Genomic DNA, 72,089 nt, shown 5'->3' on the forward strand with positions numbered 1-72,089 from the left:
GATTGATATACTTGTTTTCTTGAGTTATAGATTACAGGTATTAGAAGAGTAATCTTATGACAGAAGTGCCGTTAGTGGTGGGATCGCCACGGGCACATTGCACGATGTCATAAGATGGTGTATTGGCGGTGGTGCCAAAGTCTGTCACTGGATGGTTGGTTATCGATGTGGATAGATGTATAGCTTATTCTATTACTGTTGATTGATATTATATCGATGTGGATAGATGTATAGCTTCTTCTATTACTGTTGATTGATATTATATCGATGTGGATAGATTCATCGTTCCTTCTATTACTGTTAATCGATGTTATATCGATGTGGATAGAATCGGACTTTGTTCTATTACTGGTAATCGATATCATATCAATGTGAATAGAATCAGGGCTTGCTCTATTACTGGTAATCGATAATATATCAATGTGAATAGAATCAGGGCTTTGTCTATTACTGTTAATCGATACTGTATCGGTGTGGATAGAACTGGAGTCTTTTCTATTACTATTAATCGATACTATATCGGCGTGGATAGAACTGGAGTCTTTTCTATTACTGTTAGTCGATATATGCAGACCGACGTCTGGAACCGGGATCCCTAGACTAGGATTGAGTCTAGTCTGAATTTAGTAGCTACGAGTATTGTTGACAGTGTGTTGTTGATTATGTTCAGATTTGTTACATATTGTTGATACCTGATTACATGCTTTATATTTGTTTATATGATTGCATGTTTCATTGATTTATACTGGGAGTTATTCTCACCGGTTTATCCGGCTTTTGTCTTGTCTGTATGTGTACTTGACAACAGGTGGGACAGGTTCGGGGTTGAGGAGATGAGGAGAGACCGAGTTAGAGTGGCGACTTCGGACTTTGATCTGAGATAGGGTTTGAACACTTGACATTAGTTGTTAAACTCTAGTTTGAATAAATGTTTTGTAATACAGGATTTGTATTTGATATACTGAGATGTATATATATGTTTTATTTCACTACGTTCCGCAATTTAAAAAGAAAAATTTTTAGACCCTGTTTTATAATTGATTAATTAGTCCCAATGATGATTAAGAACACGATTAGCGTCCGGGTCCCCACAACAGGTGGTATCAGAGCCGTAGGTCCTTGAATTGTAGGTTCTTTAACACTGAGATAGAAGTTAGCGAGCGGGGTAGATTGAGTTTTCTTTCCCTGCATGTGATTGCTAGCATGTGATTTCATATACTGATGATTTATATGTATGCTAGCATGATATTATGTTTTATTGCCTGGATTTATATGGCATAGAAATGCATATAATATTGAAATAACATTGTATCTGCTAAGATTTCTGTATGTTGTTACTGTCTATTAAGCTACATGTTACCTGGATATCGGAGATGATTTGGTAATATGTATTATATGAAACTGGATCAGAACCAATGATTGATCAGAGGTAAGCTGATCAGGATTGGGATTGAGACGGATTTGTCTCATGTTATTACTAACACCTGTGATTATCAGATATTCCTCCTAGACGAATTTCAGAACGGGGTAGTACATCGTATGATCAGATGGATATGTCTGAAACTCTGATGGAAACACAGATGATAAGATTTCAGTCGTTTCAACCACCGATTTTGAGGGGTGTTGAAACACCAGCTGATTGTGAGACTGTTAGAGTAGGTGCACGTCGAGCCAAGTGTTGGCCGAGTGTTCACAATGAAACTCTATGTATAAGCAGTCTTTATTTTAATAATATTTGAAATTATTATTTTGGCAAATCTTTATCTGTATACCCATGCTAGCTGCATAGATAAAGCCCTTGAATATACAAATAGTAGAAAGAATATGGGATGCTCATATGATGAGTATCATGAAACTCATATTTGTAATACTGTATATTCTAAACAGTTCCTAGTCGATTCAGCCGCCACTAAGAAGGATATAGGCCGCTCGAGTTAGAGACTAGTATCTGCGATGTGAGTACCATGTTTCATTGGTAGGGGACATTGTGATGTCCGAACATGCAGATAGGTGCTCCTTGTAGAGTGCACTGAACAACCCTCCATAAAAGGACTTTCCAAGTGGTTCTCACTTATCGAGTGGAAAAGTCCTGGTTTATGGTTGTACAGAATTAGTCCTTATGACCCGGGACAACATTGAGACTCTATGTGCTAGAATTACACTTTGACTTGTTTACCGACTCTCATGGGGTCATCAGGTGGCAAGGTTGGGTGTTCTGTCGAAACACATAGGAGTCGATGCATTGTAGTCGGGGATTCACCGCTTACCTTCGGGTATGGATATCCTATGTGTTATCATGTGTATGTAGATCGAAATCTCTGGCCAGAGTATGGTTGTAATTATGAAAGGTGTTTCATAGATTACACCATCGATGCAACTACGACATGACACATAGTATCGATTCTTGGACAACTCTCGATATACCAATGGTTGTCGAATCGATCGGGATATATGAGTTGAAGGGACCGTACTGTACGCTAACCATAATTGAATGGTTCTTGCAGGCACTATCATGTGATACCTAGGGAATCACGTAAGCGATGCTGCTAGGCGTTTAACGTGATTGGTTGGGTACTATCAGACTTGAGTTCTGACGTTCTTGCTATCAAGGAGTTGATAAGTAAGAATGGAGCAATTGGGGTATGCTCGAATAAGGACATGTTTAGTCCGAATCACATAGAGATGTGAACCCACGGCTAGTTGTATCAATGAACCATTGAGGGCCACACAAGTACTAGCTTTGTAAATCCCGATGAGAAGTAAAATAGTTCAATGTGTTGAACGGCTTATAAAGGAGTTTATAAGCGTAAAGGAAAATTAGAAGTATGACTTCTATAAAGGAGAAAATAGTTCAATGTGTTGAACAACTTAATAAATGAGTTTATAAGTGTAAAGAAAAATAGAAGTATGACTTCTATGAGAGAAATGTAAATTTTGATTTATGGAAGTGTTCCTAAATTAAAATTTGGCCAAGAGAATAATGTATTTGAAAATTGTGATTTTCATAAACATTATAATGGACTAAATTAAATTAATTCAAGTGTTGAATTAATTAAACACTAGTGGACCTAGTAGAGTCTAAATAATTAAATTAATTCAAGTGTTGGATTAATTAAATAATATTGAGTCTTGTAGAGCTCAATTAAAATAATTATTTAACTAGTAGGACTTGGGTAAATTCAAGTAATGTTTAATTAGTCTCAAATATGTTTGAGATAATTAAATTTAGTCCAAAGTTTTTAATTTGATTAAAAACTATATTGTATGCATGCATGGGAGGTGAAGGGTTGGAGATTACTTTTTGAATAAAATAATGGCATGGCATGCTACTTTTTCACTTTTGCTTTTCTCACAACCAAGGCATGAAATTAAACTCATTCTCCTTCCCTCCCACTATGCAATGGCCGAAACTCACACTATATTCTCTCCCAAAAAATTTTCTCCCTTTTGTTCTTAAAATTGTTGAAGAATAAAATACTTCTCTTTGAAAAATCCTCATATTTTTCTAGTGCAAGATATGAGGGGATCTACCTAGTTAGTGGTGGGCCTAATTTGAAGGAAAGTTTCAAGGATTTGGAGGAGGGGCTTGTAGATCTTCATGCCTTGAAGAGCTTTGTTGTTTGACAACAAAGTTGGAGCCAAACATCAACTTTTGAAGTTGATAGGTATATTTTCTAAACATCCTATGTATGTTTTTGAGATTTTTGTAAATATTGCACAACTTCTTTTGGTGGCCGAAATTTCCCCTTAAAAATTTGATTTTTATGCTTCCGTTGCGTTTCCGGCCACCGTAACCGGTCCGCTTTCAAGTGGTATCCGAGCTAAGGTTACGGATTTTGTGTAATATTTACGTTATATTATGTTGAGATCGATTTCTAACCGTTTGAGATTTTTTGGTGCAATAAAATGTGAAGGCCGAAATTTTAGCAAAACAAAAAAAAAAAAAAATGTTTTCCGGGCAGCCGAGGGGCTACCCGAAAGGGGCTGCCCGAAAATTTCGGGCAGCCGAGGGGCAGCCCAAGTGTGCAGTTTTTAATAAAAAAAAAAAATTTTTTTTTGGTTGCCGGAATCCGGCGACGGAGCTCCGGCGACGGCGATGACGGCTAGGGTTTCCAAAAGATGTTTTGGTTAATCTTAGTGTCATGGGCCTTGAGATGTTGGGCCATTGGATGGACAACATTATTTGTGAAATTTAAATGGGCCAAAGTAATTTTGGTGAAAATGGTTTTTTGGGCCCTTAAGTTTAAATTTACAAATGTTGCACATATTTTCTCATAAAATAAATAATTGAAGTGGGACTTTAATTATTTATAGTAAATTGTGATTTACAAGAAATTCGATTATAAATAAATTAATTTGAAAGTAGACAAAGGTGTTTGTATACTTTGTTAATTTAATTTATAATTGTGGCGGTTAGTGATTGGATCAGGATATATAATATTGGATCAATTAATTATAGTGATAATTAATTGATGGTGTATGATATGTGATATTATGCATGAAGGATGATCAAAAGCCCAAGCCCAATTTGCTAGGTGTATGCTAGGATATTTGTGTTGTATGATTGTAATAATTATCAATTTAAAGTGGGCTTGGTTTATGGCCCGTTCCCACCCCCCATGAGATGTATCCCTATGTGCCATGGATATTTAATTGTAAATATTAGAATAGGTGAAGATCAAGATTGGAAGATGGTGGCCTTGGTGATTATGAAGATCGAAGACATGTAATATTGGATGCTAATGTAATAATTTAGTTGCATTGCATCCCGTGCATTTACCCTAGGATTGGACCTAGGCCCGTGTTTGGCTCACACGGGCCATTAGTGTTGGGGCAATTGATCATCCTTGTACTGTTTTCTATTTATAATATATGCATGATATGTTATAAATAATGAGTATGTGCGTTATTATTATTATAATAACAAAGTTGCATGAATCCGGCAAACATACGATCAAACATGGCGAGCTTTTAAAATAAAATTAATGATGAGACCTTTCAAAATTAAAAACCCTCATTTTGAATAAGATTCAAAATAAATATCAAGCCCGAAAAGGGGAATTATAAATTTGTTTATAATTTCCTTGTCTTCCATCGACAATGGGTGCATGATGAACGCTACCCGTACTCGGGGCTCGGCTCATATTATTGGGGGGGCCCTGAGTGCCGGAAAGCTGTGACATCCATTGACATAGTGATGTGAACTACGTGGAACTCCCATGATTTCGGCTCATATTATTGAGGGAACTCATGGCGACCGTCCATTAAGGTTCAACATCGATGGGTAAGGCTTGACACGTAAAGATGAACGACGTCTATAATGGGTCCTAATCAAACGTGAGACAAAAGTTTACGTAGAGGGTTGCATTGTGATGCAATTGGAAACTACCTTTTAGGAATTGTGATTGGCTGTATAATCGGGATCATAATTCGCTAATTGGACCTTACGTACCTACTGAGGAAAGGAGTTTCCCGTTTTCACTAGAGGGTAGTGAAAGATGTCAAAACAGTGGGAGCAAATATTTATGAAGTATAAGTCCAAACTTCATATCTTACTAAATATTTAAAATAGTCATCAACATTTATCTGTTTTTACTTTTCAGTACAAATCGACAATGTCTTCAATGCGCAATTCGATATCCGTAATACTCGACAAACACATATTAACTGGACCTAATTACCTCACTTGGCTAAGAAATTTGAAAATAGTCTTGAATTCGGAAAGGGTAACATATACACTGACTCAGTCGCCCCCTGTTGAGGCTCCGACTGACTGCACTCCTGAGGAATTGCAGGCTTACGAGGAATGGTGTGACCATGACTTGATAGCTAGGTGTTATATGCTGACTTCTATGAACGATGAGCTACAGAGGCGTTTTGAGGGTGCAAAGAGTGCTGCTGACATTCATTTGCATCTCAAAGAGCTCTTTGGTGAGCAAACACGACCTCTAAGGCATGCTACCGTCAAGGAGCTGATCACTTTGCGCATGCGAGATGGGGCCTCGGTCCATGAGCATGGCCTAAAGGTGATCGGGCTCGTGGACAAGCTCGTTGGCATGGATTTGATCTTGCCTTCGGAGTTGACCACGGACGTGTTGCTGTTATCGCTGCCTAGCTCATTTGATCCTTTTGTGGTGAACTTCAACATGAACAAGATGGAACCGACCCTTGAGGAGTTGGTAAACATGCTTGTTACGTTTGAATCCACCATCAAGAAAGAGAAGTTGGTTCTTTATGTGGGTTCTTCATCTGGTACGAAGATTGATCCACATGGGAAGGGAAAGAAGAGTTCTTTCCAAAGTCCCAAGAAGAACGTGCCCTTGTTGAGGCAATCTCCGAATCCCGTTGTGGCAGCCAGACCAGTTAAGGCTGACAAGACTGGTGATGTTTGTCATCACTGCAAGAAGCCTGGACATTGGAAGCGAAATTGCAAGGAATATCTGGCCCAGAAAAGTTCTGGAAATGGTATGTTCTACATTGAAGTAAACATTTTAATTAACTCTACTTCTTGGGTATTGGATACCAAATATTGATCACATCTCTGTAATGTGTTACAGGTGATGGGAAGAAGTAGGAAGCTTAAGGAAGGTGTGACCTTCTTGAGGATGGGCAATGGAGCAAGAGTTGCTACCAAGGCTATTAAGGATGTTTACTTATTATTGAACAATAGTTTAAGTTAATTTTGTGAGATGTTTTGTTTGTACCTAATTTTGTTAAAAACATTGTTTCCATTTCTATGGTGATAAAAATGGATATTCTTGTTTATTTTGCAAAGGTGTTTGCAACATTTACATGAATGAATGTTTGATTGGTACTGTTGAACTTGAAAACGATCTCTATAACTTAAAACTAAAAGATATTCCATTAAATGTCCATTCAAAGGCAGACACCATATGAGATATGGATGGATAAGCCTCCCAAATATTCTTATCTTAGAATATGGGGAGCCCTGCTTATGTGAAGCAGGTAGTGGGAGATAAATTGGATTGTTGATCCATTTTATGTTACTTTGTGGAATATCCAAGGAATTAAGTTGGATATTATTTCTATCATCCCCAAGAAACAAAGGTGTTTGTTTCTAGGAATGCAACCTTTTTGGAAAGGGATTTTCTATTGGATAGAAAAGGCAGATGATAGAACTCGAAGAGGTTCGAGAGAAACCCACAATTATAGAACCCACACCCGATGAGCCAAGAGAGGAGATACAAGCTCCTAGCAGATACGAGAGAGTCTCGAGACCACCTATGAGGTATGGTCAGCTTCTTGAAGAAGGCCATGATGAGCCTAACCATGGATGTGATCCATGGACCTTCAAGGAAGCGTTATCTGATGCCAATTCATCCAAGTGACTTGAAGAAATGGAATCTGAGATGAATTCCATGCATTCGAACCAAGTGTAGGATCTTGTGGATCCACCTGTGGGAACTGTTCCCATAGGGACTTGGGGCGGATGGGAAGGTATTGACTTTCAAGGCGCGATTGGTGGCAAAAGGATGTACTCAAAGACAAGGAGTTGACTTTGAAGAAACCTTTTCCCAGTCGTAATGTTCAAGTCCATAAGGATTTTGCTAGCCATATCTGCATGGTATGACTATGAGATATGGCAGATGGATGTTAAGACAGTCTTTCTTAATGGGGATTTTAAGAAAGTTATTTACATGTCTCAAACCTGGAGGGTTTACATCTATCGGAAGTAAGCATATGGTATGCAAACTTCAGAGATCTATTTATGGTCTAAAGAAGGCATCTAGGAGTTGGAACCTCAGATTCGATAGTACGATCAAAGAGTTTGATTTACTAAGAATCATGAGGGACCCTGTGTGTATAAGAAGGTCAGTGGGAGTGTTGTGACATTCCCGATATTTTATGTTGATGACATTCTACTCATTGGGAATGATGTAGGAATGTTGCAATCAACTAAGATATGATTAGCGAGTGAGTTCTCGATGCAGGACTTGGGTGAAGCATCTTTTGTATTGGGATACAGATCTATTGAGATAGATCGAAAAGATGGCTTGGTCTCACCTAGTCCACATACATTGATACCATCGTGAAGCGGTTCTCGATGGATGAGTCCATGAGAGGACGTCTACCAGTGTGTCATGGCGTGTCCCTATCCAAGTCTGTCTCCCAAGACAGATGCAGAGATAGTGGCGATGACACGCATTCCGTATGCTTCGGCAAATGGTAGCATCATGTATGGGATGATATCTACACGTCCTGACGTGGCGTTTTCACTATGTGTAGTGAAGAGATATCAATCGAACCCCGGTCTTCCACACCATAAAGCTGTGAAAGACATCCTCAAGTTGTTGAGAAGGACCAATAAGTTGTTCTTGGTCTATGGGGATAGAGAACTGAAATTGGAAGGCTATACCGACTCTAGCTTCCAAAGCGATATCGATAAATCGAAGTCAACCTCTAGGTTTGTATTCATGCTCAATGGTGCTGCTGTCTCTTGGAAGAGTTCCAAGCATGACAATATTGCGGATTCCAGCACAGAGGCCGAATACATTGCTGCATCAGATGCAGCAAGAGAGGCTGTTTGGATAAGGAATTTCGTCTAAGAGTTGGACGTCATTCCTAATGAAGTTGCTCCTGTCCCGGTGTTGTGTGACAACACGGGAGCTTTAGCTCAAGCAAAGGAGACAAGGTCTCATCAGAAATCCAAACTCGTATTGAGAAAGTACCACATCCTCGGAGAGATTGTGGAAAGAAGAGTAGTGTCTATTGACAAAGTCGGCTCTGCAGATTATGTTGTTGATCCACTAGCTAAGCCTTTACCTGGACCATTGTTCGACAAGCATCGCGAATCAATGGGTTTTATGCATATAGGTAGTTGGCTCTAGTGCAAGTGGGAGATTGTTAGAGTAGGTGCACGTCGAGCCAAGTGTTGGCCGAGTGTTCACAATGAAACTCTATGTATAAGCAGTCTTTATTTTAATAATATTTGAAATTATTATTTTGGCAAATCTTTATCTGTATACCCATGCTAGCTGCATAGATAAAGCCCTTGAATATACAAATAGTAGAAAGAATATGGGATGCTCATATGATGAGTATCATGAAACTCATATTTGTAATACTGTATATTCTAAACAGTTCCTAGTCGATTCAGCCGCCACTAAGAAGGATATAGGCCGCTCGAGTTAGAGACTAGTATCTGCGATGTGAGTACCATGTTTCATTGGTAGGGGACATTGTGATGTCCGAACATGCAGATAGGTGCTCCTTGTAGAGTGCACTGAACAACCCTCCATAAAAGGACTTTCCAAGTGGTTCTCACTTATCGAGTGGAAAAGTCCTGGTTTATGGTTGTACAGAATTAGTCCTTATGACCCGGGACAACATTGAGACTCTATGTGCTAGAATTACACTTTGACTTGTTTACCGACTCTCATGGGGTCATCAGGTGGCAAGGTTGGGTGTTCTGTCGAAACACATAGGAGTCGATGCATTGTAGTCGGGGATTCACCGCTTACCTTCGGGTATGGATATCCTATGTGTTATCATGTGTATGTAGATCGAAATCTCTGGCCAGAGTATGGTTGTAATTATGAAAGGTGTTTCATAGATTACACCATCGATGCAACTACGACATGACACATAGTATCGATTCTTGGACAACTCTCGATATACCAATGGTTGTCGAATCGATCGGGATATATGAGTTGAAGGGACCGTACTGTACGCTAACCATAATTGAATGGTTCTTGCAGGCACTATCATGTGATACCTAGGGAATCACGTAAGCGATGCTGCTAGGCGTTTAACGTGATTGGTTGGGTACTATCAGACTTGAGTTCTGACGTTCTTGCTATCAAGGAGTTGATAAGTAAGAATGGAGCAATTGGGGTATGCTCGAATAAGGACATGTTTAGTCCGAATCACATAGAGATGTGAACCCACGGCTAGTTGTATCAATGAACCATTGAGGGCCACACAAGTACTAGCTTTGTAAATCCCGATGAGAAGTAAAATAGTTCAATGTGTTGAACGGCTTATAAAGGAGTTTATAAGCGTAAAGGAAAATTAGAAGTATGACTTCTATAAAGGAGAAAATAGTTCAATGTGTTGAACAACTTATAAATGAGTTTATAAGTGTAAAGAAAAATAGAAGTATGACTTCTATGAGAGAAATGTAAATTTTGATTTATGGAAGTGTTCCTAAATTAAAATTTGGCCAAGAGAATAATGTATTTGAAAATTGTGATTTTCATAAACATTATAATGGACTAAATTAAATTAATTCAAGTGTTGAATTAATTAAACACTAGTGGACCTAGTAGAGTCTAAATAATTAAATTAATTCAAGTGTTGGATTAATTAAATAATATTGAGTCTTGTAGAGCTCAATTAAAATAATTATTTAACTAGTGGGACTTGGGTAAATTCAAGTAATGTTTAATTAGTCTCAAATATGTTTGAGATAATTAAATTTAGTCCAAAGTTTTTAATTTGATTAAAAACTATATTGTATGCATGCATGGGAGGTGAAGGGTTGGAGATTACTTTTTGAATAAAATAATGGCATGGCATGCTACTTTTTCACTTTTGCTTTTCTCACAACCAAGGCATGAAATTAAACTCATTCTCCTTCCCTCCCACTATGCAATGGCCGAAACTCACACTATATTCTCTCCCAAAAAATTTTCTCCCTTTTGTTCTTAAAATTGTTGAAGAATAAAATACTTCTCTTTGAAAAATCCTCATATTTTTCTAGTGCAAGATATGAGGGGATCTACCTAGTTAGTGGTGGGCCTAATTTGAAGGAAAGTTTCAAGGATTTGGAGGAGGAGCTTGTAGATCTTCATGCCTTGAAGAGCTTTGTTGTTTGACAACAAAGTTGGAGCCAAACATCAACTTTTGAAGTTGATAGGTATATTTTCTAAACATCCTATGTATGTTTTTGAGATTTTTGTAAATATTGCACAACTTCTTTTGGTGGCCGAAATTTCCCCTTAAAAATTTGATTTTTATGCTTCCGTTGCGTTTCCGGCCACCGTAACCGGTCTGCTTTCAGAGACTTGGCTGGAGGAGATCGAAATGCTGTTTGAATTTCTGGGATTCACAGACGAGTGCAGAATTAAACTGGTTGGGAATCAACTACGGGAAGTCGCTAGGAGTTGGTGGCTGGTAAACCGGGAAGCCATAGTACAGCGTGGTTTCACGATTACGTGGAAACTTTTCAAAGTTGAATTTTATCAAAGGTTTGTACCTCTATCATATCGAGAGGACAAAAGTGCAGAATTTGCAAATTTGAGGCAGGGTCCATTGAAGATCGATGAATATTTGGCCCATTTCTTTACCTTGTTACCGTTTGGTCCGCAAGTGGCTAGAAATGATACAGCTATAGCTGTTCAGTTTATCAAGGGCTTGAATCCGGAAATACGCACCTTGGTGACTGTGAAACAACCGAGTAATTTTACTGATACTCTGAATCGAGCCAGAAGAGCAGAAACCGTTCTAATGAGACAAAAAGAAGCTTCATATGTTCTTCCAACACCGATACCACAACAAATGCCTTCCAGAATCGAGATTGGCAGTAGCAGTGGTGGAAAGAAAGAGATGTTGAAAGTTCAAAAGAAGCAATTCAAGAAGTTTGGGAGCGGTTCATCTAGCTCTAGTGGCTCTAGTCCGAATTATACTGGAGTTTATTGCAGGAATTGCGGTGGGAGACATTCCCCGGAACTATGCCATGGAGTGACTGGTCGGTGCAACTTCTGTAAACAGCAAGGACACTTTGCTAGGGTCTGTCCACAGAAAGGTGCCCGAAGATTTCAGGGAGCAGGATCATCTGGGTGGGGGGTGATCGAGAAACAGACCCAGGACACACTTGATGATACAGTGACAGGTACTGGTCTTTTATGATTAGATTGCATATGTATTGATATATACTAATGCATTCTTTATGATTATCTTTGACTGAGTTGCATTGATATACATTGTACCTGTTGGGTCTGTGTATACTGTAGTATTAGGTTCTGTTTTAATCTTTTGGAGGAAAAGATTGTTATCAGTGAATTCTGTAAATATCATATACTGCAGTAAAATGAGAATGAGATGGAATTAGATGATGTTGTACTTGTGTTGTTTGATTTTAACTATATTATTGATATATAATAACAAGTACAAAGTGAGTATAGATTCTTGCCAGGAGATGGTAAGATTTTGACCTGAAATGGCCAAAGAATAAATAATGTACGGTAAGAATTCTCGATTTTGAATTCCTTGATATCCGTACTATATGATTTGATGATTATCGTAAGGAATGGAGTAATTCCTTATATATATATTCAGTTGAGTACTGAAATTGAGCATATCAGGAGCTGATTTGTCAATAGCAGGAGATTTGCTATAATCTTGCAGATTTAGATTTTAGATTTGCTTTGCATCAGGGAGATGGATTACAGCCTTGATTCTATACCAGGTACTGGTGTTATTTTAGAATTCTGTATAGAATAATACTGAATGAATTAAAAGAATTGAGATATCAGTTTGATGATTTATGACTTGAGAGTTAGAGTTATATCTGAATATGTATTTCTCTATGAGATATCTCAATTCAGTTATGGGTTGATGAATCCTGTGTTCAGAGGTATTCTGATGATTTTATACCGTGTATCTATGATGCGTTGAGATACTCATGATATAAGATTGATTGAATTGAATATCTTGTATGGAATATTCTGGGAGTTCAGATTATTATATACAGAATGGTTCGAATATAAAGATAGTTGAGGACAGTGATTACTGACTGAAACAACAGCAATATCAGATAGTTATAATTGCTGGAGTTTGGTAGGTTATTATATCTGATTGTTGTTTTGAAATTGCTTGCGAATTGTTATTGTTCTGAACAGTATTGAGACAGATGATATTGTTTGGGGGACATTACATTCGAAGAAGATATAGCAGTTGATCTAAACGACTTGAAGATGTGATCAGTTAGTCAGCATTATCAGATATTGATTTATACTCGAATCGGAACTGATATTACTGTTATTCTACATCCTTACATGATACCGATTGTGATATATGAGTGCGATTATATACAGTGCAATCGACTCTCAGCGTCGATCAGAACATCAGGTAGGTATTACTGTTATATATATATCTTGTTTGTGCTGAATATTCCGAATCTGGAATGACAGACAGGATCAGAAGTGCACAGTGATTGATTCAGTACTCCTTTCGGTAACAGAACATGTATGAAATTTGAAAGTATGATTTTGATATAAACAAATTCGATCAGTTGTGGCAGAATATGTATCGAAATATGTGAATTGCCAACAATTGAAGACAGAAAGAGGGAAACCAAGAGATTGATTATCTTGATTGTCGATTTTTTGTAATAGAAATGGGAGTACATTTCTAAGAAGTGTGTGATAACACTACTGAATTCGTGGTTTTATTGTACTGTGATGTGATTATGAATGACAGATTGTTTGAATCTGCCTCTATTATGTTGTACAGGACGATGTACAGATACTATTAGACGACTGAAATTGTGCTAGAAAAGAGGTCAGACTGTATTGAATGCCAAAGTGGAATATATCATACCAGGAGTTTGGTTGCTTTTATACTTCTGGCAATATATACAGTTAACTCTTTTCTTTATTGTGCATAATTGAAGGATAGTCGGAGCGAACTATCCGGATACTGGAGGATATTCAGTAGTTGTAGTGCGTGATGTTAGCACTAGTTGAAATAACTGAATGTTATTTATGAATTTTCATACGACGATAGCTATCAAATGCGTATTGAGATAGCATTCTTAGAGATTTTGATACAGTTAGAACTGTTAATTTCCGTTGTGTGAAGGATTTCTGAGATTTGATTTGATAGAATCAGGAGTATGATTCAGAAGAAAAAAATGCAAACAGCTCGTAAATTTACTTTGACGTAGGCCAATGTCGGATGATGACGATTGGTAATTGGAGCTGGAAATTGAATATATCCTTGATTAGAATTGATAAATGATGATACTGATTGTTATAGAACTATTTATTGGCATATATGGATGCTGTATAGCCAATATTTTACGATTAATTCCGTCACGAATCATTTCAAGTAGTATTATGACAGTATACTTTTGGAATGAGTGTTTTCCGTTTGGAGTCAAGATCCGGGAAAGAAAGATACCTCAGATTGATGTTAATGAAATGAGTTTGGATGTTAAACTCTGTTATACATTTCTTCTAATAGATTTGAATTAATTTAGTGAGAGTTCGAGGACGAACTCAGATCTAAGAGGGGGAGAAATGTAATGCCCGAGAACTTGATTACCGTAATCTGAAATGATTTGGGTATAATTACTGAAATTTAAGATTAATCTGAAATGATTTATGGATTAATTGATGTGATTGAGGTTATACGAACTTGAATGAATAAGCCGGGATCGCTACATTTTAAGCCAAGATGTTCAACCGAACATCTCGAGATGTTCGGCCGAACATCTCGGACGGCCGGCGCACATGCGCGAAGAAACCGGCGCATATGCGCGAGGGGTCCAGAAGGACTCGCGCATATGCGCGAGATGAAGCGCGCATATGCTCGAGTCGTCCAGTAGCCGGACAGTGCTTCTGGCGCATATGCGCGGAATTGTGCGCGCATATGCGCCAGTCATGCAGAACAAGAACTCGACACTTGTTCTCTTGGGGCGAGGTGTATATATATATATATTTATATATATATATACATGTAAACGTGATTCAGAAGAAAAATCGAGAATCGAAGGGAAACGCTTTAAAATTTCTTCGAGGACTATAATCGTGATTTATGAGCGATCCGCCCGTTAGATTTTAAATCTGACTTCAGTACCGAGTTCCTATCAAAGTAGACTAACACTGGACGTAAGTTTTGCTACGTTTAGACATGTTTTGAATTTATGATATTGTCTAAATTGAATAGGAGTTAGATATGATGCTCTTGACATAGTAGACATCGTATATCTGAAGTCAGATTGAAGAACGGACTGTGTATGGAATTGTTATTAATTTTCAGAGTTTATTCGATTGTAATATACCGAGTTGATATCAAAATCATGGTATTGTGGATTTTATAATATTGGAATTAATATATGATTTATACTATATCACTGGATATATTGATATTAGTCAGATTGGGATCAGATGAGTTGTTGATTTGTTTGTACTGAGATTGTATTGCCGGGATTGCGGGATTGTACAAAATTGATATAGAATTTGGTATTGATATTGATCAGACTCAGTATTGATTGTGATTATATCGTGATATTGTCGATATGAATTGGATTGTATCTTGATTCGATCTTGATCAGAACATGCTTTGAATTGAGCTATAGATTGACACAGTCTATTCGATATTGTGATTCAGATTGACATGGACAGACATGAAATGGAGTCTTCGTCTTCGTCAGATCATGAAGACAAAGGTATAAGTCAATGTGGTATTGGGAGATGGACTTGAGTCGGTTTAGACTTGGGTTTCCCTAAATCACATACTTTACTGTATTGCATTGATATTTGCATTGATTGATTGATATACTTGTTTTCTTGAGTTATAGATTACAGGTATTAGAAGAGTAATCTTATGACAGAAGTGCCGTTAGTGGTGGGATCGTCACGGGCACATTGCACGATGTCATAAGTTGGTGTATTGGCGGTGGTGCCAAAGTCTGTCACTGGATGGTTGGTTATCGATGTGGATAGATGTATAGCTTATTCTATTACTGTTGATTGACATTATATCGATGTGGATAGATGTATAGCTTCTTCTATTACTGTATATTGATATTATATCGATGTGGATAGATTCATCGTTCCTTCTATTACTGTTAATCGATGTTATATCGATGTGGATAGAATCGGACTTTGTTCTATTACTGGTAATCGATATCATATCAATGTGAATAGAATCAGGGCTTGCTCTATTACTGGTAATCGATAATATATCAATGTGAATAGAATCAGGGCTTTGTCTATTACTGTTAATCGATACTGTATCGGTGTGGATAGAACTGGAGTCTTTTCTATTACTGTTAATCGATACTATATCGGCGTGGATAGAACTGGAGTCTTTTCTATTACTGTTAGTCGATATATGCAGACCGACGTCTGGAACCGGGATCCCTAGACTAGGATTGAGTCTAGTCTGAATTTAGTATCTACGAGTATTGTTGACAGTGTGTTGTTGATTATGTTTCAGATTTGTTACATATTGTTGATACCTGATTACATGCTTTATATTTGTTTATATGATTGCATGCTTCATTGATTTATACCGGGAGTTATTCTCACCGGTTTATCCGGCTGTTGTCTTGTTTGTATGTGTACTTGACAACAGGTCGAGGAGATGAGGAGAGACCGAGTTAGAGTGGAGACTTCGGACTTTGATCTGAGATAGGGTTTGAACACTTGACATTAGTTGTTAAACTCTAGTTTGAATAAATGTTTTGTAATACAGGATTTGTATTTGATATACTGAGATGTATATATATGTTTTATTTCACTACGTTCCGCAATTTAAAAAGAAAAATTTTTAGACCCTGTTTTATAATTGATTAATTAGTCCCAATGATGATTAAGAACACGATTAGCGTCCGGGTCCCCACACTACCTCTCGCACTGGAGGTAACACTGGAATTTCTTCTGGAAACACATCTGCAAATTCCCGTACTATTGGCAAATCTGCCAATGTAAGGCTAGATTTTTGTACATCTACAGCATACACAAGGAATCCATCTGCTCCTTTCTGCAACAACTTATTCATAGACAAAGCCGAAATCAAGGGAATCCGATATCTGGAACCCTTATCGTAGAATTTCCACTCTTCTGCCATTTCTGGTCTGAATCTTACAATCTTTTGGAAACAATCCACGGTGGCTCTGTACTTTGTTAACATATCTGTAAGGCCCGAGAATTTGATTACCGTAATCTGAAAAGATTTGAGTATAATTACTGTAATCAGACGTTGATTAATTGTCAGAATTGTGATTAGTAAATATCACAGGAACCAAATAAGACATGAGAGGTAAAGTCGGGCGTCGGTATATTATGAGCTAAGATGTTGGACAGAACATCTGGCGCCCGAGCGGTAGAAAATAACCGCCCGAGCGCCAATGCACCATATTTTGGGCAGAATGTATGGCGCCCGAGCGGTAAAGAATTACCGCCCGAGCGCCATTGGATAACAAGCGTGGTTCCGGACAGAAGGCTCCGCGCTCGAGCGGTATATTTTGACCGCGCGAGCGCGAGTCATGCAAAACGAAATCGAGCCACTTGCCTTTCATGCACGAGATGTGTATATATATATACATATATCATTTCATTTGTAAGAAAGAAGAGAAACCAGAAAAGGGCCGAGAATTTGAATCTGAGTACAGTACCGAGTTCCTATCAACGTAGGCTACAACTGGACGTAAGTTTTGCTACGTTTTGGCATGTTTTGAAATTATGCAATTGTTAGAATTCAATAAGATTAATATATGATGTTCTTGTTATGTTAGACATCATAGAATCGAAGTCAGATTAAAGAACAGACTGTTTATGTAATTGTTATGACTTTTGGAACTGATTTGACTGAGAATTCATATCAGATATGTATGGTTATTGAGATTATGACTGGTATCGACATTGATTATGAGTTCTGGTATTATATTTGTGATGTTCGGACTGACGGGGATTATCGAGACTGTATGGTTATACCGTTGAAACATCAGTTAATTGATATTGATCAGATTCAGTAGTGACTTTGATTATATCGGGATATTGTCGATACAGATTAGATTGTATCTTGAATTAATATCGATCAGCGTATATTTCGATTTGAATATTGATAAGAACAGGTATTGAATTGAGTTGTTTATTGATACTATATCTGTTCGATATTGTTATTACCAGATTGGGAATGGACCGAGATAGAGTCGGGACTTCTTCTTCTTCTTCTTAGCCAGAAGATAAAGGTATAAATTAATGATGAGTTGGGATTGCACAACTCGAGTGAGGTTTGACTCGAGTTTCCCTAAATCACATACTTTATTTTATTGCATTATTATTTGCAAGTGAATACGATTGATATTTTTAGTCTATGGATTTATAGACCATGTATGTCTTGAGTCCTAGGCGGATATGCTTAGTCGGAGACATTTCATCTTGTGACAGAAGGGCCGGATAGTGAGGACTCGTCACTGGCCCATTGCACTTTGTCACAGGACATGATATTGGTGATAGGACCACAGTCCATGACGGTTAGTTCAGGACACTGGATGTTTGGTTATATCGACGTGGATAGAACTTGAGTCTTTTCTATTACTGTTGGTCGATATAGGAATACCACATCTGGACACCGGGATCCCTAGGCTAGGATTGAGTCTAGTCTAAAACGTGGAGTCACGAATCTGAGTGACAATTATATTGATTTATATTTATTGATGTTGATAATGTTCCTGATATTGGTACATGTTTAGAATAGGAGTTATTCTTGATATTGATTATGTTCCTGATATTGGCATATGTGGGGACCCGGGCTCTAATACTTTTCTTTGGGATTAAAACGGATCATTCATATAAAAAGTGGGTCAAATTTTTGCTTTTAACATTAATTCTAATGTTATATAACTCAAGCATACACCATAGATATTAACAACATAATCTATAACAAAAGATACAAATATGTCTGGTTCCAAACCATATTCGACAACTAGTAATTAAATACAGTACATGCCAAAAGGACAACTACTAGTTCTTCTGCTATGCCCGAGATCACCACGCTATGTCCCTCTCTCATCCTCTGCGTGACCCAGATCCTGCCCCACCTGTTGTTATGCACACATACAGACATAACAACAGCCGGAAAACCGGTGAGAACAAATCCCAGTATAAACATGTATACATGCATATAATCAATTAAACATGAAACATGCTATCATGAATGACATCATATGCACATGCAATGCAATGCGAATCAAACCATGTCTGGACTCGACTCGACTAGAACTCTAGGGATCCCGGTGTGAATAAGACGTCACTACCTACCCTCCAATCGGGGTAATGAACGTCTCATTCCTAGACTTCGGTCTGAGCTGTATCAACGGCGGCAATAAGAGTAATACCTACTCCTATGCTGAGATACACCGAAACGTCTAGCTATTTGACAATGCCTGTCAAAGACTCTCCTATCTTAAATGCAATGAATATCAATATGTAAACAAAGTATAATCATATTCATATCTGAATATCACACTGATCATACATGCTTGAATACAATTCTGAAATCAAAGCATAAACATGTTAAAAGATTGAATATAATGCTATACACAATTTATAAACATGTTACAATATATCTAATAATACTAGTATGTGATTTTGGTTGGGAAACTCAAATAATATCTTATTTGAGTTACATCTCCCCAAACAAAACATAACTTATACCTTTCTTTGCTAACCCTTTAACGATGTCGAGGTCTCGATGTCGAAATGAGGTAAGATGAATCTGAAATGGAATGTTGATACACAATTTATCAATTACTAATCCAAATCAACACCTATACTATCAATTCACTAGTGCATTTCAACACCATCGACGGCATAACGGTGTATTTCTCGATACCTGTCTATCCAATTCTCCCTAGTCAACATTGTATCATTCTAAATTCAAGATTATTCTCATAAACATAAGATAATACTCAGATCTTGTATAATCTTAGCTCTAAACATGCTGGAAAAGAGTAGTAATCGCATCCAACATCCGTTATTCGATTCGGTTGCGTTTCTATGATAACAATTCTCTCAAGAACACATATATATAAGCATATCAGCATTTCCCCAATATGAAATTCTCAAAATATGCTAGAATTGAACAATACTTACATCAACTTGTAGCAAATAAGGAGAGGAGTTCAACACTAAAATCGGATTAAAGTTTGGGTGGCTAAAACTTGAAAAAATCACAATTCAAAGCCTTGAAGAAAGATGGATGTAAGGCCCGAGATAATAAAGATGATATTATTTTAATCCGAGAGTATATAATTGGAAACTTTTGGAGTGTTGAATTATATTCCAAGATGTTTGCAATTATTTAGGATTGAAATTGAATTAAAAAGAGTTTTGAGGACCAAATTGCAAATAGGAAGATTTCAGGGGCTAAAGTGCAATTAAGGATTTGAGTGGGACACTTGTCTCCACCATGCAACTTGATATATATATTTGCAATTTCCTTCAAACCTTGGCAGCAAACAACCGAGAGTTCCATCGAGAATTCCTTCAAGTTTTATTAAAGCTTAAAATTTGATTTGGTGCGATCCGTCTATCAGAAATTAAATCCGAACACAGTACCGTACTCCTCTCGACGAGAGCTACAACTGGACGTAAGTTTTGCTACGTTTTGACATGCTTTGAAATTATGCTATTGTCAGAATTGAATGGAATTCATATATGATGTTCTTGACATGTTAGACATCGTAGAATCGAAGTCAGATTGAGAAACAGACTGATTATGAAATTGTTATGATTTTTCATATTATATTAATTGAAATTGAATAGATTTGGATTATAGACTGATTACAAATCATATCGAATATGGGTTATGATTTGTAATTAATATCTGGTGATATGGTATTGACGGGAATACTGAGATTGTGCCGCTGATTTGAGTTAATTCAGATTAATCAGATTCAGAGTTGAATTGAGAATGGAATATTGATATTATGATTCTCGATATATCGTTTCAGATTTAAAGAGACAGTCTTGAGTTCAGAACTGATATTGATATTGTGCCTGTTTTATATTGTCATTTCCAGATTGAGAATGGACCGAGATAGAGTCGGGACTTCTTCTTCTTCTGAGCGAGAAGATAAAGGTATAAATTAATGTTGAGTTGGGATTGCACAACTCGAGTGAGGTTTGGCTCGAGTTTCCCTAAATCACATACTTTACTTTATTGCATTGATATGTGCATTGAGTTGATTGATGTACTTGTTCTCTTGATATTAGATAACAGGTACTAGACGAATGATCTTGTGACAGAAGTGCCGGATAGTGGTGGTATCACCACGGCACATTGCATGATGTCTCAAGATTGGATATTAGCGATAGAGCTACAGTCCATGACGGTTAGGTCAGGACACCGGATGTTGGGTTATATCGAGTAAATGGGAATTGGAACTCGTCTATTACGGAATTCGATATAGGAATACCAGGATATTGGTTATATCGAGTAATAGGAATACGGTTCCATCCATTACGGAATTCGATATAGGAATATCACATCTGGGAACCGGGATCCCTAGGCTAGGATTGAGTCTAGTCTAAAATGTAGAGTCACTGGACTGAGTGACAGTTGTATTTGATTGTATTGATTAATACTGATTTATGTTCCTGATATTGGTACATGTCTAGAATAGAAGTTATTCTTGAGATTGATTATGTTCCTGATATTGGTACATGTCTAGAATAGAAGTTATTCTGGAGATTGATTAGGTTCCTGATATTGGTACATGTTTAGAATAGAATTATTCTTGATATTGATTATGTTCCTGATATTGGTACATGTTTAGAATAGAATTATTCTTGATATTGATTAGGTTCCTGATATTTGGTACATGTTTAGAATAGGAATTATTCTTGATATCGATTATGTTCCTGAATAGGACACATGTTTAGAACTTGATTTAGTATTGTATTGATTCATGTTCTGATTTGGTACATGTTAGAATTATCCGTTATATGCTTTTATATTGTTTATATGATTGCATGTATACATGATTTATACTGAGAATGTAATTCTCACCGGAGTTATCCGGCTGTTGTCTTGTCTGTATGTGTGCATGGCAACAGGTGGGATAGGAGCGGGGTCAAGACGAGAACGAGGCTGGATTAGATAGCGTGGAGATCCGGGCTTCAGAAGCAACTTAGGATTCAGCACTGATATGTAGTTGAACCTAGTTGGATTATTGTAGATGACATCAGATTTGTATGTTCATGTTTAACATGTAATTTGATTTTAATTACATTACGTTTCCGCTTTGCATTTTAAAAGAAAAAAATTTTAGACCCTGTTTATTATGAATGATTAACTATTCCTAAAGACGATTAAGGAATGGATTAGCGTCCGGGTCCCCACAACAGGTGGTATCAGAGCTGTAGGTCCTTGAACTGTAGGTTCCTTAGCACTGAGATAGAAAAGAGTGAGCGGGGTAGACTGAGTTTTCTTTCCTGCTTTTGATTGCTAGCATGTGATATAGTATTATGTTGATTTACATTGAGTATGCTAGCATGCCAGCATGTTTTATTGCGTTTAAATGTACGTTACCTGAATATCTGAATTGATTTGATAATATATCTGATTTGAAAATGAATCAGAACCAACTCTTGATCAGAGGTAAGCTGATCAGAAAGGGACTGAGATTGATTTATCTCCTGTGATTACTGACTCCTGTGACCATCAGATATACCTCCTAGAAGAATTCCAGAAAGGGGTAGTACTTCGTCTGATCAGATAGATGTATCAGAGACTCCGATGGAATTAAAATTGAAAGAGTTTCAGTTATTTCAGCCGCCGATTCTGAGTGTTATCGGGACGTCTGAAGAGTATGAGAACTGGTTTAATGACATAGAAATACGGTTCGATTTACTTGATTGTACAGATGAACAAAGAGTTAAACTGGTATTCCCTCAGTTACGAGAAGCTGCCAGAAGTTGGGGGATTACAACCTAAGGAGTACTAGAACTGAGAGGTTCCCGAGGATTTCAGGGAGCTGGATCATCTGGATATGGTGATCAAGGAACAGACCAGGACACACTTGATGATATAGTGGCAGGTATTGTTCCTTTATGATTATGGTGCATATGTATTGATATATACTAATGCAATCGGTATGATTATCCTTAATTGGGTGGCACTGATACATGCTTTACCTGTTGGATTCTGTATCTACTGTGGTATTGGTTCTTTACCTTTTTGGGAAAAGAATTTGATATGAGTGATATTCTGTGATATATCATATACTGCAGTAAGTTGAGAATGAAATTGAATTAGACTAGACTGTACTTGTATTGTCTGATGATGACTGCCGGATTGATAATGATATATCGAACAAGTACAGAGTTATTATAGATTCTTGCCAGGAGATGGTAAGATTCGGACCTGAAATGGCCAATGAATGAATGATATACATTAAGGGATTTAGATTTTGAATTCCTTGATATCTGTATTGTTTATGATTCGATGATTATCGAAAGGAATGGAGTAATTCCTTATGTATTCAGTTGATGACTGAAGCTGAGCCTATCATGAATGGATTTACTAGTAGCAGGAAGTTTGCTATAGTCTTTCAGATGAGATTGCATGGTTGTCCTGGATTAGGGAGAGTGATTTCAGCCTTGATTCGATACCAGGTATTGGTTTTATTTTAGAATTTCTTATAAACTGATACTGATTTAATTGAAAGAATTGAAAAATCAGTTGAAAGAATTATTGTCTAAGAGTTAGAGTTACATTTGATTATATGTTTCTCTGGAAAGTACTTCAGTTCCGGTTATGGGTTGATGAATCCTGTGTTCAGCAATATTCTGAAGACATTATGCTCGTTTTATCTATGACATTTTGATATAATCGCAACGTATGATTGAATTGAATATTCTGGGAACTGAGATTGTGGTATACAGAATTGTTCGGATATGAATCTCGATTGTAACAGATTTTATTCAGAGTCTATGATATCTGAAGATAGGATACTGACTGATTATAGTACTGTTGAGACAGGGATCAGTGATTGAGAATGACATTGAATATGGCAGAATTTCAGAGATATCAGAAATGTCAGAAATTGCGTCTTATGCAGTCATTAGATCAGTATCGCGTATTGATATTCTGAATCTGATCCGATATTATTATTATCATTCTGAGTCTGTGTTTGATATCGATATTTACGAACCGTTGAGATTATATACAGTTCAGCCGAGTCAGAACTGATTTTGAAAATTAAAGCAGTTCAGAAGTTTGATCAGACTGTTCAGAACTTGATTTTGATAGTTAGAACAGTGTGTCAGAGCCCAATACCAGGTAGGTAATATTTTAATTTATGTTGTTAGCTGATTTGTTTGTGTCAGATATTCGAATTTGAATTGACAGGTATTGTCAAATGCACACAGTAGTAGATTCAGTACTATTCTGGTAACGGGAAATGTGTGATAATTCGAATGGACAGTTTTGATATAAACAAATGAAATCAGTTATGTCAGAATTGTACTGAAATGTCTAAATCGCTGACTGATGAAGACAGAAAGATAGAAACAAAGAGGTTGATTATCTTGATTATTGATTCTTAAATAGAAATGAGAGTACATTTCTATGGATCTGTTGATGGAATCACCGAAATTTTGTCAAGATTGTACCAGTAGGTAGTTATGATTGAACGATTGTTCAAATCTGCCTATGTTATATTGTACATGATGACGTACAAATATGACCAGACGACTAAGAAGTATGTCAGAAAAGGGGTTAGATTGTATTAAATGCCAGGATTGATTTTATCAGACTGTGATTTTCGTTTGATTTTGTACTTTTGGCTGAGTATATATCATGATTTTTCATCTATGATTTATAGATTGAAAGATAGTCGGAGCGAACTATCTAAACACTGGAGGATATCCAGGAACTGTAGTGCTGGAATTTAGCACTAATTGACATGATTCATTGTCACTTGTGAATTATTGTACAATAATAGCTATCAGATGAGTATCGAAATAGCTTTAGTCGAGGTATTGTACCATGAGAACTGCGGATTTCCTTCGTATGGGAATGATATTGCGGTGATGCCTGAGATTGGATTTGATAAGATCAGAAATCTGATAAGAAAAGTGAAACTGATTCAGAAGAAATGAGGATAGCTCAGAATTTATAGACTAATAAGTCAACGTCGGACGATGACTGTTGATATTTGAAACCGAAGATTGAATATATCTTTGACTGGGATTAACAGATTTGGTAACAGATGATGATATTAAATTATTATGGAACTGTTGCACTGGTGATTGGTATATACGGATGTTGTATAGCCATTGTTCTGAGGTTGATTCTATCACGAGTGATTTCGTGGATATGAGTTTATTGCAGTTTTGTATATCTCCTTCTTATATCTGATTTGAGATATGACATGATTATCTGTATTCCACGAATTGATTGATTGTGATTTCGAGGACGAAATCGTATCTTAGAGGAGGAGAAATGTAAGGCCCGAGATAATAAAGATGATATTATTTTAATCCGAGAGTATATAATTGGAAACTTTTGGAGTGTTGAATTATATTCCAAGATGTTTGCAATTATTTAGGATTGAAATTGAATTAAAAAGAGTTTTGAGGACCAAATTGCAAATAGGAAGATTTCAGGGGCTAAAGTGCAATTAAGGATTTGAGTGGGACACTTGTCTCCACCATGCAACTTGATATATATATTTGCAATTTCCTTCAAACCTTGGCAGCAAACAACCGAGAGTTCCATCGAGAATTCCTTCAAGTTTTATTAAAGCTTAAAATTTGATTTGGTGCGATCCGTCTATCAGAAATTAAATCCGAACACAGTACCGTACTCCTCTCGACGAGAGCTACAACTGGACGTAAGTTTTGCTACGTTTTGACATGCTTTGAAATTATGCTATTGTCAGAATTGAATGGAATTCATATATGATGTTCTTGACATGTTAGACATCGTAGAATCGAAGTCAGATTGAGAAACAGACTGATTATGAAATTGTTATGATTTTTCATATTATATTAATTGAAATTGAATAGATTTGGATTATAGACTGATTACAAATCATATCGAATATGGGTTATGATTTGTAATTAATATCTGGTGATATGGTATTGACGGGAATACTGAGATTGTGCCGCTGATTTGAGTTAATTCAGATTAATCAGATTCAGAGTTGAATTGAGAATGGAATATTGATATTATGATTCTCGATATATCGTTTCAGATTTAAAGAGACAGTCTTGAGTTCAGAACTGATATTGATATTGTGCCTGTTTTATATTGTCATTTCCAGATTGAGAATGGACCGAGATAGAGTCGGGACTTCTTCTTCTTCTGAGCGAGAAGATAAAGGTATAAATTAATGTTGAGTTGGGATTGCACAACTCGAGTGAGGTTTGGCTCGAGTTTCCCTAAATCACATACTTTACTTTATTGCATTGATATGTGCATTGAGTTGATTGATGTACTTGTTCTCTTGATATTAGATAACAGGTACTAGACGAATGATCTTGTGACAGAAGTGCCGGATAGTGGTGGTATCACCACGGCACATTGCATGATGTCTCAAGATTGGATATTAGCGATAGAGCTACAGTCCATGACGGTTAGGTCAGGACACCGGATGTTGGGTTATATCGAGTAAATGGGAATTGGAACTCGTATATTACGGAATTCGATATAGGAATACCAGGATATTGGTTATATCGAGTAATAGGAATACGGTTCCATCCATTACGGAATTCGATATAGGAATATCACATCTGGGAACCGGGATCCCTAGGCTAGGATTGAGTCTAGTCTAAAATGTAGAGTCACTGGACTGAGTGACAGTTGTATTTGATTGTATTGATTAATACTGATTTATGTTCCTGATATTGGTACATGTCTAGAATAGAAGTTATTCTTGAGATTGATTATGTTCCTGATATTGGTACATGTCTAGAATAGAAGTTATTCTGGAGATTGATTAGGTTCCTGATATTGGTACATGTTTAGAATAGAATTATTCTTGATATTGATTATGTTCCTGATATTGGTACATGTTTAGAATTGAATTATTCTTGATATTGATTAGGTTCCTGATATTTGGTACATGTTTAGAATAGGAATTATTCTTGATATCGATTATGTTCCTGAATAGGACACATGTTTAGAACTTGATTTAGTATTGTATTGATTCATGTTCTGATTTGGTACATGTTAGAATTATCCGTTATATGCTTTTATATTGTTTATATGATTGCATGTATACATGATTTATACTGAGAATGTAATTCTCACCGGAGTTATCCGGCTGTTGTCTTGTCTGTATGTGTGCATGGCAACAGGTGGGATAGGAGCGGGGTCAAGACGAGAACGAGGCTGGATTAGATAGCGTGGAGATCCGGGCTTCAGAAGCAACTTAGGATTCAGCACTGATATGTAGTTGAACCTAGTTGGATTATTGTAGATGACATCAGATTTGTATGTTCATGTTTAACATGTAATTTGATTTTAATTACATTACGTTTCCGCTTTGCATTTTAAAAGAAAAAAATTTTAGACCCTGTTTATTATGAATGATTAACTATTCCTAAAGACGATTAAGGAATGGATTAGCGTCCGGGTCCCCACAATGGAAGCTCTTCTTCCTCTGAAATCACGATTTTTGTTGCTGAATGAAGAGAATTTCGAGACAATTCTATATATACTTTGCATGATTTGATACACATGGCTCATCCTTTGAAGCACACGTCTCGCGCATATGCGCGGCATTACTCGCGCATGTGCGCGAGACCTACTGTCTCGGCAATTCAACACCTCGCGCATATGCGCCACTCAACTCGCGCAGATGCGCCACTGCTTCTGAATGCGCCGCGCATGTGCGCCACTACTCTCGCGCATATGCGCCAATGTTTCTGTACCGACCGCGCATATGCGCGGCTAAACTCGCGCATGTGCGCCATAGCTGCTGGAAGGATCGCGCATCTGCGCGCATTATCTCGCGCACGTGCGCCGAAGCTACTGGAATTTACGCGCATGTGCGCGCATATCTTCGCGCATGTGCGCTGGAGCTTCGACCTTTCTCATTTCTTTTGTACATTTTGCCTTCTTTTTAAATCCAATAAAATACATCTATAATCATCTTAATTCTTAACAAATTTGTCTGATTATAATAACTAAATCTTCGAGCCTTACATTTCTCCCCCTCTAAGAAATGAGTTCGTCCTCGAAATCGCATGCCATTTTATCAATGCAAGTATAAAAGTAATCACACCAACACTAAACAAATACTTACATCATTGAAATAACTTGGGGTGTTTTTGTTGCATGTCGGCTTCTGTGTCCCATGTCGCTTCCTCAATGCCATGACTACTCCACTGAACTTTCACGAGTGGAATATTCTTCGTTCTGAGCTTCTTTTCTTTCCGATCAAGAATTTGGATAGGTTGCTCGACATAGCTCAAGGTCTGATCAAGCTCAGCTTTGTCAGGCTGGATGACATGAGAATTATCTGGCAGATATCTTCGCAACATTGATACATGAAAGACATCATGTATCCCCGATAGAGAAGGAAGGAGTGCAAGTCGATAAGCTCGATCGCCAATCTTCTCAAGAATCTCGTACGGACCAATGTATCGAGGAGATAATTTCCCGCGTTTGCCAAATCGAACAACGCCTCTGAATGGAGAAATCTTTAAGAATACTCTATCTCCTGCCTCGAATACTAACGGTCTACGTCTGATATTGGCATATTTAGCTTGTCGATCTTGTGCCGTCATCATCCTCTTCTGAATGAGTTTCACCTTCTCTGTCATGTCACGAATCATATCTGGCCCAAGTTCGGGCACTTCTGAAACGTCATCCCAGTATAGCGGAGATCTGCACTTCTTGCCATACAAAGCTTCAAACGGTGCCATCTCGATACTCGTCTGATAGCTATTATTGTAAGAGAATTCGCAAAGAGATAGAGAATCTTGCCAACTAGTGCCAAAATCTAGCACAACGGCTCTCAACATATCCTCTAATGTCTGGATAGTCCGTTCTGACTGTCCGTCTGTCTGAGGATGATAAGCAGTACTCACGTGTAATGTCGTACCTAAGGCCTGCTGTAAACTGTGCCAGAAGTGTGAAGTGAATCGTGGATCACGATCTGACACGATAGACTTCGGCACTCCATGTAATCTGACTATCTCTCGAACATATATCTCCGCCATCTGATCATGCCGATAAGTCATTTATACGGAATGAAACAAGCTGATTTGGTCAATCTGTCGATAACGACCCAAATCGCATCATAGCCTCGGGAAGATCGGGGTAACTTCGTCACAAAATCCATGGAAATGTGATCCCATTTCCATTCTGGAATGGCTAAACTTTGAAGTAACCCTCCGGGCTTCTTCCTCTCGGCCTTCACCTGTTGGCAGTTCAAGCATTTAGACACATACTCTGCGATGTCTGACTTCATCTGCTTCCACCAGAACTGGGTCTTCAGATCATTGTACATCTTCCTGCCACCAGGATGGATGCTAAACCGACTACAGTGTGCTTCGGACATAATCTGATGCTTCAAATCTGAAACATCTGGCACAACAAGACGGTTATTGACGTACAATATATGCTCACGCACCTGATATTCTGACAAATGCCCTGATCTGACCATTTGAATCGATCTTTGCACATTCTGATCGGTTCGTTGTGCTTCCTTGATCCTCATGATCAAGTCCGGCTCAACTTGAATAGCAGCCAGTCGTAGTGGCTTACTATCTGTATTAAATGTTAACCCGGCCAAACAACAGTCTTCAATCATATTCGTAACACCTATCGTCGACAAAGATAAAGAACATACCTTTCGACTCAAGGCATCTGCTGCTGCGTTTGACTTCCCTGGATAATATTTGATTTCGCAATCAAAGTCTTTCAGAAGATCTAGCCATCTACGCTGCCTCATATTCAGTTCTGATTGAGAGAATAGGTACTTTAGGCTCTTGTGATCGGAAAAGATCTCAAATTTCTCGCCGTAGAGATAATGACGCCAAATCTTTAATGCAAATACGATAGCCGCCAATTCCAGCTCATGAATGGGGTATCGAACTTCATGTGGCTTCAATTGTCTCGAGGCGTATGCGATCACATGGCCTCGCTGCATAAGAACACATCCCAAACCTCTATGAGAAGCATCACAATATACCACGAAATCACCCGTACCTGAAGGTATCGTCAGTACTGGAGCACTGGTCAGCCTTTTCTTCAACTCTAGAAAGCTACACTCGCACTCCTCTGACCAAACAAATGGTGCATTCTTTTGCGTCAATTGAGTTATTGGCTTTGCAATACTGGAGAAATCTTTAATAAATCTTCTGTAGTATCCGGCTAAGCCCATGAAACTGCGTATTTCTGGTACAGAAGTCGGTCTCGACCAACTGATCACCGCTTCCACTTTACTCGGATCAACAGAAATACCATCTCCAGAAATGATATGCCCCAAGAATACAACTCGATTCAACCAAAACTCACACTTGGACAATTTGGCATACAATCTCTCATTTGTCAGGGTTTGCAACACAATTCTGAGATGTTCTGCATGCTCATTCCTGTTCTTAGAATACACCAGAATGTCGTCGATAAAGACAATAACAAAATCATCCAAATACCTCTGAAAGATTTGATTCATCAATCCCATAAATACCGCCGGAGCATTTGTTAAACCAAAAGGCTTGACAATAAATTCGTAATGCCCATACCTGGTTCGAAATGCTGTCTTCGGTATATCTACATCTCGAACTCTGAGCTGATGATACTCAGAACGTAAATCAATCTTAGAATACACAGAGGATCCCTGCAACTGATCAAATAAATCATCAATCCTAGGCAAAGGATATTTATTCTTGATCGTTGCCTTATTCAACTGCCGGTAATCGATACACAACCGCATCGATCCATTTTCTTTCGCACAAATAGCACCGGAGCGCCCCAAGGAGATACACTAGGTCTGATATATCCCTTGTCTAGAAGATCTTCCAACTGTGCCTTTAATTCTTTCAACTCTATCGGCGCCATCCTATAAGGAGCTTTCGAAATAGGAGTGGTACCTGGAATAAGATCTATACTAAAATCTACCTCTCGCATTGGAGGTAACCCTGGAATCTCATCTGGAAAAATATCAGCAAATTCCCGCACTACTGGTATATCTGCCAACGCCGGGCTCGACTTTTGCATATCTGCAGCATAAATAAAGAAACCATCTGCTCCTTTCTGTAACAATCTGTTCATAGTAAGAGCCGAAATCAAGGGAATCCGAGATCTGGAACCCTTCCCGTAGAATTTCCACTCGTCTGTCATTTCGGGTCTGAATCTGACAATCTTGTGGAAACAATCCACGGTAGCTCTGTACTTTGTTAGCATGTCGATACCGACTATACAATCAAAATCAGCCAGACCCAACACTATACAATCTAGGTCAATTTCATGCCCCTCAAACTGTAGAATGCAATGTCTAACCGTAGTTACCGATATCAACCCACTTCCTAACGGAGAAGTAATAGACACGACATCTAGTAACGATTCAACAGGCAGAGAATGCAATAATGCAAATCGTTCTGATATGAATGTATGCGATGCACCCGTATCTATCAGTATATAAGCAGGATAACCGCAAAGGAAACAGTTACCTGCAATGACATCATCTGGGGCATCATGTGCTTGCTCTTCAGTTAAGGCAAACACCTGAGCCTGTTGTCTCTGAGGCTGACTCCCTGGCTGGCCACCTCTGGCTCGAGGCTGGGTCTGTGCTGGTGGCGGCTGAAATGAGTGAACAGATGAAGCTTGCCTCTCAGGCTGAGTCACGGAGGCAGACGATCCTGCATCCTGGAATCTCGATGCACCACTCCTCTGAGGACAGACCTTGGCATAATGCCCCTGTTGTTTGCATACGTTACACCTGCCCACTACACCTTGACATTGTTCTGTGGCATGCTTACCTCCACAAGTACTGCAATATTGTGGGGACCCGGGCTCTTATTCTTTTTCTTGGGATTAAATGGATCATTAATATAAAAACGTGGGTCAATTTTTCGCTTTTTAACATTAAATCTAATGTAAACAAACCAGCATGAGTTCTTTATTTAAATACAACATACAAACATCAAATACATGTATTACTCTGTATGTTCCCCCTAACCAGTAATAAAAGACAATACATAATAAAAGACAACTACTGGTCCATCTGCTACGCCCGAGATCTCCACGCTAACACGATCATCTCTGTCTCGACCCAGATCCTGCCCCACCTGTTGTTATGCACACATACAGACATAACAACAGCCGGAAAACCGGTGAGAACAAATCCCAGTATAAACATGTATACATGAAATAAAACAATCTAAAACATGAAACATGCTGATATGAATGTCATTCATATATAATCATGCAATGCGAATCTAATCATGTCTAGATGCGACTCGACTAGAACTCTAGGGATCCCGTTGTGAATAAGACGTCACTGGCTGTCACCTACCCTACCAATCGAGGTGCTGTACGTCTTATTCCTAGACTTCGGCCTGATCTGTATCCGCGTCTACAATAGGGGCGGTGATCTTCCCCTAAGCTGAGATATCGCCGAACATCTAGTAGTCTGCCTGATCTCCAGACTGCCCTATCTTAATGCATGAATACACAATCTGTAAACAAGCATAATGCAATGCTACACGATCTGTACACAAAGCATAGCAAGATTTGAATACAAGTTCTATAAACAAATCTATAACAATCATAATCATATCAAGGTATGAACAATAAAACAAGTATGTGATTTTGGTTGGGAAACTCAAATGTGATCTCATTTGAGTCGTAATTCCCCAAACAAAACATGTACTATACCTTTCGTCGTAGACTCGCTGTCACGGTCGTCAATACGAATCTGAAATGAAAATTTGGATACGCACTCTATCAATTTCTAATCTAAATCAACATATATCCAAGTCACTACGCGATCTCAATACATGTCGACGGCATAACGGCGTAATTCTCGATACCGGTCAATCCAAATCTCAACAAATATCAACACTATCTCATTTTCAGTCATAATCTAATACAATATTCCTCCAAAACACAATAATTCTATCCCAACAATTCATAAATCATACTGAAAGTCATAGGAAATACATATGATATCATTTCTTTGATCCGTTTACGAATATATCATGCTCAATACGTCAAGAACACAATATAACTATCATATTCTAATTTCCTAAACATCTGAATTTCGAACCATGCTGAAATTAAATGAAACTTACATCACTTTGTAGCTAATAACGAGAGGAGCTCAAACCCAAAGTCGGATTTAAATTTGGATGGCTAAATCTTGTTAAACCACAATTTAAAAGGATAAAGAAAAGTTGAGCTTTCTTCTGAAACTTCCGAGTCTTGCTGCAAAATGGAGAGGAATTCGTGCAATGCTATATATATATTTTGCATGTTTCGAACACATGGCTTGTTCTTTGCAATACACGTCTCGCGCATATGCGCGGCATTACTCGCGCATATGCGCCGAACCTACTGTCTCGGCAAATTTAGCACTCGCGCATATGCGCCACTAAACTCGCGCATATGCGCCAATGGTTCTGGACGCTCCGCGCATATGCGCCACTACTCTCGCGCATATGCGCCAATGCTACTGTAGGTATCGCGCATATGCGCCACTCTTTCCGCGCATATGCGCCACTGCTACTGTAAATGTCGCGCATATGCGCCACTCTTTCCGCGCATATGCGCCAATGCTACTGGAATTCTCATGCATATGCGCGCATTCCTTCGCGCATATGTGCCATAGCTTCGGCCTTACTTATTCTTTTGACTATCTTTCACATCTTTATTATCCATTTCCCTTTCTGTTCTAGTCCAATGAAATACATCTACAATCATCTTAATTATCAACGAATCCACCTGATTATGATAACTAAATCTTTGAGCCTTACATTTCTCCCCCTCTAAGAAATGATTTTGTCCTCGAAATTGTAGATGATCAATTAAAGTACAACAAGGTGCAATACAAGCAAAAGTAAACAATGACTTACATCATGTAAATAACCCGGGATGTTTCTGTCTCATATTTGCTTCTGTCTCCCACGTCGCTTCCTCAATGCCATGACGACTCCATTGAACTTTCACGAGTGGAATATTCTTCGTTCTGAGCTTCTTTTCTTTCCGATCAAGGATCTGTATCGGTTGTTCCATATAGCTCAATGTCTGATCAAGTTCAGCTTCGTCAGGGTGAATGACATGAGAAACATCTGGCATATACTTACGCAACATCGATACATGAAAGACATCATGTATCCCAGATAGAGAAGGAGGAAGTGCAAGTCGATAAGCTCGATCGCCAATCTTCTCAAGAATCTCATAAGGACCAATGTATCGAGGAGATAGTTTCCCGTGTTTGCCAAATCGAACAACGCCTCTGAATGGAGAGATCTTTAAGAATACTCTATTTCCGACCTCGAATACTAACGGTCTACGTCTGATATTGGCATACTTTGCTTGTCGATCTTGTGCTGTCTTCATCCTTTTCTGAATAAGTTTCACCTTCTCTGTCATGTCACGAATCATATCTGGCCCAAGTTCTGGTACTTCTGAAACGTCATCCCAGTATAGCGGAGATCTGCACTTCTTGCCATACAAAGCTTCAAACGGTGCCATCTCAATGCTCGTCTGATAGCTATTATTGTAAGAGAATTCGCAAAGAGGTAGAGAATCTTGCCAACCAATGCCAAAATCTAGCACGACGGCTCTCAACATATCCTCTAAAGTCTGGATAGTCTGCTCTGACTGTCCGTCTGTCTGAGGATGGTAAGCAGTACTCAGGTGTAATGTCGTACCTAAGGCCTGCTGTAGACTGTGCCAGAAGTGTGAAGTGAATCGTGGATCACGATCTGATACGATAGACTTCGGCACTCCATGCAATCTGACTACCTCACGAATATAAATCTCCGCCATCTGATCTTGTCTATACGTCATTCTGTACGGAATGAAACAAGCGGATTTGGTCAGTCTGTAAATAATGACCCAAATCGCATCACAACCCTTGGATGATCTGGGTAACTTTGTCACAAAATCCATGGAAATGTGGTCCCATTTCCATTCTGGAATAGATAAACTCTGAAGTAATCCACCAGGCTTCTTCCTCTCGGCTTTTACCTGTTGGCAGTTCAAACACTTAGACACAAATTCGGCAATGTCTGACTTCATTTGTTTCCACCAGAACTGTGTCTTCAAGTCATTGTACAACTTCCTGCCACCCGGATGGATGCTGAACCGACTACAATGTGCCTCTGTCAGAATCTGCTGTCTCAAATCTGCAACATCTGGCACAACTAGACGGTTATTCACGTACAACACATGATCTCGTACCTGATATTCTGATACATGCCCTGATCTGACCATTTGGATTGATTTCTGCACATTCTGATCGGTTCTTTGTGCTTCCTTGATCCTCATAATCAAATTGGGCTCAACTTGGATAGCAGCAAGTCGTAATGGCTTTTTATCTGTATCAAATGCTAATCCGGAGAAACAGCAATTTTCAACTAACTTGTTAACACCCATCGTCGATAAGGATAAAGAACATACCTTACGACTCAAGGCATCTGCTGCTGCATTTGACTTCCCTGGATAATATTTGATTTCACAGTCAAAGTCTTTCAGAAGATCTAGCCATCTACGCTGCCTCATATTCAATTCTAATTGAGAAAATAAGTATTTCAGGCTTTTGTGATCGGAGAAGATCTCAAATTTCTCGCCATAGAGATAATGACGCCAAATCTTTAATGCAAATACGATAGCCGCCAATTCCAGATCATGAATGGGGTATCGTACCTCATGTGGCTTCAATTGTCTCGAGGCGTATGCGATCACATGGCCTCGCTGCATAAGAACACATCCCAAACCTCTATGCGAAGCATCACAATATACAACGAAATTACCCGTACCTGAAGGTATCGTCAGTACTGGAGCACTGGTCAGCCTTTTCTTCAATTCAACAAAGCTAGACTCACACTCCTCTGACCAAACAAATGGTGCATTCTTTTGTGTCAATTGAGTTATTGGCTTTGCAATACTGGAGAAATCTTTGATAAATCTTCTGTAGTATCCGGCCAGACCCATGAAACTGCGTATTTCTGGCACAGAAGTCGGTCTCGACCAACTGATCACAGCTTCAACTTTACTCGGATCCACAGAAATACCATCTCCAGATATAATGTGTCCCAAAAAGACAACTCGATTCAACCAAAACTCACACTTTGACAATTTAGCATACAATCTCTCATTTCTCAGTGTCTGCAACACAATCCTGAGATGTTCTGCATGCTCATTCCTATTCTTCGAATACACCAAAATGTCATCAATGAAGACAATCACAAATTCATCTAAATACCTCTGAAACACTTGGTTCATCAAGCCCATAAATACCGCAGGAGCATTGGTTAAACCAAAAGGCATGACAATAAATTCATAATGTCCATACCTGGTTCGAAATGCTATCTTTGGTATGTCTATATCTCGAACTCTGAGCTGATGATATCCAGAACGCAAATCAATCTTCGAATACACGGAGGATCCCTGCAACTGATCAAATAAATCATCAATCCTAGGCAAAGGATATTTATTCTTGATCGTTGCCTTGTTCAGCTGCCGGTAGTCTATACACAAGCGCATCGAACCGTCTTTCTTCCGCACAAACAGCACCGGAGCGCCCCAAGGAGATACACTAGGTCTGATATATCCCTTGGCCAGAAGATCTTCTAACTGTGCTTTCAGTTCTTTTAGTTCGATGGGTGCCATCCTATACGGAGCTCTCGAAATAGGGACGGTTCCTGGTGTAAGATCAATACTGAAATCTACTTCACGAACCGGAGGTAATTGACCGACGATTTCGGTTGGGATTAATTCTAGCAAGCGGACTAGGTCAAGTTATAGTAAATGGACAGACGTCCAAGTATCGATCCCACAGAGACTATTATTTAATTACTAAGATTTAATTAATTTATTTAATCTAGGCAAACAATAATAAGTGATTTGATTTTTAATTCAACTACGTAAATTTTAAACTAAGTTATGCAAATTTAATGGCTAAATCGAATATCAGAGAGGCTTAGAACTTGGGATTTTCAAATTTAAATAGGATGACCGGGAACACACGACGGTAACAAACTTTGATTAAAATCATGCACTGGAATTATTTAACCACAAATTATTCAACATCACGATGCAATTCCCTGATTTAATCATAAATCTATTTCTAGAATTTATAATCCTATTTTTATTTAACAGTTCAATTATCTCTAATTGAATTTAATTAAACAAAAACGCATTTAACAATGAATGAATTACAGCTGTCGCCTACAATCGCACACTGAAACCGAATACTATTTCTAGTCGGTTTAACCGTGTGTTGATCAATATTTTCGAAGCTAAGCTCAATCTGTTCTCTTTCGAGTCGAGATTGAACGACAAACATGCAAATAATTGGCCAGATTAAAAGCACGAAATTTATACGAATATTAATCAATAACAGGGAACAAGTTTATAAATCAAATACTTCAATGAATAAATAGAAATCAAACGTTTGTCCCGTATCATGGTCCCGATCACAAAAGAAAACTACTCCATAAATTCAAGACTAAAATCAAATTTAAATGTTGAATTCATGTCTGAAAATAAGAAATTAAAAAGAAGAGAGATTCTCCATGATGGCGCGCGGATCTTGCGTGTAAATTGCGTTGTCTTTCGCCCACGTTGTCGCCGTCTTTTCCGGGTCGCAAATCTTCCCTTCTTCTCCAAAAGTCGGCCGCCTCTTCGAATATTCAACAACCGCCTTTTTGTTAGGTTATTTTCTTTTTATATCTCCCAAATCGCGAACAAAATCTTTGCCAAATTCTCGATCTGATATTGCATACACGGACCCCGTGCTTGCATCCGGGCAAGGGTCCGTGTAGACTCTGCCTCAAAATTCTTCCGGAATGGTGGACACGGACCCCGTGCCTGGGTCCGTCCAGGGGTCCGTGTAGACTCTGGATTTTTCTTCTCTGGATGATGACAAGCACGGACCCCGGATATAGGTCTGGCAAGGGGTCCGTGTAGACTCTGTTATTTGTCTTCCTTTGGCGTATGAGGCACGGACCCCGTGCAGGGGTCCGTTTACAGGTCCGTCTACACTCTGCTTTTCTCTTCTTTGGAAATTGCTCTGTGTCTGGACTTCATATATTCTTCCTATTTTTCCGGGTATTTCTGATGTGGCATTGCGGAGTTTGACTTTTCTCTCATTTCTTTGGCTTTCGCCCTCTCTTGGTCAAACCTACAAATAGCCAAAATTAATCGAATTAAGCGCGAAACTCGGAATAAAATTGCCAGATAAGCACGAATGCGACAAAATATAATCCCTAAAACGCTATATAATTCGTGCTTATCAACTCCCCCACACTTAACCTTTGTTCGTCCTCGAACAAATCAGAGAAAAATAAAGATGAGAAATATTTCAGATTCAGAACTCTAGAGACACAATCAAAACTTCTCAATTTGTCAAATTCTTTCACCCCCGGTCAGAAGATCATGCTTCGCATATCACAAGACTCGCTTTCGTTGCAATTTAAGATTCAAACATTTACCCAGTAAGGATCAACAGAACAAGATGTGTGTAGTGTGTAGGTCAGACTCGTACTCATCTTCAGCTACTTGGTTTCATGATCACTTATTTTTTTATTTGATATCGAAACGCCCCATATGCTTGACTTTCATACCCCTCTCTACTAAATGTTGAACGACAGTGACTTGGTTAATAGGTCTTTTTAAGCTTATAACGTAAGGCCAAGGCTCACGGCTACAATAAAAGATAGGGAATCAAAAGTGAGATACAATAAACATTATTCCTGTATCACATTCATTCAACTTTCGACTCGTCAACAGTTATTGTCTTTTCATCAATTCCAGAGCTCTAGCGTCTCCTTTTCTTTCTCATTGTCCATCAACTTTCACCCATAGAATTTTGTTTCGGGTGCTTTCAACACTATACATTTTCCTCCTCTTTTTTTTTTTTTTTTTTTTTTCATGAATAAAAATTCATCGATTCCTTCACACATAATTTTTCAATCCATTGGAGTAAAACATTTCAATGTGCACAGGAGTTTTATTTTTCTCACATGTAGGTAGGAAAAAGTGTATAGGCTATGATTCAGGTAGTTGATGTGGGATATTGAATAACCGACGAATGGGGGCTAACTGTGTGTCATACCATTCGATTTTTTCAGGCTCAAAAGGGGTTACTAGGGGCAATGAATGATGTATCGGTCAGGCTTGAAAGGCTCAAACGGTTCAAAGATCGCCTAAATCATCCCTAAGTCACCATCGTTCGTATTTTCGCTTCGAGGGCTAATCAGACAAGTTCTAGGGATCGTTGTTCGATTTCTCTTTTTCTTTTTTTTTTTTTTTGATTTTTTTTTTTTTTTTTTTCATTTCACCAATTCACTATCAACGAGTAAAAGTTTGACCTCGTGCATTGAACAAAATGTTGATACAAAACTGGTTCATGTCTGGCCCTCTCCTTGAAACTACGACTCATCTCATTCAATACTAGGCACAAAACCATTTTCCGGGTGATCCAAAATCTAACAAATTAATCCGATTATTAAGTGAAACAAGAGTTCTTTGTCTAAAAATAGTCTCCTCCTACGTTAAAAGTGATGTTCAGTGTTGTGCAACGATGTGTAACAAGACTGACCCACCCCCACACTTTGAACTTGACACTGCCCTCAGTGTAAAACAATATAAAATGAACTATCTAATATGTGAAAACAGAAACACTTCCCTGGTCAGATGTCGAGTACGTGGTGAAAAGAGGTAGAGATCGGCAAGTCCTGGTCTGTTCGAGATTTTGAGATCGGTCGCCCTGCTAAATTTTCCCACACCTGATAAATTCCACCGCCAGTAGATAAATTACCTGCACCACCAATCACTGAGATTAACTCATCAACTAAATACATAAAACAAAAATAAAGAAAACGAAAATAAAACAGGAAACGAAAACTAAAAATAAACACTGGGTTGCCTCCCAGTAAGCGCTAAATTCATTGTCTATAGCTTGACTACGGAGAAGCATCCCTCAAATAGCGGCTTCCGCCCATAGTAAATATCATACAATATTACATATGGGTCTTGGTTATATGTGCCCTCAAGCTTGGCATGATATTGACATTGTAAGCTCGTCACTCCAACAACACTCATGTATGAGTTCAGCTCCTTCGACTTGAGTTCTTCTACATCCTCCAACTTCTCTTCTGCCTTATCATCGCATAGGAATTCCTCGAAGAATTTTTCTTTCGTCTTTGAGATCGGTCTGCCTGCTTCCAGGTACTGCATGTATTCCTTAACATCCTCAGTTTCCAACTTTCCTGGACATGAATTAGTCAAGCAAATTCCTAAAGGATCTTCACCTATCAATTCCTGCGAACCACACTCAACAAGTTCGTCAGTAGCATCAATTCTAAAACAGTTAGATGTATCATTAGGATATTTGATGGACTGAAAAACATTAAACACCACACTCTCATCATTCAATCTCAACACCAACTCACCCTTTTGTACATCTATCAGAGCTTTTCCCGTGGCTAAAAACGGTCTTCCTAAAATAAGAGGAATCTCACGATCCTCTTCCATATCTAACACCACAAAGTCCACTGGGAAAATAAACTTATCAACCTTCACCAACACATCCTCCACAACTCCCCTAGGATATTTAATTGACCTATCAGCTAACTGTAGGGAAATTGTAGTTGGTTTCACCTCACCTATTTTCAACTTCTCAAAACATGAATATGGCATCAAGTTAATGCTTGCGCCTAAGTCACACAACGCTTTATTAAAATTCGAAGTTCCAATAGTACAAGGGATAGAGAAACTACCTGGATCCTTAAGCTCGGAGGGAGTTTATTTTGTAAAATTGCAGAACATTCCTCCGAAAGCTTAACTGTCTCAAAATCTACCAGTTTCCTCTTGTTTGATAAAATTTCTTTAAGAAACTTTGCATATGAGGGCATTTGAGCTAAAGCTTCTGCAAATGGGATATTTATGTGCAGCTTTTTGAAAATTTCAAGGAATTTTGAAAATTGAGTATCCAATTGCAGTTGCTTAGCTCGTTGGGGAAAAGGGAGCGAATTAATATCAATATTGGAGTTCAAGTTTAGGGGCTTACCTTTCTCCTTCGTGTCATTGGATCCTTGCTTTGATAATTCCTGCTCCTTCGCATAATTATCGACATCAACCACCTCTTGCTTTATAGGAGACGTCACCGTGACTGCATTGACACCTTTAGGATTCTTTTCCGTGTCACTAGGTAGTGAACCCGGAGCTCGTGTAGAAATTTGTGTCGCTAGCTGTCCTAGTTGAGTCTCCACTCTTTGCATCATGGCATCATGATTTTGCCATCTCATCTCATTCCCTGCTATGTACTTCGCAAGCATGTCCTCAAGGTTTGACTTGCCATCTTGTGGCTTAAAACCGGGTGGCATAGAAGGTCCAGCACCTTGTGGAGGTTTAGGTGGTTGTTGAGGAGGCCTTTGCTGTGTAGGATGCTGTGGAGGATTAAACTGTAATGGCACAACAGCATTTTCTGACTGTCTCCACCCGAAATTTGGATGATTCCTCCAGCCTGGATTGTAAGAGAAACTGTATGGATTGTTCTGCTGACGCCCCTGGTTTCCCAAATAATTTACTGAATCCCCTCCAAAACACTGTATTTCCTCACAAGGAATATCCGGCATGAATGGCATGTCGCAAGATGGGCCACCACCCATTTCAGCATTTCCTTGGATCTGATTCACTGACTTGACTGGTATTGACTTCTGCGCTTGTAACTGTGACATCTGATGTGTCAATCCATCAAGTTTTGCTGTAATCGCTGTCAAAGCATCCATCTCAAGGAATCCTACTTTCTTCTCCCTGCGGTTGTCTTGCCAACCCACATTGCTCTCGGCCATATTAGATATGATTTCGAGCGCTGCGGTTGGCGTTTTCCTGTATAGACTCCCATTTGCTGCCGCATCAAGCATAGATCTCACAGAAGGATCTACCCCATAGTAAAATGTCTCCACCTGTTGGCCTACTGAAAAACCATGTCTCGGGCACATTCTCAACATCTTTCAGTGATTCCCCATCTCTCTGTCTAAATGAAGTGATTTCATTTCGCAGTTGTGTAATCTTAGTAGGGGGAAAATACCTGTGCATGAAGAACTCAACTAGCCCATCCTAAGTAGTGATAGAACCAGCTGGAAGGTCGCGAAGCCACTCCATAGCTTCTCCTTGCAAGGAGAATGGAAATAGTCTGAGTCGTATGGCATCAGTACTCACCCCATTGCACTTGATCGTATCACAGATTGACAGAAAATTCTCCAGATGTGCATTGGGGTCTTCAGATGGTGCTCCACCGAACTTTACTTGCATTTGGATCATCTGGATGATGCCTGGCTTCAGCTCGAATGAATTTGCCTGAATCGTAGGGCGGATGATACTAGACCCATAACCTCCAAATGCTGGCCGATGAAGTTCCATCAATGTACGTTCATCCTCTTCTCCGGCCATTCCTTCGAATTCTGGTTTAAGATCTATTTCAGGTTCTGCTTCAGACTCGGACTCAAAAGACAGGTTGTTGTTCCTTCGATTTCTGCGGATGCTGCGAAGGGTGCTTTCAATCTCCAGATCAAGTGGCACTAGATTTTTGACGTCCTGAGCACGGTTCATATAACACGAGCTAACCCCTGAAATCAAAAATTTAAGTGCACAATTTAAGCACCAAAAGAGTATATAATAAGAAAAACTGAAACAAAATTAATTAAAATACTAAAGAATAGAATAACTGAAAAATTTAAAACTAAGAATAAAAGCCTAGTCTCAAACAAATAATTTATCCTAATATTAAATAAATAGTCCCCGGCAACGGCGCCAAAAACTTGACCGACGATTTCGGTTGGGATTAATTCTAGCAAGCGGACTAGGTCAAGTTATAGTAAATGGACAGACGTCCAAGTATCGATCCCACAGAGACTATTATTTAATTACTAAGATTTAATTAATTTATTTAATCTAGGCAAACAATAATAAGTGATTTGATTTTTAATTCAACTACGTAAATTTTAAACTAAGTTATGCAAATTTAATGGCTAAATCGAATATCAGAGAGGCTTAGAACTTGGGATTTTCAAATTTAAATAGGATGACCGGGAACACACGACGGTAACAAACTTTGATTAAAATCATGCACTGGAATTATTTAACCACAAATTATTCAACATCACGATGCAATTCCATGATTTAATCATAAATCTATTTCTAGAATTTATAATCCTATTTTTATTTAACAGTTCAATTATCTCTAATTGAATTTAATTAAACAAAAACGCATTTAACAATGAATGAATTACAGCTGTCGCCTACAATCGCACACTGAAACCGAATACTATTTCTAGTCGGTTTAACCGTGTGTTGATCAATATTTTCGAAGCTAAACTCAATCTGTTCTCTTTCGAGTCGAGATTGAACGACAAACATGCAAATAATTGGCCAGATTAAAAGCACGAAATTTATACGAATATTAATCAATAACAGGGAACAAGTTTATAAATCAAATACTTCAATGAATAAATAGAAATCAAACGTTTGTCCCGTATCATGGTCCCGATCACAAAAGAAAACTACTCCATAAATTCAAGACTAAAATCAAATTTAAATGTTGAATTCATGTCTGAAAATAAGAAATTAAAAAGAAGAGAGATTCTCCATGATGGCGCGCGGATCTTGCGTGTAAATTGCGTTGTCTTTCGCCCACGTTGTCGCCGTCTTTTCCGGGTCGCAAATCTTCCCTTCTTCTCCAAAAGTCGGCCGCCTCTTCGAATATTCAACAACCGCCTTTTTGTTAGGTTATTTTCTTTTTATATCTCCCAAATCGCGAACAAAATCTTTGCCAAATTCTCGATCTGATATTGCATACACGGACCCCGTGCTTGCATCCGGGCAAGGGTCCGTGTAGACTCTGCCTCAAAATTCTTCCGGAATGGTGGACACGGACCCCGTGCCTGGGTCCGTCCAGGGGTCCGTGTAGACTCTGGATTTTTCTTCTCTGGATGATGACAAGCACGGACCCCGGATATAGGTCTGGCAAGGGGTCCGTGTAGACTCTGTTATTTGTCTTCCTTTGGCGTATGAGGCACGGACCCCGTGCAGGGGTCCGTTTACAGGTCCGTCTACACTCTGCTTTTCTCTTCTTTGGAAATTGCTGCACACTGACCCTTACACGGGGTCTGTGTAGACTCTGTGTCTGGACTTCATATCTTCTTCCTATTTTTCCGGGTATTTCTGATGTGGCATTGCGGAGTTTGACTTTTCTCTCATTTCTTTGGCTTTCGCCCTCTCTTGGTCAAACCTACAAATAGCCAAAATTAATCGAATTAAGCGCGAAACTCGGAATAAAATTGCCAGATAAGCACGAATGCGACAAAATATAATCCCTAAAACGCTATATAATTCGTGCTTATCAGTAATCCTGGGATCTCATCTGGAAAAATATCTGGAAATTCCCGCACTACTTGTATGTCTGCCAACGCCCGGCTCGACTTCTGCATATCTACAGCATAAATAAAGAACCCATCTGCTCCTTTCTGTAACAATCTATTCATAGTAAGAGCCGAAATCAAGGGAATCCGAGATCTGGAACCCTTCCCGTAGAATTTCCACTCGTCTGTCATCTCGGGTCTGAATCTGACAATCTTGTGGAAACAATCCACGGTAGCTCTGTACTTCGTTAGCATGTCAATACCGACTATACAATCAAAATCAGCTAGACCCAACACTATACAATCTAGGTCAATCTCATGCCCCTCAAACTGTAGAATGCAATGTCTAACCGTAGTTACAGATATCAATCCACTTCCCAACGGGGAATTAATAGACACAACATCTAGCAAAGACTCAACAGGCAATGAATGCAATAATGCAAATCGCTCTGAAATGAATGTATGTGATGCACCTGTATCTATCAAGATATACGCAGGATAACCATAAAGAGAGCAGTTACCTACTATAACATCATCTGGTGCATCTTGTGCTTGCTCCTCTGTCAACGCAAACACCTGGGCCTGTTGCCTCGGAGGTTGAGTCACTGTCTGACTACCACGACCTCTGGATGGAGTCGATGCTGGTGGAGGCTGAAAAGAGTGAACTGATGATGCCTGCCGCTCAAACTGAGGTACTGACCCGGATGCTCTTCCACTTTGGCCTTGCTGTACACTCCTCTGGGGACAGACTTTGTAAGGCTCGAGAATTATCAGTTTCCATTGATGCTAGACTCATAGAGGTAAGAATACATGACACTTAAATGAGGATTTTGAAGGCATGGCCGAAGCCACACTGCACCTGCGGTGCTAACTCGACCGCACCCGCGGTGTGAGACCGCACCCGCGGTCATGTAAGGACCGCACCCGCGGTCTAAGTGCTGAAATTTTAGATTAATTCGCCGTGAGCATAGCGCACCCGCGCTGTTAGTGTACCGCACCCGCGGTCATGCGTGCCCTTTGAAGAATAAGCCATGTGTTATATAACATGCAAGATATAAATAGAGGTCATTCGTTTTCCTCATTCAGAAGCAAGCACCGAAGGATTTCAGGGAGAGAGAAAGCTTCATTCCTCATGCTTTCAAATTTTGATTTTGTAAGATTCATACATCCAAACTTTAATCCGATTTCGGTTTTGAGCTCCTCTCAGTGTTAGCTTCAAGAGGATGTAAGTTTTATTACATTTCAACAAGATTCAGATTGTGTATGTTGAGAGAAACTTAGATTTGAGTTAGAATATGTGTTCTTGCTATACTAAGCATCAGTAAAAACGTAAACGGATTGAATTACGAATGTCGTATGCTATAGGTTCGATTTTCCAGCATGTATTATGTGAAGATTATGCAGAATTTAGTATACATGTTTGTATTGGATGAGATTATGAGTAATTGGGATTGATTATGATATTGTTTGTTGAGATTGAGTTGATCGATATTGCGAGAATACGCTGTTATGCCGTAGATTTGTACTGAGATTTATTATTGATTGGCATATATGTTGCTTTGAGTTAGAGATTGATATTGGGTGTCTACACATTGCCGTTTCAGATCTGAGGTGACAGGTTTGACATTTGATTCGAGATCTCGACAGACAGTTCGACAAGAAAGGTATAATTCATGTGGTCATGGGATTGCACAACTCGATTCAGATTTGATACGAGTTTCCCTAAATCACATACTAGATTGTTATTACATTGATTATGTAATGCCTTGTTTATTGATTTATATTCGAGTCCTGAGATAGGAGAGATTGGCAGACTTGCCAAAACTAGACGTTTCGGTGTATCGACGCATAGAAGCAGATTTGCTATATGTGTAGACCCTCGATACAGAGTTGACCGAAGTCTAGGAATAAGACGTACCGTTGCCCCGAGTGGTTGGGTAGGTAACAGACCGTCTTATTCACACCGGGATCCCTAGATTAGAAAAGAGTCGAGTCAAGATTTGAATTGTTGAATATAGATTTGTATTCTACTACATGTTTAGATGTATATTCATGTTACTGGATTTATGTTATGCATTTGTACATGATGTATTACATTGCATGCATCCATGTTTTATACTGGGATATGTTCTCACCGGAGTTATCCGGCTGTTGTCGTGTCTGTATGTGTGCATGGCAACAGGTGGGGCAGGATCAGGGTCACGACGAGGACGAGAGAGTTGATAGCGTGGTGATGCCGGGTGTAGCAGAAGACTTCTTATGTTGTACTAGTAGTTTCATGTTGTTACTAGAGATGTTATGTTGTTCTTATAACATGTATAACAAGTAAGGCTACTAGATCACGACATGTAATGTTTGATGACTGATGTTGTTTTAAATAAAAATGAGATGCTTCATGTTAACATTCGTTTAAATGTTAGAAAGTAAAAAATTTTGACCCGCCATTTATAATAAAGATCCAATTAAATCCCAAAAGAATTGAGTTAGAACCCGGGTCCCCACAACAGGTGGTATCAGAGCCGTAGGTTCTGTAGATTGAAATAGAATAGAATGAGCGGGGTAGATCGAGTCATCTTCCTTGCTTTTGAGATGCTAGCATGCTTTGTTGTTTTCCCTATTATATGTTGTGTTGTATTATCTGAATTTATTTACAGCATGTCAAGCCTGAATCAGAACCGATTCTCGATCAGAGTATATGATCAGAGGAGGGCTGAGACAGATGATATTGATTGGGTACTAATCAGTTTGATAATCAGATTTATGCCGCCTAGACGTATACCTCAGCCAGAGCAGGGTAGCACATCAGGTGCACAGATGGATGTTACTGCTACGCCGATGGAGACTTTATTGAAGAGATTTCAGTCTTTCCATCCGCCTACCCTGAAGGGCACAGAGAGTGCAGTAGAGTGCGAGAGCTGGCTCGATGATATCGAAATGTTGTTTGAGTCTTTGGCTTACACTGACGAACGACGTGTGAAGCTGATAGGGCATCAGATGCAAGAGGTTTCCAAGAGCTGGTGGTTGACGACGAAGAGAGCCTTGGAGCACCGAGGCATTGATATCACGTGGAAAGTCTTCAAAGATGAGTTTTATCAGCGCTTTTTCCCAGTCTCCTACAGAAAAGACAAAGGGGCTGAGTTTGCTAATTTGAGGCAGGGACAGTGGAACATTGAGGAGTATGTCGCTAAATTTTCTGCTTTGCTGCGATTTGCACCGCATGTGGCCGGAAACGACGAGGCAGTGGCCGATCAGTTCATCAACGGACTGAATCCCGATGTCTTTACTTTGGTGAACACGGGCCGGCCTAGTACTTTTTCAGAGGCACTGAACCGAGCGAAGGGAGCAGAGGCTGGCTTGATCAGGCAGCGAGGAGCTTCCTACGGTGTTCAGGGGCAGAGACCGCCACAGTCCACGACCGTGCAGTTTCCACCACCTCCTCCTCGTTTTGACAGTGGAGCTAGTGGTAGTGGCAAGAAGGACTTTCTGAAGGCCAAGGGCAAACAGTTTAAGAAATCTGGAGTAGTTCATCGAGTTCGAGTGGATCTCGACAGAGAAGTCAGGGGTCAGAGTATAGTGGCGCATACTGTGGTTCATGCGGAGGGCGACATGCGACGGAGCAGTGTCAAGGAGTTCTGGGACGCTGCAACATCTGTAGGCAACAGGGACACTTTGCCAGAGTTTGTCCCCAGAGAGGTGCACAACGATTCCAGAGCACAGGATCATCAGCACCAGCGCCACAGATGGAGAGACAGGCATCCTCTGTGCACTCCTTTCAGCCACCCTCCACACAGACCCAGCAGAGGCCAGGAGGTAGTCAGACGATGAGTCAGCCTCCCAGACAGCAGGCACGTGTTTTTGCCCTGACAGAGGAGCAGGCGCAGGAGGCGCCAGATGACGTCATTGCAGGTAATTGCTTCCTTTGTGGTTATCCTGCATATGTGTTGATAGACACAGGGGCATCACATACATTCATCTCTGAACATTTTGCATTGAGACATGCATTGCCTGTTGAGTCGATGTCGACAGTAGTGTCTATAGCTTCTCCGTTGGGAAGTGGTTTGATATCTGTGACTACTGTTAGACACTGTATGCTTCAGTTTGAGGGGCATGAGATTGATCTTGATTGTGTAGTACTTGGTTTAGCTGATTTTGATTGTATAGTTGGCATAGACATGTTGATCAAGTACAGGGCCACAGTAGATTGTTTCCACAAGATTGTCAGATTCAGACCTGAACTGACAGATGAGTGGAAATTTTACGGCAAGGGTTCCAGATCTCGGATTCCCTTAGTATCTGCTCTGACTATGAGTAGATTGCTTTAGAGAGGAGCAGAGGGCTTTCTTGTATATTCAGTAGATTTACTGAAGTCGAGCCCAGCATTGGAAGATTTGCCAGTGGTTTGCGAGTTTGCAGATGTTTTCCCCGATGAGATTCCTGGGTTGCCTCCAGTTCGAGAGGTTGATTTCAGCATTGATCTTGTGCCAGGCAGTGTTCCTATCTCGAGAGCTCCGTATAGGATGGCGCCTGTTGAACTGAAAGAGTTGAAAGCACAGTTGGAGGATCTTCTGTCCAAGGGATATATCAGACCCAGTGTATCACCTTGGGGTGCTCCGGTGCTTTTCGTTAGAAAGAAAGATGGTTCGATGCGACTGTGTATTGATTATAGACAGTTGAACAAGGCAACAGTGAAGAACAAATATCCTTTGCCTCGCATCGACGATCTGTTTGATCAGTTACAGGGATCTTCGGTATATTCGAAGATTGATTTGAGATCAGGGTATCATCAGCTCCGAGTTAGAGACGTTGATATTCCGAAGACTGCATTCCGAACCAGGTATGGACATTACGAGTTTGTTGTTATGCCTTTTGGTTTGACGAATGCACCTGCGGTGTTTATGAGTTTGATGAACCGCATTTTTCAGAGATATTTAGATGATTTTGTGATTGTGTTTATTGACGACATCTTGGTGTATTCGAAGAGTTTGACTGAGCATGCAGATCATCTGAGAATTGTGTTGAAGACTTTGAGGAATGAGCGGTTGTATGCCAAACTGTCCAAGTGTGAATTCTGGCTGAGACAGGTTGTCTTCTTGGGGCATATTATATCTGGAGATGGTATTGCGGTAGATCCGAGTAAAGTTGAGGCTGTGATCAGTTGGCCGAGACCGACTTCTGTGCCTGAGATACGCAGTTTCATGGGTTTAGCCGGGTATTATCGTCGTTTTATCCGAGATTTCTCCAGTATAGCGAAGCCTATCACCCAGTTGACACAGAAGAATATGCCATTTGTGTGGTCCGAAGATTGTGAAGCCAGTTTTGTAGAGCTGAAGAAGAGGCTGACTAGTGCGCCTGTATTGACGATTCCTGCAGGTACAGGTGAGTTCGTTGTATACTGTGACGCATCTCACAGAGGGTTAGGATGTGTTCTTATGCAGCGAGGGCACGTGATAGCGTACGCCTCTAGACAGCTGAAGCCGCACGAGACTCGTTATCCGATTCATGATCTTGAATTGGCGGCGATTGTGTTTGCACTTAAGATCTGGCGTCATTATCTCTATGGCGAGAAATTCGAGATCTATTCCGATCATAAGAGCCTGAAATATCTCTTTTCTCAGTCAGAATTGAACATGAGGCAGCGACGATGGCTTGATCTGCTGAAAGATTTTGATTGCGAGATCAAGTACCATCCAGGAAAGTCGAATGCAGCGGCAGACGCCTTGAGTCGAAAGGTATGTTCTTTGTCCTTGTCGACTGTAGGTGTATCGAGTTTAGTAGAAGATTGTTGCTTGTCTGGATTGACATTTAATACAGAGAGTAGACCGCTGCGACTTGCTGCGATTCAGATTGAGCCAGATCTGATTTCGAGGATCAAAGAAGTGCAGAAAACCGATCCGAATGTGCAGAGATCAATTGATATGGTCAGAGCTGGTCATATCTCAGAATATCATGTTAGAGATTCTATTCTGTATGTGAATAACCGCTTAGTAGTGCCAGAGATTTCAGATTTGAGACGACAGATCATGTCGGAGGCACACTGTAGTCGGTTCAGCATTCATCCTGGAGGCAGGAAGATGTACAATGACTTGAAGACACAATTCTGGTGGAAGCAAATGAAGACAGATATTGCAGAATTTGTGTCTAGATGTCTGAATTGCCAACAGGTGAAGGCAGAGAGGAAGAAGCCCGGAGGTTTACTTCAGAGTTTGTCTGTTCCTGAATGGAAATGGGAACACATTTCCATGGACTTCGTGACGAAGTTACCTCGATCTTTGCGAGGCTGTGACGCGATTTGGGTTGTGATAGACAGACTGACCAAATCAGCGTGCTTTATTCCGTACAGAATGACCTATCGACACGATCAGATGGCAGAGTTGTATGTCAGAGAGATCGTCAGATTGCATGGTGTGCCGAAGTCGATCGTATCAGACCGTGATCCACGATTCACTTCTCACTTTTGGCACAGCTTGCAGCAGGCTTTGGGTACAACGTTACACCTGAGCACTGCTTATCATCCTCAGACGGACGGACAGTCAGAGCGGACTATCCAGACCTTAGAGGACATGCTGAGAGCTGTAGTACTAGACTTTGGTACTAGTTGGCAAGATTCATTGCCATTGTGTGAGTTTTCATACAACAACAGCTATCAGACGAGCATAGAGATGGCACCGTTTGAAGCTTTATACGGAAAGAAATGCAGATCTCCGTTGTACTGGGATGATATTTCTGAGGTACCAGAGTTGGGGCCTGATATGATTCGTGAGATGACAGAAAAAGTGAAGATCATTCAGAAACGAATGAAGACGGCACAGGATAGGCAAGCGAAGTACGCCAATATTAGATGTAGACCGTTAGTATTCGAACAGGGAGACAAAGTATTTTTGAAGATTTCACCTTTCAGAAGCGTTGTCAGATTTGGCAAGCGTTGAAAGTTGTCTCCTAGATACATCGGTCCGTATGAGATTCTTGAGAAGATTGGCGATCGAGCGTACAGACTTGCTCTTCCTCCTTCATTGTCTGGTATACATGATGTTTTTCATGTATCGGTGTTACGCAGATACATGCCGGATGATTCTCATGTCATTCAACCTGAAGAAGCCGAGTTAGATCAGACTTTGAGCTATGTTGAGCGACCGATTCAGATTCTTGATCGGAAAGAGAAACAGCTCAGAACAAAGACTATTCCGCTTGTGAAGATTCAGTGGAATCGTCATGGCATCGAGGAAGCAACTTGGGAGACAGAGTCTGAGATGAGACAGAGGCATCCCGAGCTATTTGTATGATGTGACTCTTTCTTCCCGTGTTAACTTTACAATTTTGTATATACTTGCATGAATAATTGCTTGTGAGTTCGAGGACGAACTCTTGTCTAAGAGGGGGAGAAATGTAAGGCTCGAGAATTATCAGTTTCCATTGATGCTAGACTCATAGAGGTAAGAATACATGACATTTAAATGAGGATTTTGAAGGCATGGCCGAAGCCACACTGCACCTGCGGTGCTAACTCGACCGCACCCGCGGTGTGAGACCGCACCCGCGGTCATGTAAGGACCGCACCCGCGGTTTAAGTGCTGAAATTTTAGATTAATTCGCCGTGAGCATAGCGCACCCGCGCTGTTAGTGTACCGCACCCGCGGTCATGCGTGCCCTTTGAAGAATAAGCCATGTGTTATATAACATGCAAGATATAAATAGAGGTCCTTCGTTTTCCTCATTCAGAAGCAAGCACCGAAGGATTTCAGGGAGAGAGAAAGCTTCATTCCTCATGCTTTCAAATTTTGATTTTGTAAGATTCATACATCCAAACTTTAATCCGATTTCGGTTTTGAGCTCCTCTCAGTGTTAGCTTCAAGAGGATGTAAGTTTTATTACATTTCAACAAGATTCAGATTGTGTATGTTGAGAGAAACTTAGATTTGAGTTAGAATATGTGTTCTTGCTATACTAAGCATCGTAAAAACGTAAACGGATTGAATTACGAATGTCGTATGCTATAGGTTCGATTTTCCAGCATGTATTATGTGAAGATTATGCAGAATTTGGTATACATGTTTGTATTGGATGAGATTATGAGTAATTGGGATTGATTATGATATTGTTTGTTGAGATTGAGTTGATCGGTATTGCGAGAATACGCTGTTATGCCGTAGATTTGTACCGAGATTTATTATTGATTGGCATATATGTTGCTTTGAGTTAGAGATTGATATTGGGTGTCTACACATTGCCGTTTCAGATTTGAGGTGACAGGTTTGACATTTGATTCGAGATCTCGACAGACAGTTCGACAAGAAAGGTATAATTCATGTGGTCATGGGATTGCACAACTCGATTCAGATTTGATACGAGTTTCCCTAAATCACATACTAGATTGTTATTACATTGATTATGTAATGCCTTGTTTATTGATTTATATTCGAGTCCTGAGATAGGAGAGATTGGCAGACTTGCCAAAACTAGACGTTTCGGTGTATCGACGCATAGAAGCAGATTTGCTATATGTGTAGACCCTCGATACAGAGTTGACCGAAGTCTAGGAATAAGACGTACCGTTGCCCCGAGTGGTTGGGTAGGTAACAGACCGTCTTATTCACACCGGGATCCCTAGATTAGAAAAGAGTCGAGTCAAGATTTGAATTGTTGAATATAGATTTGTATTCTACTACATGTTTAGATGTATATTCATGTTACTGGATTTATGTTATGCATTTGTACATGATGTATTACATTGCATGCATCCATGTTTTATACTGGGATATGTTCTCACCGGAGTTATCCGGCTGTTGTCGTGTCTGTATGTGTGCATGGCAACAGGTGGGGCAGGATCAGGGTCACGACGAGGACGAGAGAGTTGATAGCGTGGTGATGCCGGGTGTAGCAGAAGACTTCTTATGTTGTACTAGTAGTTTCATGTTGTTACTAGAGATGTTATGTTGTTCTTATAACATGTATAACAAGTAAGGCTACTAGATCACGACATGTAATGTTTGATGACTGATGTTGTTTTAAATAAAAATGAGATGCTTCATGTTAACATTCGTTTAAATGTTAGAAAGTAAAAAATTTTGACCCGCCATTTATAATAAAGATCCAATTAAATCCCAAAAGAATTGAGTTAGAACCCGGGTCCCCACAGACTTTGGCAAAATGCCCCGGTTGCCTACAAATGTTACATCGGCCTATAACTCCCTGGCACTGTTCAGTTGCATGCCTACCTCCACAAGAATTGCAGTAGACACCTGAAGTCCTTGAACTTTGATCAAAACCAGTCTGTCTTGATCCGCTGGAGCTGGACGAACTGCTCCCAGGTCGCTTAAACTGTTTCCCCTTCGCCTTCAGCTGTTCTTTGCGTCCACTACTACTACCACCGCTTTCGAATCGAGGAGGAGGAACTTGGGATGGAGGTGGTGGCGGTCCTCGGACTCGGTGCAACATAAGGAGCACTCCGCTGCCTCAACAATCCTGCTTCTGCACCTTTGGCTTGATTCAATGCATCCGAGAAATTATCGGGTCTCCCAGTATTGACCAACGTAAAGATATCTGGATTCAGGCCATTTATAAACTGATCTTCCATGGCCTCATCAATTTCCTGAAACATGAGGTGCAAAACGAAGCAAAGAAGAGAATTTGGCAACGTACTCCTCAATGTTCTATTGCCCTTGCCTCAGATTGGCAAATTCTGCACCTTTATCCTTGCGATAAGAGATGGGAAAGAAACGCTGATAGAATTCCGTCTTGAATACCTTCCACGTAATCTCGGTACCCCGCTGCTCTAAAGCTCTCCTAATGTTCAACCACCAATTCTTGGCTATATCTTGCAATTGATGGCCAATGAGCTTTATTCTCTTCTCGTCACTGTACTCCAAAGAGTCGAATAGCATTTCAATGTCCTCAAGCCAACTTTCGCACTCGATGGCATTCTCGGTACCTTTTAAGGTGGGAGGTCGAAAGGATTGGAATCGCTTCAGCAACGTCTCCATAGGGGTCGCCGTAACATCCATAGGATCTCCGGATGTGCTCCCCTGTTCTGGCGCTGCTGGTCGTAGAGGTACGGCTGCTCTTCTAGGTGGCATATCTAATAATTCAAAGGATTAGTATACAATATATACAACTGTCTCAGCCATCCTCTAGTCAGTTACCTCTGATCTAGAATCAGTTCTGATTCAGTTTATCACATGCTGAAAGAAATCAAACACAAACAACATGTAATAGGAAAGCAATCATCATGCTAGCACATCATAAGCAAGGAAGAAGACTCGATCTACCCCGCTCATTCTATCCTATCTCAGTCTAAAGGAACTCTCTGCTCTGATACCACCTGTTGTGGGGACCCGGGCTCTTATTCTTTTTCTTGGGATTAAATGGATCATTAATATAAAAACGTGGGTCAATTTTTCGCTTTTTAACATTAAATCTAATGTAAACAAACCAGCATGAGTTCTTTATTTAAATACAACATACAAACATCAAATACATGTATTACTCTGTATGTTCCCTCTAACCAGTAATAAAAGACAATACATAATAAAAGACAACTACTGGTCCATCTGCTACGCCCGAGATCTCCACGCTAACACGATCATCTCTGTCTCGACCCAGATCCTGCCCCACCTGTTGTTATGCACACATACAGACATAACAACAGCCGGAAAACCGGTGAGAACAAATCCCAGTATAAACATGTATACATGAAATAAAACAATCTAAAACATTAAACATGCTGATATGAATGTCATTCATATATAATCATGCAATGCGAATCTAATCATGTCTAGATGCGACTCGACTAGAACTCTAGGGATCCCGTTGTGAATAAGACGTCACTGGCTGTCACCTACCCTACCAATCGAGGTGCTGTACGTCTTATTCCTAGACTTCGGCCTGATCTGTATCCGCGTCTACAATAGGGGCGGTGATCTTCCCCTAAGCTGAGATATCGCCGAACATCTAGTAGTCTGCCTGATCTCCAGACTGCCCTATCTTAATGCATGAATACACAATCTGTAAACAAGCATAATGCAATGCTACACGATCTGTACACAAAGCATAGCAAGATTTGAATACAAGTTCTATAAACAAATCTATAACAGTCATAATCATATCAAGGTATGAACAATAAAACAAGTATGTGATTTTGGTTGGGAAACTCAAATGTGATCTCATTTGAGTCGTAATTCCCCAAACAAAACATGTACTATACCTTTCGTCGTAGACTCGCTGTCACGGTCGTCAATACGAATCTGAAATGAAAATGTGGATACGCACTCTATCAATTTCAAATCTAAATCAACATATATCCAAGTCACTACGCGATCTCAATACATGTCGACGGCATAACGGCGTAATTCTCGATACCGGTCAATCCAAATCTCAACAAATATCAACACTATCTCATTTTCAGTCATAATCTAATACAATATTCCTCCAAAACACAATAATTCTATCCCAACAATTCATAAATCATACTGAAAGTCATAGGAAATACATATGATATCATTTCTTTGATCCGTTTACGAATATATCATGCTCAATACGTCAAGAACACAATATAACTATCATATTCTAATTTCCTAAACATCTGAATTTCGAACCATGCAGAAATTAAATGAAACTTACATCACTTTGTAGCTAATAACGAGAGGAGCTCAAACCCAAAGTCGGATTTAAATTTGGATGGCTAAATCTTGTTAAACCACAATTTAAAAGGATAAAGAAAAGTTGAGCTTTCTTCTGAAACTTCCGAGTCTTGCTGCAAAATGGAGAGGAATTCGTGCAATGCTATATATATATTTTGCATGTTTCGAACACATGGCTTGTTCTTTGCAATACACGTCTCGCGCATATGCGCGGCATTACTCGTGCATATGCGCCGAACCTACTGTCTCGGCAAATTTAGCACTCGCGCATATGCGCCACTAAACTCGCGCATATGCGCCAATGGTTCTGGACGCTCCGCGCATATGCGCCACTACTCTCGCGCATATGCGCCAATGCTACTGTAGGTATCGCGCATATGCGCCACTCTTTCCGCGCATATGCGCCACTGCTACTGTAAATGTCGCGCATATGCGCCACTCTTTCCGCGCATATGCGCCAATGCTACTGGAATTCTCATGCATATGCGCGCATTCCTTCGCGCATATGTGCCATAGCTTCGGCCTTACTTATTCTTTTGACTATCTTTCACATCTTTATTATCCATTTCCCTTTCTGTTCTAGTCCAATGAAATACATCTACAATCATCTTAATTATCAACGAATCCACCTGATTATGATAACTAAATCTTTGAGCCTTACAAATATCCACTTGCCACCTCTAGACTCTGGCCAAAACCTCTCTGTCTTGACCCGCTGGAGCTCGAAGAACTGCTCCCTGCCCTCTTAAACTGTTTACCCTTTGCTTTCAACTGATCTTTGCGTCCGCTACTGCTACCACCACTTTCGAGTCGAGGAGGATGTTGTGCTGGAGGTAGTGGCGGTCTCGGACTCGGAGCAACATACGGAACACTCCGTTGCCTAAGCAATCCTGCTTCAGCTCCTTTGGCACGATTCAATGCTTCAGCGAAATATTAGGTCTCCCAGTATTGACCAGTGTAAAGACATCAGGATTTAAGCCATTTATAAACTGATCTGCCATGGCCTCATCATTACCTGAAACGTGAGGTGCAAAGCGAAGCAAAGAAGAAAATTTAGCAACGTACTCTTCAATTTTCAATTGCCCTTGCCTCAGGTTTGCAAATTCAGCGCCTTTATCTTTGCGATAGGATACAGGGAAGAATCGCTGATAGAACTCCGTCTTGAATGCTTTCCATGTAACCTCGGTGCCACGCTGTTCTAGTACTCTCCTTATATTCACCCACCAATACTTAGCCACATCTTGCAGTTGATGGCCAATGAGTTTCACTCGTTTCTCGTCACTATATTCCAGAGACTCGAATAACATCTCAATGTCCTCAAGCCAACTTTCACACTCGATGGCATTCTCGGTACCTTTTAATGTGGGAGGTCGAAAGGATTGGAATCGTTTCAGCAACGTCTCCATAGGGGTCGCCGTAACATCCATAGGATCTCCGGATGTGCTCCCCTGTTCTGGCGCTGCTGGTCGTAGAGGTACGGCTGCTCTTCTAGGAGGCATATCTAATGAACCAACGGATTAGTAAACAAGATATACTACTGTCTCAGCCATCCTCTAGTCAGTTACCTCTGATCTAGAATCAGTTCTGATTCAGTCAATCACATGCTGAAAGAAATCAAATAACAACAACATGTAATAAGGAAAGCAATAATCATGCTAGCACGTCATCAAGCAAGGAAGAAGACTCGATCTACCCCGCTCATGCTATTCTGTCTCAATCTACAGAACCTAAGGCTCTGATACCACCTGTTGTGGGGACCCGGGCTCTAATACTTTTCTTTGGGATTAAAAAAGATCATTCATATAAAAAGTGGGTCGAATTTTTACTTTTAACATTAATTCTAATGTTATATAACTCAAGCATACACCATAGATATTAACAACATAATCTATAACAAAAGATACAAATATGTCTGGTTCCAAACCATATTCGACAACTAGTAATTAAATACAGTACATGCCAAAAGGACAACTACTAGTTCTTCTGCTATGCCCGAGATCACCACGCTATGTCCCTCTCTCATCCTCTGCGTGACCCAGATCCTGCCCCACCTGTTGTTATGCACACATACAGACATAACAACAGCCGGAAAACCGGTGAGAACAAATCCCAGTATAAACATGTATACATGCATATAATCAATTAAACATGAAACATGCTATCATGAATGACATCATATGCACATGCAATGCAATGCGAATCAAACCATGTCTAGACTCGACTCGACTAGAACTCTAGGGATCCCGGTGTGAATAAGACGTCACTACCTACCCTCCAATCGGGGTGATGAACGTCTCATTCCTAGACTTCGGTCTGAGCTGTATCAACGGCGGCAATAAGAGTAATACCTACTCCTATGCTGAGATACACCGAAACGTCTAGCTATTTGACAATGCCTGTCAAAGACTCTCCTATCTTAAATGCAATGAATATCAATATGTAAACAAAGTATAATCATATTCATATCTGAATATCACACTGATCATACATGCTTGAATACAATTCTGAAATCAAAGCATAAACATGTTAAAAGATTGAATATAATGCTATACACAATTTATAAACATGTTACAATATATCTAATAATACTAGTATGTGATTTTGGTTGGGAAACTCAAATAATATCTTATTTGAGTTACATCTCCCCAAACAAAACATGACTTATACCTTTCTTTGCTAACCCTTTAACGATGTCGAGGTCTCGATGTCGAAATGAGGTAAGATGAATCTGAAATGGAATGTTGATACACAATTTATCAATTACTAATCCAAATCAACACCTATACTATCAATTCACTAGTGCATTTCAACACCATCGACGGCATAACGGTGTATTTCTCGATACCGGTCTATCCAATTCTCCCTAGTCAACATTGTATCATTCTAAATTCATGATTATTCTCATAAACATAAGATAATACTCAGATCTTGTATAATCTTAGCTCTAAACATGCTGGAAAAGAGTAGTAATCGCATCCAACATCCGTTATTCGATTCGGTTGCGTTTCTATGATAACAATTCTCTCAAGAACACATATATATAAGCATATCAGCATTTCCCCAATATGAAATTCTCAAAATATGCTAGAATTGAACAATACTTACATCAACTTGTAGCAAATAAGGAGAGGAGTTCAACACTAAAATCGGATTAAAGTTTGGGTGGCTAAAACTTGAAAAAATCACAATTCAAAGCCTTGAAGAAAGATGGAAGCTCTTCTTCCTCTGAAATCACGATTTTTGTTGCTGAATGAAGAGAATTTCGAGACAATTCTATATATACTTTGCATGATTTGATACACATGACTCATCCTTTGAAGCACACGTCTCGCGCATATGCGCGGCATTACTCGCGCATGTGCGCGAGACCTACTGTCTCGGCAATTCAACACCTCGCGCATATGCGCCACTCAACTCGCGCATATGCGCCACTGCTTCTGAATGCGCCGCGCATGTGCGCCACTACTCTCGCGCATATGCGCCAATGTTTTTGTACCGACCGCGCATATGCGCGGCTAAACTCGCGCATGTGCGCCATAGCTGCTGGAAGGATCGCGCATATGCGCGCATTATCTCACGCACGTGCGCCGAAGCTACTGGAATTTACGCGCATGTGCGCGCATATCTTCGCGCATGTGCGCTGGAGCTTCGACCTTTCTCATTTCTTTTGTACATTTTGCCTTCTTTTTAAATCCAATAAAATACATCTATAATCATCTTAATTCTTAACAAATTTGTCTGATTATAATAACTAAATCTTCGAGCCTTACAGCATATGCTTAGAATAGAATTTATTCTGGATATTGAATTATGTTCCGGATTAGGGTACATGTGTAGAATATGATTTATTCTGGTTATGGATTGATATCATGATTTTGATATATGATATGATATTTGATATATGCTTTTATATTGTTTATATGATAGCATGTATACATGATTTATACTGGTAATTAGGTCCAGTTAATATGTTTTTGTCGAGTATTACGGATATCGGATTGCGAATCGAAGACATTGTCAATTTGTACTGAAAAGTAAAAACAGATAAATGTTGATGACTATTTTAGAATATTTGGTAAGATATAAAGTATGGACTTTAACTTTATAAATATTTACTCACACTGTTTTGACATCTTTCACTACCCTCTAGTGAAAACGGGAAACTCCTTTCCTCAGTAGGTACGTAAGGTCCAATTAGCGAATTATGATCCCGATTATACAGCCAATCACAATTCCTAAAAGGTAGTTTCCCTATTGCATCACAATGCAACCCTTAACGTAAACTTTTGTCTCACGTTTGATTAGGACCCATTATAGACGTCGTTCATCTTTACGTGTCAAGCCTTACCCATCGATGTTGAACCTTAATGGACGGTCGCCATGAGTTCCCCCAATTATCTGAGCCGAAGTCATGGGAGTTCCACGTAGTTCACATTACCATGTCAATGGATGTCACAGCTTTCCGGCACCCAAGGCCCCCCCAATAATATGAGCCGAGTCCCGAGTACTGGGTAGCGTTCATCATGCACCCATTGTCGATGGAAGACAAGGAAATTATAACCAATTTTATAATTCCCCTTTTCGGGCTTGATATTAATTTTGAATCTTATTCAAAATGAGGGTTTTTAGTTTTGAAAGGTCTCATCATTAATTTTATTTTTAAAAGCTCGCCATGTTTGATCGTATGTTTGCCGGATTCATGCAACTTTGTTATTATCATAATAATAACGCACATACTCATTATTTATAACATATCATGCATATATAATAAACAGTAAACAAAACAAGGATGATCAATCGCCCCAATACTAATGGACCGTGTGAGCTAAACACGGGCCTAGGTCCAATCCTAGGGAAATGCACGGGATGCAAATGCAACTATTTCATTAGCTTCCAATATTTACATGTCTTCGATCTTCATAATCATCATGGCCACCATCTTCCAATCTTGATCATCCACTATACTAATATTTACAAATAAATATCCATGGCAAATAGGGATACATCTCATGGGGGGTGGGAACGGGCCATAAACCAAGCCCACTTTAAATTTGATAATTATTACAATCATTCAACATCAAATATCCTAGCATACACCTAGCAAATTGGGCTTGGGCTTTTGATCATCCTTCATGCATAATATCACATATCATACACCATCAATTAATTATCACAATAATTAATTGATCCAATATTATATATCTTGATCCAATCAATAACCGCCACGATTATAAACTAAATTAACAAAGTATACAAACACATTTGTCTACTTTCAAATTAATTTATTTATAACCGAATTTCTTGTAAATCACCATTTACTATAAATAATTAAAGTCCAACTTAAATTATTTATTTCATGAGAAAATATTTGCAACTTTTGTAATTTTAAACTTAAGGGCCCAAAAAACTTATTTTTCACCAAAAACATTTTCGGCCCATTTAAAATTCACAAACATGTTAGCCATACAATGGCCCAACAACTCAAGGCCCATGACACTTTGATATTTCAAAACACTTTTGGAAACCCTAGCCGTCATCTCCGTCGCCGGAGCTCCGTCGCCAGATTCCGGCCAACATTCCGGCGAACAAAAATTTTTTTTATTTATTTAAAAATGTGGGGCTGTTCGGGCAGCCCCTTGGGGGCTGCCCTAGCTGCCCGTTTCGGGCATCCCCTCGGGCAGCCCAAGCTGCCCGAAATGGGCAGCAACTTGCTGCCCAAAAACAGCCCCAAAAATGGCCTTGAATAGTTGCAAAAAATACACTCATGCGGTTAGAAATCGATCTCAACATAATATCTTGTAAATGCTACACAAAAACGTAACCATAGCTCTGATACCACTTGAAAGGGGATCGGTTACGGTGACCGGAAGCGCAACAGAAGCAACAAAAATTTCGAAAATCATATTTTCTAGCAAAAATTTCGGCCACCTCTCATATAATGTGTAGCAAATACAATAAAAACAAAATGACATTCATAGTGTGTTAAGAAATGTACCTATCAATCTCAAAGATTGATTGTGGCTCCAACTAAGGTGTAAACACCTTAGCTCTTGAAGGTAGCAATCTACAAGCTTCACCTTTCTTTTGGACTCCTTTCTTCCAATCAAGCCCACCACTAACTAGCTAGAACCCTTCTTATTTTGCACTAGAAAAATAAGAAGATTTTTCAAAGAGAAGTGATTTCTTTCCTCAACAATTGAAGAAGAAAATTGAGAGAAAAACTTGGAGACCAAAAAATGTGAATAGTAACTCGGCCACTATTCATGCTAGGATAGAAGGAGAGACATTTTTTTTGTTGTGGGAAAAGTTGTTCCAAAAAGTTGCATGCCATGCCTTGAAAACACAAAAAGTAGTCTCCCAACCTTTCACCTCCCATGCATGCATATTATATGGTTTTTAATCAAATTAAAACCTTGGACTAAATTTTAATTATCTCAAACATATTTGAGACTAATTAAACATTACTTGAATTTACCCAAGTCCCACTAGTTAAATAATTATTTTAATTGAGCTCTTCAAGACTCAATATTATTTAATTAATTCAACACTTGAATTAATTTAATTATTTGGACTCTACTAGGTCCACTAGTGTTTAATTAATTCAACACTTGAATTAATTTAATTTAGTCCATAATAATGTTTATGAAAATCACAATTTTCAATTACATTATTCACTTGGCCAATTTTAATTTAGGAACACTTCCTTAAATTAAAATTTACATTTCTCTCATAGAAGTCACACTTCTATTTTTCTTTACACTTATAAACTCATTTATAAGTCGTTCAACACATTGAACTATTTTTCTCCTTTATAGAAGTCATACTTCTAATTTTCCTTACGCTTATAAACTCCTTTATAAGCCGTTCAACACATTGAACTATTTTTACTTCTCAAAGGGATCTAGAAAGCTAGTACTTGTGTGGCCCTCAATGGTTCATTGATACAACTAGCCGTGGGTTCACATCTCCATGTGATTCGGACTAAACATGTCCTTATATGAGCATACCCCAATTGCTCCATTCTTATTTATCAACTCCTTGATAATAAGAACGTCAGAACTCAAGCCTGATAGTACCCAACCAATCATGTTAAACGCTTAGCAGCATCGCTTACATGATTCCCTAGGTATCAAATGACATGATCTGTCGTCTCAAATCTGAAATCTATGGCACTACTAAGCGGTTATTCACATACAGAACAGAATCTCTAACCTGATACTCTGATATATGACCAGCTCTGACCATATCAATCGATCTCTGAACGTTCGGATCAGTTCTCTGCGGAAAGAGCACATACCTTTCGACTAAATTCGATACACCTACAGTCGACAAGGAAAGAGCACATACCTTTCGACTCAAGGCGTCTGCCGCTGCATTCGACTTTCCTGGATGGTATTTGATCTCGCAATCAAAATCTTTCAGCAGATCAAGACATCGTCGCTGCCTCATGTTCAACTCTGACTGAGAAAAGAGATACTTCAGGCTCTTATGATCGGAATAGATCTCAAATTTCTCGCCATACAGATAATGACTCCAGATCTTAAGTGCAAATACAATCGCCGCCAATTCAAGATCATGAATCGGATAGCGGGTCTCGTGTGGCTTCAGCTATCTAGAGGCGTACGCTATCACGTGCCCTCGCTGCATAAGAACACATCCTAGCCCTCTGTGAGATGCGTCACAATATACAACAAACTCACCTGTACCGGTAGGAATCGTCAAGACAGGCGCACTAGTCAGCCTCTTCTTCAGCTCTACAAAACTAGCTTCACAATCTTCAGACCACACAAATGGCATATTCTTCTGTGTCAACTGGGTGATAGGCTTCGCTATACTGGAGAAATCTCGGATAAAACGTCGATAATACCCGGCTAGACCCATGAAACTGCGTATCTCAGGCACAGAAGTCGGTCTCGGCCAACTGATAACAGCTTCAACTTTACTCGGATCTACAGCAATACCATCTCCAGATATAATATGCCCCAAGAATACAACCTGTCGCAACCAGAATTCACACGTGGACAGTTTGGCATACAACTGCTCATTTCTCAAAGTCTTCAATACGATTCTCAGATGATCTGCATGCTCAGTCAGACTCTTCGAATATACCAAAATATTGTGGGGACCCGGGCTCTAATTCTTTTTCTTGGGATTAAATGGATTGTTATTAAAAACGTGGGTCAAATTTTTGCTTTTTACATTAAGTCAAATGTAACTAAACAAACATAATTCTTAGTTTAACTTACCATATAAACATAAAGTACAAGTCTTGTTCTTACAAACTAGTGTTCAATATCATCTATAAACAAACGGTAGTACAAGTCTAACAAAAGAACCACTAGTCCTCTGCTGCGCCCGAGATCACCATGCTATCACGATCATCTCTGTCTCGACCCAGATCCTGCCCCACCTGTTGTTATGCACACATACAGACATAACAACAGCCGGAAAATCGGTGAGAACAAATCCCAGTATAAACATGTAACATGCATATAAACAATCTAAACATGAAACATGCTGATATGAATGTCATTCATATAAAATCATGCAATGTGAATCTAATCATGTCTAGACTCGACTCGACTAGAACTCTAGGGATCCCGTTGTGAATAAGACGTCACTGGCTGTCACCTACCCTACCAATCGAGGTGCTGTACGTCTTATTCCTAGACTTCGGCCTGATCTGTATCCGTGTCTACAATAGGGGCGGTGATCTTCCCCTAAGCTGTGATATCGCCGAACGTCTAGAGTCTGCCTGATCTCCAGACTGTCCTATCTTAATGCATGAATACAAAATCTGTAAACAAGCATAATCATTCTAATGCAATGTCCCATGATCTGTAAACACCGCATAGCAAGATTTGCATACAAGCTCTATAAACAAATCTATATACAATTCATAATCATAACAAGGTATGAACAATAAAACAAGTATGTGATTTTGGTTGGGAAACTCAAATGTGATCTCATTTGAGTCGTGATTCCCCAAACAAAACATGTACTATACCTTTCGTCGTAGAATCGCTGTCACGGTCGCCAATACGTATCTGAAATGAAAATGTGGATACGCACTCTATTAATTTCTAATCTAAATCAACACATATCCAAGTTACTACGTGATCTTGATACAATTTGACGGCATAACGACGTAATTCTCGATACCGGTCAATCAAATTCTTAACATAGACCAATATCCCATTTCAAGAATCAATAATCGATCTCATAAATACATTATACTCTCCCAAATCCGCACATAACTCAAGTTATATAACTAAAATTCCATTAAAATAGCATATGACATCCGTTTTTCAATCCGGTTTCGATTCTACAGTCCTCAACTTAACAAGAACACATAATCTAGTGTAATTCATAATTTTCCCCAATCCATATATTTCAAAACATGCTGGAATCAAAGAAAACTTACGTCACTTTGTTGCCAATACCGAGAGGAGCTCAAAACCGAAGTCGGATTTGAATTTGGGTTACTAAATCTTGCAAGAGCACAATTTGAAAGTGGAAAAGAAGTTGGAAGCTTTTCTCTCTGAAACCCGTCGATTAATGTTGCTGAATGAAGAATTCGTGCCACTTCTATATATATATTGCATGGTTTAAGACACATGGCAAATCCTTTGAAATACACGTCTCGCGCATATGCGCGGCATTACTCGCGCATATGCGCCGAACCTACTGTCTCGGCAGATTTAGCACTCGCGCATATGCGCCACTAAACTCGCGCATATGCGCCAATGGTTCTGGACGCTCCGCGCATATGCGCCATTACTCTCGCGCATATGCGCCAAGGCTGCTGTACATGTCGCGCATATGCGCCACTCTTTCCGCGCATATGCGCCAATGCTACTGGAATTCACGCGCATGTGCGCGCATATCTTCGCGCATGTGCGCTGGAGTTTCGACCCTTTACATTTCTTTTTATTATACATTTCCCTTTCTTTTCTAGTCCAATGAAATACATCTACCATCATCTTAATTATCAACAAATCCATCTGATTATGATAACTAAATCTTCGAGCCTTACATTTCTCCCCCTCTAAGAAATGAGTTCGTCCTCGAAATCACATGCCATTCTATCAATGCAAGTATAAAAGTAATTACACCAACACTAAACAAATACTTACATCATTGAAATAATTCGGGGTGTTTCTGTCGCATGTTGGCTTCTGTCTCCCATGTCGCTTCTTCAGCGCCGTGACGACTCCATTGGACTTTCACTAGGGGAATATTCTTCGTTCTGAGTTTCTTTTCTTTCCGATCAAGAATCTGTATCGGTTGTTCCACATAGCTTAAAGTCTGATCAAGTTCAGCCTCGTCAGGTTGAAGGACATGAGAAGCATCTGGCATATATTTTCGTAACATCGATACATGAAAGATATCATGTATCCCGGATAGAGAAGGAGGAAGTGCAAGTCGATAAGCTCTATCGCCAATCTTCTCAAGAATCTCGTAAGGACCAATGTATCGAGGAGATAGTTTCCCGCGTTTGCCAAATCGAACAACGCCTCTAAATGGAGAAATCTTCAAGAATACTCTATCTCCGACCTCAAATACTAACGGTCTACGTCTGATATTGGCATACTTTGCTTGTCGATCTTGTGCTGTCTTCATCCTCTTCTGAATGAGTTTCACCTTCTCTGTCATGTCACGAATCATATCTGGCCCAAGTTCTGGTACCTCTGAAACGTCATCCCAGTATAGCGGAGATCTGCACTTCTTGCCATACAAAGCTTCAAATGGTGCCATCTCAATGCTCGTCTGATAGCTATTATTGTAAGAGAATTCGCAAAGAGGTAGAGAATCTTGCCAACCAATGCCAAAATCTAGCACGACGGCTCTTAACATATCCTCTAATGTCTGGATAGTCCGTTCTGACTGTCCGTCTGTCTGCGGATGGTAAGCAGTACTCAGGTGTAATGTCGTACCTAAGGCCTGCTGTAAACTGTGCCAGAAGTGTGAAGTGAATCGTGGATCACGATCTGATACGATAGACTTCGGCACTCCATGCAATCTAACTACCTCACGAATATAAATCTCCGCCATCTGATCCTGTCTATACGTCATTCTGTATGGGATGAAACATGCAGATTTGGTCAATCTGTCAATAATGACCCAAATCGCATCACAGCCTTTGGATGATCTAGGTAACTTCGTCACGAAATCCATGGAAATGTGATCCCATTTCCATTCTGGAATAGCTAAACTTTGAAGTAATCCACCAGGCTTCTTCCTCTCAGCTTTCACCTGTTGGCAGTTCAAACACTTAGACACAAATTCGGCAATGTCTGACTTCATTTGCTTCCACCAGAATTGTGTCTTCAAGTCATTGTACATCTTCCTGCCACCAGGATGAATGCTGAACCGACTACAATGTGCCTCTGTCAGAATCTGCTGTCTCAAATCTGCAACATCTGGCACAACTAGACGGTTATTTACGTACAACACATGATCTCGTACCTGATATTCTGATACATGCCCTGATCTGACCATTTGGATCGATTTCTGCACATTCTGATCGGTTCTTTGTGCTTCCTTGATCCGCATAATCAAATTGGGCTCAACTTGGATCGTAAAAAGTCGTAGTGGCTTACTATCTGTATCAAATTCTAATCCAGATGTACAGCAATTTTCAACTAACTTGCTAACACCTATCGTCGATAAGGACAAAGAACATACCTTACGACTCAAGGCATCTGCTGCTGCATTTGATTTCCCTGGATAATATTTGATTTCACAGTCAAAGTCTTTCAGAAGATCTAGCCATCTACGCTGCCTCATGTTTAGTTCTGATTGAGAAAATAGGTCATTTAGGCTCTTGTGATCGGAAAAGATTTCAAATTTCTCGCCGTAGAGATAATGACGTCAAATCTTTAATGCAAATATGATAGCCGCCAATTCCAGATCATGGATGGGGTATCGAACTTCATGTGGCTTCAATTGTCTCGAGGCATATGCGATCACATGGCCTCGCTGCATAAGAACACATCCCAAACCTCTATGAGAAGCATCACAATACACAACGAAATCACCCGTACTTGAAGGTATAGTCAACACTAGAGCACTAGTTAGCCTTTTCTTTAGTTCTAAGAAGCTAGACTCGCACTCCTCTGACCAAACAAATGGTGCATTCTTTTGCGTCAATTGAGTTATTGGCTTTGCAATACTGGAGAAATCTTTGATAAATCTTCTGTAGTATCCGGCTAAGCCCATGAAACTGCGTATTTCTGGTACAGAAGTCGGTCTCGACCAACTGATCACAGCTTCCACTTTACTTGGATCTACAGAAATACCATCTCCAGAAATGATATGTCCTAAGAAGACAACTCGATTCAGCCAAAACTCACACTTTGACAATTTAGCATACAGTCGTTCGTTTCTCAACGTCTGCAAAACAATTCTGAGATGCTCTGCATGCTCATATATGTTCTTCGAATACACCAAAATATCATCGATGAAGACAATGACAAATTCATCCAAATATTTCTGAAACACTTGGTTCATCAAGCCCATAAATACCGCAGGAGCATTTGTTAAACCGAAAGGCATGACAATAAATTCGTAATGTCCATACCTGGTTCTAAATGCTGTCTTCGGTATGTCTATATCTCGAACTCTGAGCTGATGATACCCAGAACGCAAATCAATCTTAGAATAGACAGAAGATCCCTGCAACTGATCAAATAGATCATCAATTCTAGGCAAAGGATATTTATTCTTGATCGTTGCCTTGTTCAGTTGCCGGTAGTCTATACACAATCGCATCGAACCGTCTTTCTTTCGCACAAACAGCACCGGAGCGCCCCAAGGAGATACACTAGGTCTGATATGTCCCTTGGCTAGAAGATCTTCTAACTGTGCTTTCAGTTCTTTGAGTTCGATGGGTGCCATCCTATACGGAGCTCTCGAAATAGGGACGGTACCTGGTGTAAGTTCAATGCTAAAATCTACCTCTCGAACCAGAGGTAATCCTGGGATCTCATCTGGAAAAATATCTGGGAATTCCCGTACTACTGGTATATCTGCCAATGCCGGGCTCGACTTCTGCATATCTACAGCATAAACAAAGAAACCATCCGCTCCTTTTTGTAGCAATCTGTTCATAGTAAGAGCCGAAATCAAGGGAATCCGTGATCTGGAACCCTTCCCGTAGAATTTCCACTCGTCTGTCATCTCGGGTCTGAATCTGACAATCTTGTGGAAACAATCCACGGTAGCTCTGTACTTTGTTAGCATGTCAATACCGACTATACAATCAAAATCAGCTAAACCCAATACTATACAATCTAGGTCAATCTCATGCCCTTCAAACTGTAGAATGCAATGTCTAACCGTAGTTACAGATATCAATCCACTTCCCAACGGAGAAATAATCGATACAACATCTAGCAAAGATTCAACAGGCAAAGAATGCAACAGTGCAAATCGCTCTGAAATGAATGTATGCGATGCACCTGTATCTATCAAGATATAAGCAGGATAACCATAAAGGAGACAATTACCTGCTATAACATCATCTGGTGCATCTTGTGCTTGCTCTTCGGTCAATGCAAACACTTGAGCCTGTTGCCTCGGAGGTTGAGTCACCGTCTGACTACTCCGGCCTCTGGGTTGAGTCTGTACCGGTGGAGGCCGAAAAGAGTGAACCGATGATGCCTGCCGCTCAAACTGAGGTACTGAACCGGATGCTCTTCCACTCTGGCCTTGCTGTACACCTCTTTGTGGACAGACTTTGGCAAAATGCCCCGGTTGCCTACAAATGTTGCATCGGCCTGTAACTCCCTGGCACTGTTCAGTCGCATGCCTACCTCCACAAGAATTACAGTAGACACCTGAAGTCCTTGAACTTTGATCAAAACCCGTCTGTCTTGATCCGCTGGAGCTGGACGAACTGCTCCCAGGTCGCTTAAATTGCTTCCCCTTCGCCTTCAGCTGTTCTTTGCGTCCACTGCTACTACCGCCACTATCAAATCTTGGAGGGGGTGGAATGGTAGGTGCTGGTGGTCTCGGACTCGGTGCAACATACGGAGCACTCCGTTGCCTAAGCAATCCTGCTTCAGCTCCTTTGGCACGATTCAATGCATCCGAGAAATTATCAGGTCTCCCAGTATTGACCAACGGAAAGATATCTGGATTCAGGCCATTTATAAACTGATCCGCCATGGCCTCGTCATTTCCTGAAACATGGGGTGCAAAACGAAGCAAAGAGGAAAATTTGGCAACGTACTCCTCGATGTTCAGTGGCCCTTGCCTTAGATTGTCAAATTCTGCACCTTTATCCTTGCGATAGGAGATGGGGAAGAACCGTAAATAGAACTCCGTCTTGAATCCCTTCCAAGTAATCTCGGTACCCCGCTGCTCTAAAGCTCTCTTAATGTTCAACCACCAATTCTTGGCTATATCTTGCAATTGATGGCCAATTAGCTTTATTCTCTTCTCGTCACTATACTCCAAAGAGTCGAATAGCATTTCAATATCCTCAAGCCAGCTTTCGCACTCGATGGCATTCTCGGTACCTTTTAATGTGGGAGGTCGAAAGGATTGGAATCGCTTCAGCAACGTCTCCATAGGGGTCGCCGTAACATCCGTAGGATCTCCGGATGTGCTCCCCTGTTCTGGCGCTGCTGGTCGGAGAGGTACGGCTGCTCTTCTAGGAGGCATATCTAATAAACCAACGGATTAGTAGACAAAGTATACAACTGTCTCAGCCCTCCTCTAGTCAGTTACCTCTGATCTAGAATCGGTTCTGATTCAGTCAATCACATGCTGAACGAAATCAAATAACAACAACATGTAATAAGGAAAGCAATAAACATGCTAGCACATCATCAAGCAAGGAAGAAGACTCGATCTACCCCGCTCATTCTATCCTATCTCAGTCTAAAGGAACTCTCTGCTCTGATACCACCTGTTGTGGGGACCCGGGCTCTAATTCTTTTTCTTGGGATTAAATGGATTGTTATTAAAAACGTGGGTCAAATTTTTGCTTTTTACATTAAGTCAAATGTAACTAAACAAACATAATTCTTAGTTTAACTTACCATATAAACATAAAGTACAAGTCTTGTTCTTACAAACTAGTGTTCAATATCATCTATAAACAAACGGTAGTACAAGTCTAACAAAAGAACCACTAGTCCTCTGCTGCGCCCGAGATCACCACGCTATCACGATCATCTCTGTCTCGACCCTGATCCTGCCCCACCTGTTGTTATGCACACATACAGACATAACAACAGTCGGAAAACCGGTGAGAACAAATCCCAGTATAAACATGTAACATGCATATAAACAATCTAAACATGAAACATGCTGATATGAATGTCATTCATATAAAATCATGCAATGTGAATCTAATCATGTCTAGACTCGACTCGACTAGAACTCTAGGGATCCCGTTGTGAATAAGACGTCACTGGCTTTGACACTCCGATCCTCTTAAAATAAAATACGCAGCGGAAATAAAAATAATTTTCTTTTCAAAATACGGAAGGAGTTTCAAAATACATTTCTTTAAACATCTTTACAAAATAAATACATGATCATTTAAATGACATAACAAAAACAAAACATCATTCCTATGATCATGCCAAAATCATCCTTCCAACGGTGTATGCATATGACCCCCAATCCACAGTCAACGTCCCGGGGCACCACTCTGATCTGCATCACATGAAAATAACTGGAATGAGAATAAATCTCAGCAAGTGGAACTCTTATATAACAATGAACAATAACTCTGTAAAACATATCTTTGAAATCATAAATACCATCAACTCTGAACTGTAAACTCTGAATATCAATAACATAGCAATAGCATGAAAATATGATGGTATTTCTCTTTTGCTCTGGGATTGATATCAATAGTATCTCTGCTCTGGGGTGCTCGTATCCCAAATCGATATAAATACCGATAACTCTGAGGGATATAAGCCTATAGGCGATGATCATCTAATATTGCATGCAATCTCTGACTATATATTTATCAATCCGAAAACATTTAAACTCTTCTCTGGTTTTAACAATCACTTTGAACTCTATATATCTCTTTGTATTCCCTTTAATCAATAATGAGACATACAATGCCTCCAATACATATAACAATACATACTATGGATCAAATGAAAGGGAATAACAC

At 39.7% G+C, this 72,089-nt stretch overlaps 1 protein-coding gene across 1 annotated transcript; it reads right to left on the reverse strand.

Moving 5' to 3' along the window:
• Positions 1–39,840: 39,840 nt before the first annotated feature.
• Positions 39,841–41,900, reverse strand: LOC140824179 (uncharacterized). Its single transcript, XM_073185775.1, has 2 exons — positions 40,749–41,900; positions 39,841–40,563 (listed from the first exon to the last, which is right to left on the reverse strand). Exons 1-2 carry the CDS (start codon positions 41,898–41,900, stop codon positions 39,841–39,843), a joined length of 1,875 nt encoding a protein of 624 aa, XP_073041876.1.
• Between the last annotated feature and the right edge of the window lie 30,189 nt (positions 41,901–72,089).

This window comes from Primulina eburnea, chromosome 2 (genome assembly GCF_022965805.1).
Source record: "Primulina eburnea isolate SZY01 chromosome 2, ASM2296580v1, whole genome shotgun sequence".
In the NCBI taxonomy this organism is placed as follows: Eukaryota; Viridiplantae; Streptophyta; class Magnoliopsida; order Lamiales; family Gesneriaceae; genus Primulina; species Primulina eburnea.

Excerpts from the sequence above, each read along its gene's own strand:
- LOC140824179 (XM_073185775.1), bottom strand. The coding sequence starts at position 41,900 with ATGTTGAGAATGTGCCCGAGACATGGTTTTTCAGTAGGCCAACAGGTG. Across the intron at positions 40,564-40,748 it reads TATCAAACAAGAGGAAACTG|TTGAAAATAGGTGAGGTGAA; the intron begins GTAGATTTTGAG and ends TGTTTTGAGAAG.